General features: G+C 33.4%; 6 protein-coding genes and 1 non-coding gene across 9 annotated transcripts; 5 read left to right on the top strand and 2 right to left on the bottom strand.

The window, feature by feature from the left end:
* The first annotated feature begins 1,232 nt into the window (after positions 1 to 1,232).
* Positions 1,233 to 5,803, top strand: LOC122604846 (serine/threonine-protein kinase TOUSLED-like). The gene is made up of 14 exons (XM_043777708.1): positions 1,233 to 1,238; positions 1,398 to 1,523; positions 2,137 to 2,244; positions 2,340 to 2,384; positions 2,500 to 2,612; positions 2,722 to 2,788; positions 2,911 to 2,977; positions 3,116 to 3,213; positions 3,292 to 3,471; positions 3,912 to 4,122; positions 4,204 to 4,468; positions 4,842 to 4,896; positions 5,158 to 5,319; positions 5,633 to 5,803. Exons 1-14 carry the CDS (start codon positions 1,233 to 1,235, stop codon positions 5,717 to 5,719), a joined length of 1,590 nt encoding a protein of 529 aa, XP_043633643.1. The 3' UTR covers positions 5,720 to 5,803.
* A 2,061-nt stretch (positions 5,804 to 7,864) lies between these two features.
* LOC122603019 lies at positions 7,865 to 12,522 on the top strand. 2 transcript variants are annotated; one of them, XM_043775632.1, is made up of 6 exons: positions 7,865 to 8,112; positions 9,096 to 9,689; positions 9,963 to 10,051; positions 10,607 to 10,706; positions 11,772 to 11,963; positions 12,060 to 12,522. In XM_043775632.1, the coding sequence occupies exons 1-5, from the start codon at positions 7,963 to 7,965 to the stop codon at positions 11,943 to 11,945; spliced, it is 1,107 nt and encodes a 368-aa protein (XP_043631567.1). In that variant the 5' UTR covers positions 7,865 to 7,962; the 3' UTR covers positions 11,946 to 11,963; positions 12,060 to 12,522. The 2 variants fall into 2 exon arrangements, with proteins under 2 accessions (XP_043631567.1, XP_043631566.1); XM_043775631.1 differs by having other exon boundaries at positions 11,772 to 11,981.
* A 6,300-nt stretch (positions 12,523 to 18,822) lies between these two features.
* LOC122603018 (glucomannan 4-beta-mannosyltransferase 9-like) lies at positions 18,823 to 22,210 on the top strand. Its single transcript, XM_043775629.1, has 8 exons — positions 18,823 to 19,225; positions 19,304 to 19,402; positions 19,516 to 19,768; positions 20,129 to 20,239; positions 20,347 to 20,483; positions 20,615 to 20,728; positions 20,857 to 21,254; positions 21,687 to 22,210. The coding sequence occupies exons 1-8, from the start codon at positions 18,932 to 18,934 to the stop codon at positions 21,847 to 21,849; spliced, it is 1,569 nt and encodes a 522-aa protein (XP_043631564.1). The 5' UTR covers positions 18,823 to 18,931; the 3' UTR covers positions 21,850 to 22,210.
* A 1,094-nt stretch (positions 22,211 to 23,304) lies between these two features.
* Positions 23,305 to 25,061, bottom strand: LOC122602711 (deubiquitinase OTUD6B-like). The gene is made up of 5 exons (XM_043775302.1): positions 24,472 to 25,061; positions 24,218 to 24,339; positions 24,063 to 24,103; positions 23,886 to 23,984; positions 23,305 to 23,683 (listed from the first exon to the last, which is right to left on the bottom strand). Exons 1-5 carry the CDS (start codon positions 24,950 to 24,952, stop codon positions 23,530 to 23,532), a joined length of 897 nt encoding a protein of 298 aa, XP_043631237.1. The 5' UTR covers positions 24,953 to 25,061; the 3' UTR covers positions 23,305 to 23,529.
* Positions 25,062 to 47,748: 22,687 nt separating this feature from the next.
* LOC122603535 (transcriptional activator DEMETER-like) lies at positions 47,749 to 60,369 on the top strand. 2 transcript variants are annotated; one of them, XM_043776261.1, is made up of 20 exons: positions 47,765 to 47,894; positions 48,475 to 49,260; positions 50,180 to 51,892; positions 52,488 to 52,820; positions 53,347 to 53,437; positions 53,533 to 54,742; positions 54,833 to 54,912; positions 54,981 to 55,065; positions 55,144 to 55,235; positions 55,308 to 55,376; positions 55,510 to 55,546; positions 55,635 to 55,717; positions 56,740 to 57,168; positions 57,379 to 57,415; positions 57,495 to 57,552; positions 57,827 to 57,966; positions 58,061 to 58,126; positions 58,385 to 58,499; positions 58,585 to 58,623; positions 59,916 to 60,369. In XM_043776261.1, the coding sequence occupies exons 2-20, from the start codon at positions 48,543 to 48,545 to the stop codon at positions 60,029 to 60,031; spliced, it is 5,511 nt and encodes a 1,836-aa protein (XP_043632196.1). In that variant the 5' UTR covers positions 47,765 to 47,894; positions 48,475 to 48,542; the 3' UTR covers positions 60,032 to 60,369. The 2 variants fall into 2 exon arrangements, 1 of the variants encoding a protein (XP_043632196.1); XR_006324466.1 differs by lacking the exons at positions 57,379 to 57,415; positions 57,495 to 57,552; positions 57,827 to 57,966; ... (2 more) ...; positions 58,585 to 58,623; positions 59,916 to 60,369 and having other exon boundaries at positions 47,749 to 47,894; positions 55,510 to 55,548; positions 55,636 to 55,717; positions 56,740 to 56,823.
* A 5,148-nt stretch (positions 60,370 to 65,517) lies between these two features.
* Positions 65,518 to 67,962, top strand: LOC122604056 (uncharacterized RNA-binding protein C1827.05c). The gene is made up of 9 exons (XM_043776955.1): positions 65,518 to 65,638; positions 65,729 to 65,824; positions 66,044 to 66,158; positions 66,268 to 66,323; positions 66,454 to 66,501; positions 66,589 to 66,686; positions 67,188 to 67,257; positions 67,360 to 67,470; positions 67,717 to 67,962. The coding sequence occupies exons 2-9, from the start codon at positions 65,729 to 65,731 to the stop codon at positions 67,762 to 67,764; spliced, it is 642 nt and encodes a 213-aa protein (XP_043632890.1). The 5' UTR covers positions 65,518 to 65,638; the 3' UTR covers positions 67,765 to 67,962.
* A 1,868-nt stretch (positions 67,963 to 69,830) lies between these two features.
* On the bottom strand, positions 69,831 to 69,904 carry TRNAR-UCG. Its single transcript has one exon. It is a non-coding gene; the product is annotated as a tRNA-Arg (tRNA).
* Between the last annotated feature and the right edge of the window lie 2,185 nt (positions 69,905 to 72,089).

The following is a 72,089-nucleotide window of genomic DNA, read 5'->3' as shown; positions in this document are numbered from 1 at the left end:
TTTTAGATCAAGGTTTTAAAATTTAAATATCAGTCCACAGTATCATATCAGGCGACCACCTAGAAATGGTAAATCAGTCGTAGTGCGATATATTGGTTATAAAGGAATTTATTTTTTAAAAACTAGATATTTGCGATATCCTAACCACAAAAAATCATAAGTTCATGAATAAACTTTAAATAAAATCATAAGCCATAACTTGATAGCCCTCATTCTTACATTCCTTTTAAGTTTTCACCTAAAAAAATAATGCAGAAAAACAAGTCAAAGTTTTTTGATTAATACTATCACCTATATAGACTGATATTGACCATGACCGATAAATTAACCGATATATCACCAACACTTAGATGTAGAAGTTTTTTTTCACGGAAAACTTGAAAAACTATAAGATGTGTTATAGTGAAAATTATCTAGAAAACACTTCATGTGAAATTATCTAGAAAACACTTCATGTGAAATTATAATTACACCTTCGATTCAAAACTCATTTCTAACTTGTAGTTCCCAAGTGTATTGTGTTTCAAAAATGCCCTTTATGGCATGCAAATCTCACCATGATTATAATTTTCAGTGAAATCAGGAGATGGAGATCTGAAAAAACTGCACATCGTTCTCTTTAGTAAAGAAGGCAAGGTGAGAAGTACATAGTTGAATCTAAAGAATCAAATATATATATAACGACTGTGATGCATATGTTTGCAGAAGAAAAAATTAAGAGAGTTGATTGGCAACTTTGCGGGTTTTAATTGGGCTGATGATAAAGTGAGTTATTTAACGTTGTTTAATTATTTTTCCAGTGACGCATCATTTCTTTGTTGCTAGTAATATGTTTCTCATTATATATATGATTAGTCATTAGGGCTTTATTATATATATGATTAGTCATTAGGGTTTATACACCAACGAGAAATGGTTCGGTTCATCTAAGCTTGTGTTGATTTATGTCTGCAGCATGAAAAAGAGACAAGGTTGCTGAAAAATTGCTTGAACCTTGAATTAATTGAGTTTTGTAACATTTTCAATCTTAGCTATAAGACAAAGTACAACAAGGTAAGTCTTTATGTATCCATCATATACATACAGATATACTACAAATCATATTCTTTGGTAAAAATTTTGAACCATTTGTCATTTTGAATGTATTTTCAGGACGACTATGTGGAAAAGTTGTTAGAGTTTCTACTATCTTTGCGTGACACAACCGAAAAAGAACAGGTTTGTTTTTCAATATGGATGTTTAATTTTATGTGTTTTTAATGACATTTTCATCACTTTGGGTCATTTTTTTGAAAAAAGATACACCTGATTCATGTTGTTTGAAATTTTGGTTATATATATATATATAAAATGGTACTCTAGAATGTAATATTGCTTTTTCAATCTTGGTGTAACAGGATTCTTGCGATCATGGGACTAAACAATATGCAGAGGATGATATTCTCAGAGAAGAACCACTACAACAACAACAAGAAGAAGTGCAAGAGATAACTTCTGAAATGTATGAACGTGCTTTGTTGCAGGTAATATTATTTAATTACCTCTCGTCCAGACATGTCTTATGTATTTCTAAAAAGTGTACCCGTGCAATGCACAGTGGTGGGTGACTTTTCCAAAAAAAAAAATTAAATTGTAGTGTACATAAACTTCGTAAATTTCATTTAGTCATGCATCAAAAGGTGATGGTGGCCGGCAGCCGGCTTTGCCGACCGACGGCTCCAGATTGTCTAATACATAGGTATATAAAAAATGTGTTTGCTATTATCGATAAAAATTTAAAAAGGGAAATGATTATGTAAACTAATATATGAATAATATAAACATTAAATGATAAGGTAAAAAAGGAAATACTTAAGGTGAAGTATAGATAACTTTTTTTTTTGATATCTATGATGATTAATCATCTCTTGGACAAATAGTAAGCCAATTATTATTCATGTGACAATTTTCTAATATAAACTAATATATATTTCCGATGGATGAGAATGTGGATATCAAGAGGAAAATGTAGTGCCCCTTGTAAAATTGCTGGATAAATGAGTTGTATATGTTAAATTTATACAATATGCAGTAGCATTTTTTTTACTGTCGTCTATAATTGTCGCATTTAATTATTTTTTATCCTAAACAATATAGGAGGAAAACACATCACTACGCGCCAAGGTAACGACCCTAGAGCACGACTTACGTGAATCACGCCAAGAGGCCTCGGAATATCAACATCTATGCCAACAGTTGGAAAAGGTGTAGTTGCTGTCAGCTCCTTAGTTAAATTTCGGAAACCATACTGCACTTCCTGCAATTAAGCATCACTATTTATCTTTTATTCTTTTGTACAGGAACTTAAGGAGCTAAGAAATAATGAACTGCAGGTGAAACCAAAGGTGAGTGTCATTACTTTCATTATGCTGTATTTTTACTTTTATTAACTAGCACTTCCACAGGAACATACATTTCGTTAATCTGCTAATGAGGTCATTACACTTTTCTCTATCGCAGAGACTGAAAGTAATATCTGATCTGCTGATATCTGTGTCTAAAGATGAGCGAAAAGAAGCAAGAATGAAAGTTCGGCATGATTCAAAGAGACTTGGCAATGCCAAAGTTATTAGGTAAAGAATCTGGTGATATTTTTGCAGTTTAGTCAACCGGCATTGCTACAAGTGTATGGAAATTAGAACTTTTGTTGGCAAATAATCTGCTTTTTTTGTCAACCTACAGAGCCGGAACAGTCATATCTGAGACCTGGGAAGATGGGCAAGTTATTAAAGATCTTAATGCTCGACAAGTGTGCTCTATTTTGATACATAATTTAAAAGTTTTCGCTCCCTTTGTGCTGATAGAAGTTTGGACATAAGTTTTGCATACGGCTGGCTGACATGCACATTACAATCGTTTTCTGCTTTCTAGAGGCATTTTCTAGAGTTGAAGGAGGATATTGAGAGGCAGCGGAAGTCATTAAAGAAAAGTCAGCCAGGTAAACATTTTCCCATACCTTATATCGAATTTTGTGGGATATTGTTATAATTATGAGTTGGCAATCTTTTGTTATTTCGGTTATGAAAATTATTTTTTGCTCTAACCACATTTAAAATCCTTGAATCTGTCTTTAAAGATAAGGGTGATGGAAGTGATGCTGAATCAGGAGCTCCAGAAGAAGATATCATCATCCAGGATGAAATCTATGAATCCCGTCTAGCCAGCATTAAGCGTGTAAGCTTCCCTATTGCTTAGCAGATAATCTATGTTTTTTAATTTTGGAAGTGTTCATTTCATTGTTTTGTATAACAGGAAGAGGAATTCTATTTGCGTGAACGAGATCGATATGAACTAGAGAAGGGAGCACTCATATATGAAATGAAACGTATTAGGGATGAGGATGGTTCTCGTTTTAATAATTACCAGATCCTGAACCATCGATATGCCCTCTTGAACCTTCTAGGGAAAGGTGGATTCAGTGAGGTGTACAAGGTCAGTTTCTGTTTTCTTATAATTTTGATTTTCTTTAGCCTGCCTGGGACGATCATTAAATTGCAACACATTCCAACAAACCATCAACTATTAAAAATTTGTAGAGGTGGCAATTTTGACCTATTTGTTTATGAATGATCAATTTGGGTTTTTTTTTTAAATCTTGAATGGACCAAATAGGTAAAACTTTCATAATTGTATTATTGAAAGCTTATAACATCCGTGAATCATACTATTCAAAGTTAGATTATCACTGGAAGTAATATAGTTTTGACATGCTTACTATCTATCATTTTGGGTACTAAAGCAACCAACTTATCACCGACCCTCCCAATTTGTCACCTCTTGCTTTATGTCTCATTTGTTGCACATATGACATATCTACAAGTGTACAAATTGACCCATCTGCAGTGATTTGAAGCAACCTTTTTCTTTATCAGGCGTTTAATTTGGTGGAGTATAGGTATGTGGCATGTAAGCTTCATAGCTTAAACGCCCAATGGAGTGAGGATAAGAAGCAAAGTTACATACATGATGCTATACAAGAATATAATATCCATAAAACCTTCATACACCATCACATTGTTCGTCTATGGGACTTCTTTGAGATAGATCAAAATACCTTTTGCACAATTTTGGAGTATTGCAGTGGTATGCTTTTTTCAACATTTTTTACAATATGGTTTTGTTTACATTCTCCTTTTGTCATCTTATTGTTCGGTCCATACACAGGTAAAGATCTCAATGCTGTTCTTAAAGCAACCCCTATGCTACCAGAAAAAGAAGCTAGGATAATTATTTTTCAAATATTTCAAGGGCTTGTTTACTTGAACAAAAGAAACCAGCAGATTATTCATTATAATTTGAAACCTGGGAATGTCCTATTTGATGAATTTGGCGTTGCAAAAGTTACTGATCATGGTCTTAGCAAGATTATGGAGGATGATGTCGGATCTCAAGGCATGAAGCTTACATCTCAGGGAGCTGGAACATATTGGTGAGCATTCATCGAATAATCGGTTTAAAAGTCATTCCTTAGCAATGAAATTGGAAAATTTTAAGTTAATGGGAATTTTTTTCTTTATATTCTTGTCATGATTATTACTATTTTATATTTTCTCTTATATATCAATATAAAGTTCAGTTTTGCATGAATTTGTAGATCTCTTTGTTATATGGTTTCTTTGACACTCCGGACTGTATAGTGCACAATTACAATTTGAACAAAGGGTTTAGACTATGATCTTGTTTGCTCGACCAATATTTGTTGACTATGAGGATGACTGTTCTTTACCTATGGCATACATTATAGTGATGTTTTATACTGGCAGGCTGACAGCCAATTGATGATTTCTTTCTTTCTTGCTCAGGTACCTTCCACCAGAATGCTTTGAGCTAAACAAGATCCCCCTCATTTCGTCGAAGGTGAGTGGTACCGATTTAACTTTATTCTATTCATACTGGTTAAGTCACCATTGAACAGATATTGACTCGTCTATGAAAATGAAAAATGGTCCATTTTAGACCTTTGTATGGGTGATATCTCAAAAAAATCAAAAAAAAAAAAAAACAAAAACAAAGAGAAAAGGGAGGGAAGGGGGGGAGGCATAGCTTAATTGTTTTGCGTACTTTTTTTCAACATTTTTCTTTTAGTTAAAGCAATCAGCTGTTCTCTTTTGATAATAGGTTGATGTGTGGTCAACTGGTATTATATTGTACCAAATGCTTTTTGGAAGACATCCTTTCGGGCATGATCAGACACAAGATAGAATATTGTGTGAAGATACTATAATCAAAGCCCGAAAAGTTGAATTTCCTTCAAGCCCTTCCGTGTCAAATGAAGCAAAGGTTAGCTCTTCAACCCATATTATTATCTTATATTTGTATTTTCTGTTTTTGCAATCATTAAATACAAAAGGCTTAGTAGGTATCTAATGCATTATGAGGTCGGTTTAATGAAATATGTAAAACTTTATTGCCAAATATAAAGTATTGTTGTTAAGCTTTTTTTGTCAAAAACGTGAACCACGGAAATCCTTTTGGGTATCAATTTACTTACTTGGTTATTAGTATATGGGTTCCTTAAAGTAATAGCTAAACTCACCACACCAGGGGTATTACAAGCATTTTCTGTTGTATTTTTATTTTTATTTTTTTTCAGGAATTTATACGGGGATGCTTAACATATAACCAGGAAGATAGACCTGATGTGTTAAATGTTGCTCAATATCCTTTTGTATGCTTTTAGCTTATAATGCTGCTAAAAAATGCATAGCTATGTGTTACGATAGTTTGTTATTCATTGCTATTGAAGATGAGGGGTTTAAAGATAGCATCTAGTTTTCGTTCCATGTTGTATTTCATTTGTTTTGTCAAGGTGTTATCTTGCGTGATATTATATATTGTTGGGGAATAGAGTAAATAACAAACGAAAACAAGATATAATGAAATCTCTCAAGACACGTAGACGTTTTTAGATTAAATCAATTCGGTGGTTTATCCCAAATTATTCAATTGGATACAATCAAAGATTAAGAATGTTTTGTATGTGTGTTTGAAAGTCAGAGGGAACCAGCAAATTAGAATTCGTGATAAACTGAATGGAAGGTTCAGAAATCGTAATAAACCGAATGGAGGATTCATTAAATTCGTAACATTGTAAGGTGGGCAAAAACAATCCCTCAAGCCAGGGTCTCTGCCTCTTGGACCCCTTTCTGGGGGCGCTACCCCTTGGACCTCGGTTCCTTATGGTCTTCTTCTAAGATCATAATAAATTCATATAAGTGTGAACTCCGCATTATCAAGCTCATAAGGTGCGTTATTATGACTTAATTGGTCAAAACAAATTAATCCAATTACATTAAAATATTATATAATTATATATATGTGTATGTATGTATATAGGGGTTAGATACATTCAGACCAGTCAATAAAAAAGTCCAAAGGACCATAATTATAAGGAATCATCCACCACTGAACGTCACCGTCACTGTCACACCACCACGATCACTTCCAAAATTATAAGGAATCATCGTAACCTCCATCTTCATATTCATTAATTGCTGAAGAAACGCAATCTTTATTCAACCATCCGTAAATTTAACCTAATTTTTATGATTATCATTAATTGAGTAATTTCAATTTTTTATAATTAGATTAATTTTAATTATATGCAAATAATTATTGTAACAAGGGAAAAATCTGAGATTCTTTATATGCAAAATAATTATAGGGTTTATCATGTCTACATTCATTTGCATTCCTTTGTTATGAGCTATATGTTATGCTTATACTGTATAAAAAAGATATCTTACCATTTTAAACTAAATCATAAATACATGTTAATTTATTTTAAGAAACTCAAACTTCATTAGATGCACACTAACTAATGTTTCACGACCACTAGTTAACAAATCCCATTTAACAATTAAGTATAATAAATCGGAAGACTAAAGTGCCATTAAATACTTTTTTTTACTTATTTATATATCTATTGAACGTGTTTGTGGTTACGTTAAGCCGAGAGAAATGCTATTGTTAGACCAATAACTCCAATAATCAAATTTTTATACTTTTGTAAATTGGGATTTGCTAACTAGTGCCGTCGGGTACTAGTTATCGCGCATTTAATAAAATCCGGTTTTCCAAAAATTATTAAATGCGTTTTTTTAATTATTTAGGAAATAAAGACTTTATTAAATGTGTGATAACTAGTCCTTTAGTTAGCAAATTCAATTTAGCTTTTCATAGGTTTTTATGTGGTTTGAAGTCTTGATTCATGCTCAAAAAAGATAAAACTGAAATTTAAAAATTTAAACGATTCAATTTATGTTATGTTTTTATTTCCCCCGAATTTTAACTCATGCTCACTTATTAAGCATAGAGCATAGTTTTGGAACATGATGAAATCCAACAAATCCTAATTTTTTGATAGCAAAACAACTCATATTATATGCCTAGCCTATGTTTAGATTTTTTCCGTTTGTATACACTATTTGAAAACCGAGTGAGACAGAACCGATTAATTCAACGGGCAGAAACATAATGTTTTTTTAACAATCCGGATTATTCACTTGGACTGAGAACAACTCACTAAACCAATTAAGTGGCCAACCTGATTCTAAAAAGTAAAAAGTAAAAAACATTCGTTCTCTACCAATTTTTTTGTGCGAGTTATTTTAGGAAAGCCCTCTCATATGACTTATTCAGTTAACCAGTTTATGTCGAACTAGGTACATTCTTTGTTTGACACTTTGACTTCTTGTTCTTAATTTAGGAAAGCCCAACCAAAAACAAACTACAAAAAGAAAGAATGAAAAGCCCCATAAAGGCCCAGATATATATATATATATATATATATATTCTCGATTCTTTTCAACAAACCTAGCAACAATTCATCAACAACTACTATAGGAAGCTCCCTGTGCAAAGCTGCATTACAATAATCGCCTTCAATTTCTCCGTTAATTAATAATAAATTAATAAAATAAAATGCCTTCAGGAGAAGATGCAATTAGGAAAAAGAAAAACAAATTAATCAGAAAGAAGCTGCGTAGCGAGTCAAACAAAGTCTCTAATCGTATCGCCGCCATTATCGCTCAGAAAAAACGCCGCCAATCTGGCAAACGCAGAATGTGTCAGGTATCATCACAACATTATTTTCTAATTTGTTTAAATTATGCTCTACTAATTATGTTGTATAGTGTACTGTAGTAATGTATTTCTATGATTTATCTAATGGATAATACTTTTCTTTCTGCTATATTCAAACGAGCTGAGACCATGAAATGGAAACGATAATTGTAACTTTTAGATGCAAAAAGTTATTTCCTTGCTGTGATTAATAAAAAGATTTAATGCAAAAAAAATATTCCTTTCTATTGGGCTTCAGTGCTAATGGTCTCCTGGAGTACCCCAATGAGACAGGGGAGTTTCCCGAGCTATTTCTTGCGGGCCGACGCCAAAGGCACCCTGGTCAGGGCGTCCCCGACAATCTACACCTTTTGGGTGGAAGATAAGCATAATTTTCCCTGATTTATTTGTGTTAGTTTATACTACGTTGATCTTAACACTGAGTCATGCTGTGATAAAAGTGAGAGAGAGAGTACAATTTGAAGCCGGTATGTTTTTTTTGGTGAGTTTAGTCAGTTACTAAGGTTGGCAGTACTGATGGACATGCTAAAGTTGTTATATGAACAGTTTTAAGGTTAGGTATGTGGGTTGCATTTCCCGTTTGGAGCCTTGTAGTTTATGACCTATTGTGGTTTATGTTTAAACATGTCTGCTAGCTTCATTTGAGAAGCATAAGAAACTGAGAAATAGGTAACCTATCTGGGCACTTGGATCAAACATTGAAGCGACAAGATAAATTACACGTGATGCTCATGTGCGCTACTTAATTGTTAGTTCACATGTGAACATCCACGTGTGCACATGCATGCCTTTTATTGCATGTGATCTAACCCTTCATCTTCTTGACCCAAAGGCCCAAATTGATTCCCTAGTTCTCAAATCAACCTTGGCCTAACATGTAGTGTAGGGGATGAGAAATTGGAATGCTTTGTATAAGTAGCAGAGATTTTATATTCTTACTTTGATTAAGACATTTTGTTGTGATGACGCAGGGGATGTGTTTTAGCCTCCCCACACTCGAAGATCCATTTAATGATGGCCTTATGAATAAGGATGTTAAGAAAAAGGACAAGAAGAAAAAGACTAAGAAAGATAAGCAATCTAAAAATGTTGATATTGTGACTGAAAATGGAAGCGATGTTTCCCAGAATAAGAGGAAGGCCAACCAGTCTATAGGATCAAAAGGAAAAGGCGAGATATCAAAGAGGGCGAGGGTTAAGATTGAGTCAACACAGCGAGATAAGAAAGGAAGCGACACAAAGCTTAATGGGAATGTTACCAAGGATGAAGGTTGCCCATCAAAATTTTTGATTTCGTGTTTGAAGACGGTACAAGATATGATGCTTCATAATGAAGCTTTTGAACGTGGTAAACCTTTGTTTTTTGACTCATGGGGGTTTGAATTTTGGAGATGCCATTCGAGTGGAACACATGTGTTGGAGACAAGAGGAGGTGCTTCTATGGAGCAAATTGCGTGGATAGGTGCATCTGCTGTTGATACCATTACAAGAAAGGAAAAAGAAGGTGTATCTTTTACGAGCCCTTACCTTTTGTTTCTTGTACCTTCACAAGAAAAAGCAACACAGGTATGTGAGTGTAGAGTATATTTATAAAGCGGTCCACTGTTTTGTTGGTTCTCTCGAAAAGTAATTATATTTACTCTTTGCTCTCATATATCAACCAGTTTATGAGCTTTGTATACCAAAAAGCCCACAAGGAATGCACTGCTATTTTACTCTTTTAATATTTGCGATGTCTTTGTAATATCGAAAGAGTGTCACAAGTTAAACATCTAAGTCCCTAGGTGGTCATTTACTTCATTTGGTCTATAGTGGCATAACCATAACAGCAATATGCAGGTACGTGCTGTGTGCAAGCCTATGAAGGCATTCGGAATACATACTGTGAGTCTACATCCTGGTGCCTCTGTAGATCATCAAGTTCTTGGGTAATTTACATAACTATAGGGAGCCTGAAGTTGTTTCTTTCCATATTTGCTTATAAATTTATTTATTGTAGAAAAAAGTTATATGCAAACAGGAAGTTTTTTGTCCTTGTTGGAGGGTGATTTTTTTTTTAATTGGGGGGAGGGGGGCTCAAGGACCATTTTTTCCGGGCGTCTTATCTATTTTCATGCTTGACTCAATTCATAACATACAATAATGTCCATGTGCATGCTTTAGAGGTAATATTGTCTAATTGAAATATCACTTGACACTTGACAGTGTTAGTTTATCCTCGTATTATATTTTTGAACTAGTAGTCATTGTACTATAAGGTATGTCAATTTTGGAAACATTCTTAGATTTAGATTTATACTACATGGATGATTTTTACCAATAGGTAAAACTAACAGAGTCCTTGAATTTGGTTCTGCTTTGAAAACCATTAAATATATATCTTTTCCGGCTTATAAAGTGCTATAATTTTGTATATGAATATCTCTTTGTATGTATATAAGTGCATTGTGTGTTTAATATTATAAACTGTCTCCGTGGTACAGATTAAAAACTTGTGAGCCAGAATTCATTGTATGCACGCCGGACAGGCTTTTGGAGCTTGTTTCCATGGAGGCCATTGATATTTCCGGAGTTCGTTCACTGGTATCTTGTCTAACCTGTTATTATGCATTTGATTTTTTTAAATTTTGCTATCTAGGTTCTGTTTGACTCCCATAAGACTATTTTCTTATTAGAGTGAGTGTCATATTATCCAGGGCATTGCTCTTTAGCTGGAAGGTTGGTCAAAATGGGCTAAGAGTTAGAATGAGTTTTTTTTTTGTGTGTGTGTTTAATGGGTTTGAACAGAAATACTTTTTGTCCACATTATTATCTAATTTCAAAAATAGTTATACTGTTAGATACGATTACAAAATTATAATATTTTAACAATATCTTATACTTTGAATCTTTGATATAGACTGTTGTGTACCTTTAGAATAGGCGTTCGACTTGAAACTTTTGGAGAACAATAAATTTTTGTCAAGAAAAGTTGTAAACAAGGAGGTCAACAAACAAATTTGTAGAACAAGTACATCCGACATTCAGTACACCCGACATTTCCAAGACCAAAGTATGCCTAGTAAGCCAAGGACCGGGTTTGGGGAACCCACATTATATTTGGACCATTTTTTTACCCTCAACCCATTCCTTTAGTTACAATCTCCCATACAACTACAAAAGTTCTGCATAATTGACATTTTTAGCTAAAGCTCGGGTCTCTCAAACCCGGTTTTCGGTTTACCAGGCATCACTCGGGTTTGGGACTTTTGCGTATACTTGTTGAGTTGTTGTCTTGTTCTACAAACCTATTTGCTGACTGACTTGTGCTACAACTTGAGTCCTTGTTTTACTAAATGTTCGCTTGAATTTTATTCTGTTTAAAAACCATGCAAGGGGACTTTTGTATCTATTTGACCCAAACATACCGAGTCAACCCATTCATAATAGATAGGTCAAATCAAGACGTCGCTCAACAGATAAAAGTTACTCTAGGGATACATATATGCTTGACCTTTCTTGATGCTTTTTTTGGGTGACTCACCAACCGACCCAGCAGTGATCGAGCTGCTACCTACAGGACCTTTTGCCCCTTGTTATCTCAATGTTTTCTCAAATTAACTTTTAATTAATCATTGGCGGGTTGGATTTGATTTTGTAATCATACAGATTATTGATGAACTGGATCCTTCTACCGGAGATGCTTACCTTGATAGCATCAAATCTATTCGGAAGCTTATTTCTGTTGACCCACATACGGTGCTTTTTACAAGTGGGTTGATCGATACATATTTATCTGCCATATCAAGTCTTCTGCCAAGCCCAATGTGTAAATTGTCATGAGAGGAAAAGCTGCATAAGGTCTGAAAGCTGCATAAGGTCTGTCACTCTGCATATACTTCTTGTGCATCATGTACAGTTATGTGTACTAATTAGAGTTTTACAAATGTGTTGCAGTAAGAATGCACTTACAGTTTCTGGATGTATTCGGATTTTGATGAGCGGATTCAACAATTTAAGTGAGGTTGAGATGGTAGTTATGTATTTTTGATATTGCATTAGACGATTCAAAGATCCCCACATGAAGGATGGCACTATATATCGCATTAGGGAAATTGCACCGTCAATTTAACCAAAGAAGAATGTAACAATTGGAGGCATCATTAGCCAAAGTTCGTCAACTAGTCGGCAACAAGTGCATCAAGTCCTAAAACAACTATGTATTCCCCAAAAGTCCTTTGTCTTTACAACACTAGTTTCAGTGTTTTTAAAAGCGTACTCGTTTTTATCACCACATTTGGATTTTCACCTATGTTCTGTTCTAATTTTGATCTCAAATATTTTACATCACTTTGGTACAAATGATCTTAACATGATACATGCTATAATAATTAATACTAAAATGTTGAGTTGACACCAACTAGACAGGTCAAGCAAGTAACTTTGAGTGTTGACTCATGTATCTGTATTTTATTGAATACTAATGGGCACCAAGAGAATGCTAGTACTAGCATATGCTTAACCGTGTGTTTTGTACATGATAAACTCGGTTATGTTATGTATTCCTGACAACCGAATGACATACAAATGCTCTAGAAATCATGTCAATTGTTACTATAGTATTACATAACACGTATTCACATTGCATATATGATGATGCAAACTATAAATTGGTGGCACTGAAAGATTGTTAATTATTGGCATGTAAAGGAAGAGTGAAAATGAAGTATGATTTGTGTCAGGGTACCATGTTTTGTTGCATAGTCTTTCATAGGTGTCGACTTGAAGTCTTCTTGCTCAAGTCTTTTGTGTGTGTTCTTGTAGTTATGGTTGTGTTTGGGTCCATTTTCCCACAATAGTAAAAGTAACAACGAGTCCTTTTAAAGAAATTAAATGGGTTGTTTCAGTTTTTACTCATGAGAGTTACTAATATGAGAAAATATCACAAATGGTTTGTCATATTCGCATTTTGTTACCAATACTTTTTTTTTGTTACAAATGGTCCCTGAGTTTTTCATTTTCGTTGCCAGCGGTCCTTGACACTAACTTCTGTTAGTTTTGACTGTTTAAACCCTTCACGTGCGAACCATGTGAGGGTATAATCGTCTTTTTGCTAACCACATGGACTATATGTAATAAAAATCTTTTTAGTTATACATATATGAAAAGAAATCTTCCAGATATAATCATACATACATATCCAGGAACTATATGTCTATATGCCAAGTGCCAACAACTCCTTTACCCCCACACGCATTATTTTCCATTCCTAAGGATAATTTTCTAGATCTATTTTAAGAATCCTATTTTTCACCAACTCCAAACATATACATATCAGTATACATATATAAATCACTATACATATATAGGAAATAAAATCCATCTATCAATCTATACATAAATATCATCTGTTCCATATATATATGAGATCAAAAAACTTTTCTTCTCTTACTCCAATCTATTATCTAACAAAGATCTGATCGATGGAATTTTTTTGAATGGGTTCAGGTTTGAAATCTGGTGATGGGTTTGGGTGTTGGATAAATTTGGCTTCCTGTTAAATGTAGGCTCGGCGGTGTACCAAAGGTGGGATGGTGGTGGCGCGGTGGTTGTGTGGTGGTGGTCGGCCGTAAGTTTTTAATTTGTGTTATGTTTTCATCTTTATATTGTAACAAAATTCTAATTCTAAATTATGTTGTTGTTTGATATCTTATTAAATAGAACCATTGTTTATAGAACCATTATTTACAGTATAGTTGGAATCTTTATTTGTTAAAGTGTGTATTTGAATTTAGGATTTCTAGATTGTTTGGGTGTTTTTTTGTGCTTAGTTTTGTAGATATGAAAATTTGTTGAAAACCAAAATTTAATTATCTTTCAAAATTATTGACCGAGTATGTGTAATATTGTTTTTTTTTTTTTTTTTTATCAAATGTGTTGTTTTATGTTTATGGTGTTGCAGACTTGCAGCTCAACATATCACAGGAGAACATGTATTATTATTGGAATCAAGCATTGTTTTTCTTTATATTTAGCGTATATCAATATATTTATTTGTTTGATTTATTTATGAGATAAAAGATAGATATTGTGGATGGTGGAAATCTGAGTTGTGTTTTGTAAAAAGATGACAAGAATTTGTACAAAAAGTTGAAGAAGATGATTAGAATAGATTGACTGAAATGGACGACTATACCCTTACTAACGGGCTAAAACTAATGGAAGTTAGTGCCAGGGACTGCTGGTAATGAAAATGAAAAAACTCAGGGACCGTTTGCAACGAAAAAAAGCATAGGGGGCAAAATGCGAATATGACAAACCACAGGGACCATTTGTGACATTTTCTCTATTTTTATATTACTTTTTATTCCAATTCTTTTTATTAAAAAAAAAAAACGAGGGAGAAAAGTTCAAACCCTTGTCTCTTTTGGACACCAATTGATTTTTTTATTTTAAAGACTAATTTGAGACAATGCTCATCTATCATTGGCTAGTGGCTACCATCATAGAGTCAGACCAAATTCAAATCCAAAGTACAATATTTGCATATTTTAACTCATGACCTTAGTTCTAAATTGATCCACTGTCGGCAAATATTTTTTTTTTTTATGATAATATTTAAAAGGGAGGACTAGGATTAGTATAGCTAGGCGGTCTAAGTTCCTTTTTTTCCATAGGTTGTTTAGAAGTCGTTACGGCATTGGCCCAATCGGGCTCCTTTCAGGTTTTGTCATTTTTTATTTATATGTATGTGTGTCTTCGTTGTTTCTCACTACTTGTTCGAGTTACTTATTAGTTTGCTACTTTTATGTTGTTTAATATGCCCAATATGGTTGCTTTCGTATTTGTATTTGTATTGTCAAACATGTTTCTAAGATATCGGTAGGGCGCATGGTTGATACTCCTTCTTTTCAAATTCTCGGCAGACAGGTATGATTTTCTAAACGCTTCTCATTTTCCGTCTTGCAATCCTTTGTGGCCGGAGGTCCCTATGGAAGCAGTCTCTCTACCTTTGTGTAGAGGTAAGACTGTCTACAGCTTACCTCCCCCATACCCCGCGCAGGGATTGGGTCCTGTTGTATATATATATATATATATAGGGGTGAGTTATTTTAGGACCACCTCTTATTTTAGGACCAATTAGGACATGTGTTTTTTTAACTTACATATCACCATCATCATCTACTACAATATACAAGACTTTTTTGTAAAAACACTAAAATTTTTCGGCGACGCGGTGGCCGGAAAATCATGGTGGTGGTCGGAGATGATCATGGTGGTGTGTAAGTTATAAAAAACACATGTCCTAAAATTGGTCCTAAAATAACTTGCATATATATATATATAAGGGTGGGCTATTTTATGACCACCTCTTATTTTAGGACCAATTAGGACATGCGTTTTTTGTAACTTACACACCACCATCATCATCTACTACGATATACGAGTACAAGACTTTTTTGTAAAAACACTAAGACTTTCCGGTGACTGAAAAATTATGGTGATGGTCGGAGATGATCATGGTGGTGCGTAAGTTACAAAAAACACATATTCTAAAATTGATTTTAAAATAAGTGGTCTTAAAATAACTTGCACCTATATATATATTTACAAAGATAGTAAGGCATTTGTAAAAGTGGTTAGTTGGATAATGAAGTACCTGAAACTAAGCCATCTAAATCAGGAAAGGTATGAAAGAAATTATGACAACATTGAACCTAATAATAGGTGTTAAAAGTTTAATCACTTCTTGATTGCCCAACTCCATATACAAGACCTTTACCAACCTAAAACTATTTAATTCCTTAAACCAATATTATATGCTGATTATCTTGATATTTAATACTCCAGCTTTTGAAAGAAAAACCAGTTTACCTGTTTGTCCCTTTTTAAGTCATAAGCTAGTAACACACGGGTTTTATTATCCAAGTAAGTAATTAAGATCCTCTCGTGATCACTTAGAATGTTAGAGAAATGGTAAAGACAATATATATATAGTTAACTAAACCAAGTTTTTACTAATTTTAGTTTAATATTCTTCTAGGTGTACAGTATACTTGATAGTTTCTCTTTCGCCTAACATGCTAATTACATTTTAATACAATTAGCTAGCATGCTTGACCATCCCTACTTTAGATCCCGGCCTTGGATGTTTCAAGCGAGACATTATGGGGGAGTCGATATAATCGATCCCTATATAACAAGAGTTTTTTTTATTAACAATAATTATATATTATACTCTTTTCGTCCCATTTTAAATGTCTTATTTAACCTTTTTTAAAGTTTTTTTGTTGTAAACTTTGACCGTAAATTTGCAATAGCGCAAATACAATACTGCAATACAATACTTGTATTTGCTTAAGACAAACCTTTGTCAATACGATACTTGTATTTGCTTAAGACAAACCTTTGTTTGTAAGTGCAATCATGCAATACAATACTTGTATCTGTAAGTGCAATAGTGCAACGCAACACTTGTATATATTTACACCGGCCAGTGTGAATGTGCAATAGTGCAATACCATACTTGTATTTGCATTTTGCTTAAGACAAACCTTTGTCAATCAAAAGTTTTTGGCCATGGTAATTTGTAAGATTGGTCTAGCTATCTTGTTATTATTCATACGATGATGTCAAGTAAATAAGGCATCTCGTTTACTTTCATTGGACACCCAAAGAGAAGCAATACACCATTAGATATTAATTACAAAAATATAAATAAAATTTTGTCAGTTAGATGCTTATTGGCTAATACTTTATATTTACATACTGCATGAGAAAATTTATTTTGATTTTTTAGTTCATTGATTTTTTTCCATTTCCTCAAATCTCAACCACTTCTTACCACCACCACCACCATCACCATAATCTCCGACCACCATCATGATTTTCCTACCACCATCAAATCTCAACCACTTCTACCATAACTTACAGATGTATAAATTATATGGACTCAAAATAAACTGGACTCAAAATAAGTTGTCCCTACTGCATTGTACATATATATAATTAATTAATAACACGATCCATCGACTTGACTGATAAAATGTTTTTGACTTCTGTAGAAACTTATTTTTCACTCTATATGCCTTTTATATTATCTATTTTTTGAGCAATATTCCACATGCCATTTGATGATGACATTCTATCATGAAATTGTTATGAAATTTAATTTAATATATAGGTCAAAGACAAGTTGTTTTAATTATTTCAATTTACTATCAGCATTAATAGAAATCCTGCACACAATTTATCATCATTGAAACTGTACGTATACTCCTTGACTAAGTCCACAAAGTCTAGATATATTTATCCTAATTTCAAATTTGATAGAGTGATCTTCATTGTGAGCCTCGTATGTGATTTACATAGAAGAAATAATAGCATCCAATGTAATTGAACTTGTATCTTTCTCAACAAAAAAAGAGAGTAAATTAATAGAGTAGCTGTTTTAATAAATATCCCCATTATCTGGATTATGTTTAAAAGATTATTGTAGAAATAAATTTCTCCGGCTTACACAATTCCACTAAAATTTTAAATTAAAAAAAAACAAAAAAGTTGATAATACGTACACTACTAATAACATTTTTTAACTGTAAAAAAAAATAGTCATGTACTATACGGATTATCACCTAAGAAAATAAATAAAATAGTTGACCAACATACTTCAAATTAACTAAGTATAGAAAAAACCATTTACAATACAAGAGAACGTCCATTGAAGTTGGATCTCAAAACAAACTTACGTACGTACGTACGTCATTAATCATGCAAATGGCATGAACAAGTTTGTCATATATACGTTCATGGTCGGCGCTACATCTTTCGTTAAATAGATATTTATTAGCTCTCAAAATAATTAAGTAATAACCTCCAAGAGTTCCTGTCCAAAGATATAAGAAACAATAACATAGAAATCCAAATCTACAAAATTGCATTTTCTTAGTACTAACAAAATTCGATTATTTTTTAGGACACGATTATAATCCACGGAGGAAGTAAAGATATTATTCAAATTGATTTAGTTCAAAATGTTCTTAGGAATTACAAATAGTTGTAGTTGTTGTAATTTCATTTTCCGTTACCTAAAGTTGCTTATGAACTTTAGGCCAGAGCATCACTTACCTTAAATTTTACAATTATGGATTTATAATCTATGAATACAATAATCAAATTCTATTAGGCTGGCTGGGAATTTGAGTGACATGACGTTTTATTATAAGTCTGATCTAATGTTACCAATTATGTCATTTGTATATGTTTATTTGTATATGTTTTTTTAGCACATGCACCATTATTCTGAAATTTAATAGATTGATGACTTAGTTGATATATATAATAACATAATATCAATGATAGTAACATTATTATTTTCTCACTCACAATATTACCATTTTTAGATGTTGAGATTTAATTTGTGCATATCAAGGGCCCCTAGCTTCTTGTTGGCTCTCAGTTGAAGAGAGAAAATAAACTTAAAAAACAAGTGTAGTTTCACTTTCCAATATATCCTTTCCTTTTCACATTGTGAGTTTACTTAGATTCAAAATATGTCATCAAACTCAAAGCTTCCATGGATACTCAATTGTGTTTCTGACACACCAATTGTGCTTCTCTCACAAGCAAAACTAACAACTCATCAACCAGCTTCCTAGCTAGCTAGCTTATATATATATATAACTTGCTTATAGTGTCCTCAACCTCATGCAATAAAATTCAAATCTTTTATATATATATTAGAGGTAGCAAACTTTATGACCCTCTATAGCAAACACTATACTTAGCTAAGTATTAATTAGCGAGCCGCGAAAAAGGAAGAGCTACAAATGGAGGGGTTTTACTCGAGTTTTGGACATGGGCTAATGAGCACATTGTGGGAGCAAGTGAGGGAGCCATTGATTGTACCGTTTATGAGAATTATGGTGACAATGTGCTTGGCCATGTCGGTTATGCTATTTGTGGAACGTGTTTATATGGGAATCGTAATTGTTGTCATTAAGTTGATGAGATATAAGCTCGAGAAAAGGTACAAATGGGAGGCGATTAAGGAAGATTTGGAGATTGGTAACTCGGCTTACCCTATGGTTTTAGTACAAATACCAATGTATAACGAAAAAGAAGTATGTACTTTGATCCTATGTTTTTTTGTTACATTTTGAGTTCATGTTCATTTAATTTTTGTGGGTGTATGTACGAAGGTCTATCAACTTTCTATAGGGGCAGCATGCGGGCTCTCATGGCCGTCTGATCGAATCATAATTCAAGTTCTTGATGATTCAACTGACCCGGTCATTAAGGTTTGGTTATCTAATTTATCGAATAAGTTCATGGAAATTAAATCCAACAACTTAATTAGTTAGTACAAATCATTTTAGTGTTTCATATGTTTTTATTGATGACAATGTGACAGGATTTAGTAGAGTTGGAATGCAAGAGATGGGCAGGGAAAGGAATTAACATAAAGTATGAAATTAGAGACAATAGAAATGGATACAAAGCTGGTGCTTTGAAACAAGGCATGAAACATTCGTATGTGAAGCAATGTGAGTTTGTGGCCATATTTGATGCTGATTTCCAGCCTGACCCGGATTTCCTTTGGCGCACCATCCCATTCCTCGCACACAACCCTGAACTTGCCCTTGTTCAAGCTCGTTGGAAATTCGGTATTCTTTTCTTTTTCAGCTCAGCTCATCTCATCTCATCATTTCATAATGTATGTGGTGCTCCGACTCCAAGTTGACTATCACTGACCCGAAAAAACTTTTTCTTAGCATGACAACAGAACTATATTGTTATATATACTTTGGCCAAAAACTATATTATTATTAGTATATTTCAATAAATGATCTTTACTTCTTTTATGTTAAAACTTTGCGGGCTAGCTGTCTACACTGTAATCAAGCTATCTGCAAACTTTTCTTCAATAATATACTAATGAAGCATTGCAATAGAACAAATTTTGATGACAATATATTCTTGTGACAAGCTCCTCAAGCTATATGGTTTGTGATGGTACATTTCAGTGAATTCGGACGAGTGTTTAATGACAAGAATGCAAGAAATGTCACTTGATTACCATTTTACTGTGGAACAAGAAGCAGGATCTGCAACACATGCATTTTTTGGGTTCAATGGTAAAGAGTCAAGACTAGATTAATCAATAACCCGTATTTAATTGAATTATAAAATAGCTGAAACCAAAACTATTTCGACATGCATTTGACATTGGTATTGAATGTAGGAACCGCGGGTGTCTGGCGTATTTCAGCTCTAAATGAGGCTGGGGGATGGAAGGACCGAACAACTGTGGAAGACATGGACCTAGCTGTCCGTGTAAGCCTCAAAGGATGGAAGTTTATTTATGTTGGTGATCTCAAGGTATTTAAAATAACAGATATTAGCCAGTGACAGTTATATATCATTGGAAATTTCATCAGTATTATCTTGTCACTTTAAAATTTTACAAGATTTTATTCGCCAATGTGACAATTTTCTGTTTAATATGTAAGGTAAAAAATGAGTTACCAAGTACTTTCAAAGCATATCGTTATCAACAACATCGATGGTCATGTGGACCAGCTAACCTTTTTAAGAAGATGGTCGTGGAAATTGCAAGAAGCAAGGTTATATTCTCGACGATCTCTTTTGTGGTGACAAAATGGGTGGGTTAAACATGTTGGGTAATGGGTTACTGTATTATTGTGGATGGTATCATAAATCAGGATGCTTATTGACCTCATTTATGATGCAGAAAGTGACATTGTTGAAGAAGTTTTACGTGATATACAGTTTCTTTTTTGTTAGAAAAATCGTTGCACATCTTGTTACGTTTATCTTCTACTGTGTGGTATTGCCCACAACAGTTTTCATGCCAGAAGTACAAGTTCCAAAATGGGGTGCCATATATATTCCATCAATCGTCTCTCTCCTAAATGCAGTTGGGACTCCAAGGTCCTTTCACCTACTGGTTTTTTGGATCCTTTTTGAGAATGTCATGTCTTTACATCGGACTAAAGGAACGTTTATTGGCCTTTTTGAGGCGGGTACAACAGTTAACCAATGGGTTGTCACAAAGAAACTAGGAGAAGCTTCAAAACCTAAACAGGGCCAGAGAGCTACAAAGAAACCTCGAATTCAAATAGGAGAAAGGTAAATTGAATTTCTTTTTAGTTTCAACATTCAAACGGGTCAATAATGAAATATGAGATCTAATGGGACATGACTATATGAGTAAATAGGCTTACTGCTTTAAAAACAAAAGTTGGTTACTAGGCCGACCCATTTTATCATGTGCACAAATGACTAAACTACAAATATTAACATATATCGGGCACATTTTGTGTGGCCCAGGCCTGTGGGTTAAGAGCCTTAAGCCCCATATTGGTTGTTCTGTAGGCGACTACGGGCATCACCAATTGGCCAAAAACAATGGTTAAATTCATTTTGTCCTGGCTCGTTAGTCACTAGTTACAGTACTTGCTATAACATGAAAATATGATCATGCAATTGTGTAACACAAACCAACAGATGACTCATTGTGAAAATGATTATAATTATTTATTGGTTTTATAACCTTGACAGTGTTTATATGCTCGAAATCATTGCTGGACTCTATCTATTCTTGTGTGGGTGCTATGACTATTCATTTGGGAAGAACCATTACTACATATACCTCTTCCTACAATCTATGGCTTTCTTCATCGCAGGGTTTGGTTACATTGGTGTTTTCATCCCCAATTCTTGAAACACTACTACTTTTTCTCATCAAGTGACCAGGAAACAAACATCTTGAAATTGTCTATTTGTTTTGTTGTTTCAATTTTGTAACAAGGTAACAAGTCATTCTTTCAGTATACAGGTGCATAAGCTCTTAAAATGTGGTTGCATTTTTATCTTTTCACATAATAATGAAAGTGGAATGGGCCCAGGGATATAATGATTATGTTATGCTATAGTTGTAAACTAATGTCCAACTGGAGAGAAAAATATTCTTCACTTGTCCATCAATTTGGGCTTATTATAGGAGGCATCTAAAAAGAGCATATTCCATAACCAAAGGCATTCAAAAGCACCTACCTCGACTTGTGTTTAGCTTACCAAGAGGATATACCTTCTATAATGTACCAATCCTCTTTCTGCAAAATTTTCAGCTATCCTATCTTTTAATACATTTAAGCAAACTACCCATTATCATTGGGGGACTGATAATGGGTCTGTTATCAATATAATAACATAAAAAATTAGTCTTATTTGTTGTCTACCACTATACCAAACAAGCATACTTTGCTTGATGATTAGTAACAGGAACAAATTGACCACAACTACATTAAGAAATTTAGTCTTCTAATGCGCAGCGATTAGAAAAGCCATGAGGAAGCGGTTTATTCCCAAACTAGTTGGTATAGATTTGAGACCAATTTCATAAAAAAGAAGCATTTCTTTTCTTATAGTGTGTACTCATGAGACCGGTGCTTATAACCGTCCCCCCACGCGTCCCTATGCACAAAGACGCTCACTATCCTATTGAATGTGTGCGTCCCAAAGTCTGCGTCCTGCGTTGTATTCTTCTCGAGGAAGATGGCAGACGCTCCTGTGTGGGGCCGGTAGCCATAAACAACGAATAAATAAAAAATAAAAAAATTGTTTGTTGTGTATTTGAAAACCAAACCAAACGGCTATTTCTTCATCTTCTTTAAATCAAACCTTCTACCATTTTCTTCAAATGCTACAACCGAACCAAAACAAGAAAAACACATCCTCTACATACAGCCAAACCATGCCTAAAAAAAGCGAGAGCGACGAGGACGAGAGCGACAACTAGTTCTTATTATGTTATCGTGTTGTTGTTGTTGTTTTGTTTTAAAATAAGTTGTCGTTATGAACAATCGTTATGTTTTTTTATTTTTGTTGTAGCTTTTTTTTAATTAAACGTGGTGTGGTTTAATAATAAAATGTGTTTTTTCCATTAGTTTTCTGTGTTTTAATGTTAAATAAATATGTTGGTCAAATATATATAGTTATAAAAAAAAATATAAAAGAATTGATGATGTGGCGAAAAAGTTCTGAAGAAGTTGTCCTTATAGACAATAAATGTCTTGAAGAGAGTCCTATGTGATGCTGATGTGGCAGACAAAAAGTCCTAAAGACTCCCTGCCTATAAGCACAGGCCTGAGTACCATTATAGCTTGAACTAGCATAATAAATCACAAATAATGCCACCTTCAAAAATGGAGCGTTGACCCATTGTGTGACACATGAAACAGAAGAATCTACACAAAAATTGCAAAACATCTATGCAAAAAGTAACTGAAAAGGAATGCAGATCCAAACTTCATAAATTAGTCAGTAAAAAATGATTCTTGGACATACCTAGTGGGTCATGGCACACAAAGCTTCTCTTGGATTATCTGTTATGGCAACTACTCTATGATATCTCTTCCAATATGTCATAATGACCATAGCCATGAAACAGAACTTTGATCGGGCTTCCTTTGTCTTGTTGATATTCTTTACCATAGGTTGCAATGTTGAACAATTTGTTAGAGCTCCTCTCCAACATGAAGACTGATATTGTAGTCCTAACAATAAAACCAATTTTGACAGAACAACCATGTGAAACTAAGTTGCTTTGTTTCTAACTTTGATAACGTAAAACCCAAAGCCGAACAAAGTAATAACCTAAGTGTAGAAAAAATGTCGTATGCCTCACTATACATATAGTATTCGATTAACATACAACATAAGGTAAGAAGAACAACAATGATATACTAGATTCCTTACTTAAGAACATGAGAAGCCATCAATAACTCAGGTTCTCCACCCCAAACAAATGGTTTTTCCATCCTTTTGCAATACGTCTCGAAATCTCCCTCAATAAACCTTAAAGAAACAACATAATACGATATAATTTTGTAGAAACCAAACCGATTACACATAGAATAAAGCAAAAAGCCTTACCATTCAATCTCTTTTTGTCTCTTGAAGAGCTCATCAACAACCTGCACACCCCATTTTGCATCCAATGCCATGTCATACTCCGAGAAACCAATACAAATATAACAATTACAACAACAAAAAAAAAAAAAAAAGTAAAAGGAAGAGTCTATATATACTTGAGCTCTTAATTGATCAGCAAGCTCCATTTGTCGAGTTTCGTCAGGAGCTTCCTCTCCATTTCTTAAGCAAACTAAATGAGCTATGGCTCTAAACAAACATCTCCCATCAGCCGCAACCCCTACAATACTTTTATGTTCAGAATCCATGTCTATACAATTCTTAAACTAACAAATATAATACTCATATATAATAAATCCAAACAAATTGAATTAAACCCCAAACAAATTAACTTGGACGATAAACAACCAACCTGTAATTCTATAGTTAAGAGAGTTTTCAGGATCGCTAATGACAGAACTATTGGCATTGGAGGTGTTTATAATATGGTCATCAGCAGCCTCCAAAACATTAATATTATTATTATCATAAAGATTATTAGTAATGTCTAGAGGAGGGGTGGCAAGACAAGCGCAGATACTAAACAAAAGCCAAGCAGTATGAGGACGATGAAGCCATCGGGCAGGGCGAACATCCCAGGTGACGTTCCATGAGCCTTCACCCTGCAGATGATGATGATGATTAATGTTACTAGTCGCTGGCAGAATTGTTTGCCATAACGTTGATATATTCATATTATTATTATTATTAAATCTTGATGTTGTATCTATGTAATTATGAAGAGGAGGAAAAGTGGCGTCATGAGATGGGATGTGACGATGATAGTGAGAAATCAGTGGTGATGAATTCAGTAACCAATATTTCGGACGTGAAGAAATGACACCGGTTAGCATTTAGAGGATAATCGTATTGTGGTGATTTTTATATTATAGAATATGAGGTGAAACCATTTGTTTACAGAAATTTATATAGATACAGTAGATATACAGAGGGAGATAGATATTGATTTTTGATAATGATATGATAGATTGGGTGGGTGGGTTGATTTGGGTTTTAGATTCTCATTTTGGGTTGTATTGTATGGTCTGTCTGATGTTGGGTTTGTTTTTGGAGTTAATGTCTAAAATGGAGTGTTTGAAAAAAAAATTACTAAAATGGTGTACTTTTAAAAATATTTGTTAAAATGATGTTTTCTTCAAAATTATTTACCATAATGGTGTTTTTATAAGTTTTGTATTATTTTACTTAGAAGTTAAATTCTATTTATTTTACCATCTTTATTAGACCATTAAAATTTAAAATTTTGAAACCAATTTTTTAAAGTAGTTATTGTCCTTAAAAAAATATATGTTATGAACTTTTTGTTCTATTAATAAAAAGCTAACCTACTTTTGTTCAATTCAAATTTTATTTACAAATCAAACAAAAATTACGTTGCGTTCTTTAATTTGTTGTTTTTTATTATATAGAAAATTCATAAAAAATAACCTTTTTACACTAAATTTTTATTAAAAGGAACTTATTTAATTTTCATCTATTAAGTGGAACCTATTAGGAATTTTTGGTAAAAATATTGATTTTTATGGATTTTTCCCTTTATTATATATTTAGATTAATATTTTTTGATAGAATGTTATAATCTGAGATTACTAATTATCTATAGAACTAAAAAGAAAATGATACATTAATATGTATCATATTTTAGATTTTACTTTTTTACGTTGATCGATTATCGTTATATCACAAAATATTAAAATTTATTTCTATGATAAGTTCTTAAATATATTGGTTAAATTTTAGTTTGGTTTCAAGTTTTTAAGTTTTAATGGTCTATTAAAAATGGTAAATTAGTAAAATCTAGTTTTTTCGGCAAAATAATCAAAATTTTAAAAAACACCATTTTGATAAATAATTTTTAGAAAAACACCATTTTAACAAATATTTTTAAAAGTACACCATTTTGGTAATTACTTTTTCTAAATACACCATTTTAGATATTAACTCTTGTTTTTGAGGGTTGGTGATGTGTTCACGTGTTTATCAACAAACTACATGTTTTCTTGTCTTTCTTTTTTTCCATTTTGTCAAATTTGGGCTACATAGACTCATAGACTAGTGGTGGTTGTTTTTCTTATAATATTAATATTACGAGTAATTATATAATTTGTTTGTTAAGCTAACTTGAATTGACAAAACATGTATTTAAGTGTGCAAAATAATTAATATAATGAAAAACAACACAAAAATTTTATTTTATTTTTTTAATTTTAGAATACAAGCTTATGATAAGATAACTAATAATTTTAAATAAACTCATTTAAATTTGGTCCTCAATTGGAATTACGACGCTGATCACCTTTAAACATAGATCAAATACATGCCTTTAAACATGAATTAGAGTATTAGACCATGTCCACCCCAATACTTCAATAACTCAGTTTCCTAATGTCACGTCGGTAGTACCCTAAACCAACATACTGTATTATTTTTATCTACAACCCAATATTTTGAAAACACAATTTATTGGTTATGTAATAAAAAAAAAAACACTAAACACGTCTCTTACAAACGATGCTTTCCTCGACAACTCGATTCAACGTGAGAACGTGGATTCCCGAAACACTGGGGGTCGAAATCCCCATCCCAAAAACTGCATTGAAGATATGCTCTTATTGTTCAAATATTTGTTTTTGTTTATCATAACAGATTGCCAATTTGTTCAAAGTTATTTCTTTTGAATGTTATAGTATGGGCTCACTTTATTTTGAATTATTTTTCTTATATGTTGACTTTGAAACTTATCAATATATTTATTAAAACAATAGAAATTCTAACCTTTTAAAGCCTTTCTCAATATAAAGCTATTTTTTAAATTTGTCACATAGGTTTTTATCCTAAGTGTCATTATCACATTTTTTTTGACAATATTTATCCATTAAATATTAAATAAAAAAGATATTTATATACAAACTTAAGAAACCAAATCCCTTATATTTAAGAAACAAATCCCATATGCAAAAAAGAAAACTAAAACCGTATAAACTTAAATATGAGTTTAAATTTTCTATATATCTTTTTTTTCCCTGGCAATATTCTTTATCTAACTTTTTTGATCTTGGATTTATTTAATCAAATCGTATATTATCAAAATCGTTTCATTATACGATTTAAATATTTCTAACTAGATAATGATATCACAATTTGATTCAATGAAGTTACGGGTTATGCGGGTTCATTTCTTTCACGGGTAGCAATTGTTTTAATAAAAACATAGGTTGTAATTACAATTATTCCTGATCAAACATGATATTTAGAGCAAATATGCAGCCACAAGATACTGTCAATCTCATTTAAACTAATTTTCACTATCCAAGTAGCACAACACCATTAGGTTTCTAAATATGTTCAATTAAGTTTAATTTTTTTTTTTGGAATTTAAATATTGAACATTATATTATTGACTTCAATGTCAATATTAAAACTTTTAAAAAATAAATTTAATATCCGTACATCGTGCGGGTAAAAAACCTTGTAACATATATAATTCGTATTTGAAATGAAAATTTTGCTAAACCCGTCAATATATAAGTTGAAAGTTGATATCTAAAGAAACTTATTTTTATTTTTGGAGAACAATTATGTTTCATATAATCAAATCCAATATGTTTGTGTATTCAACATATATTTTTTTTTATAGATGTGAATCAAATATTATAATGAGGGGTTTAGATTATGTTGTTTTACCTGGGTCACGCTAGAGATCTTTCTCACCCAATATTTTATACGAGGAAATTTTTTTATATTAACTTGTTAAAAGGCACGACAATTAATAGAATTTAAACCTAGGTCTCTCAGAATAAACTATTATTTAAGGACTTCCCGTGACACTGAGTTATCAACCCAATGACACTAATTAATACAAAACAGGTATATATGATTTGGAAAAATGTTAAATATTTATCAGAATCTAAAAAAGGTTCATTAGCACCAAAGTCGTATCCATTATAATAACAACAATAATAACTGTCATCAAATGCAAGTTGATGTTAACAAGTGAAATCTAGCCTTTTGTAAACCAAATTAGATAGAAAAAGACAATGATCAAATATAAAAGTAGTGGTTGAAGGAAGAGAATTACCATTTGTGTGCTTTATTTGTTTTTTAGACTTATTTTATAGATTTATGGATACCCTTTCAAGTCATTGCAAGGAACAAGATTGCCATATCTATATCTATATCTATATCTATAATAAAACAATAGTTATCCTGATTTTTTAAAGTCATCCACATCAAATTAAAATTATTTCTAAATAAGCCATATAGGATTTATCCTACGTAGCACCTCCATATTTTTTTCACACTAATAGATTTTCATTAAATAATATAATATAACTATACATATATTTTAAATATGGCATATAGAAAAAGCATATGTATATATATAATTTATATTTATATAAATCAAACATATATAAAAAATCACGACTAACATGACATTTTTTCAACTTTTTTATTTTAACTATAAACACTTCATAATTCATGACTCATAATCCATGATATTTTAGTACATTTTCTTTCTTTTTTTTTTCATTTTCTATTTACTATATACACTTTATAATCAAACTATATATATTACGTTCAACACGTACACCTCAAATTACATAGCCCTTTATAATAATCTATGTATACATATATTATGTTTCACAGTTTTCTTCGTTGTTAATTTATCATAATCATGAAGTATTTTTCAATTGATTTTTAATTTATAAAGTTATTCTTAATAATCTATCTATACATATATTATGTTTCATAGTTTTTTTCGTTGTTAATTTATCATAATCATGAAGTATTTTTCAATTGGTTTTTAATTTATAAAGTTATTCTTCTGCCGTATACCAATCTATATATATATATATATATATATATATATTAAAACAGTAAAAATCATAGCCTTTTAAATCTTTCTTTCAACCTAAAGCTAGCTTTAAACATTGCCACATAGAATTGTATCCTACGTGGCATTTCCATACTTTTTTTACAAAATTTATCTTATAACCTCTATTTATTCTCAAACCAATGTAATTTATTTAATTAAATATAACATAAAATATTAAATCAAAACTATATACACAAAATTAAAAAAAAAAAACTCAAAACCCATATTAAGATATAAGAAGAGGTCCAATACATCTATTAATTTGGCAATGATATTTGACATAAATAATATTATTTATTAAAGTATATACAACTTTGAAGACTATATCAAATTTTAAAGTTTTTTTAAAAATATTATTAGGTTATACACGACTAAACAATTTTATTGTTTCTCCTTCGTTCTCTTGGCCGAAACCTTAACCAAAATTGGTTATTCTAGCCACAAAAAAATGTCTATTTTATAATGATAATAGTAGTTATTTTGAGTTTTACGAATGAATTTCTTAATTGTTGGAGATAAAATACTTTATTTCCAAATTGTGTTTAGGATTATTTTTTTCCGTCACTACATAAGGTTTTTTCTCCATCTTTTCAGCACAACTGAAAGCAAAAACTATAATGATTTTCTCTTATTTATCTTATTAGTTTTTTACTTATTCGTATTGTATTTATGTGTATTTTATATGACTAAATTTTTGTCATGTTTAGTTTTTTACTTTGTATATATTATTTCGTTTGATGAATATATAGATATCATGCTACATTATCGATTTACGTTTGATTTGTTGATGATATCAAAATATCTTAGGTTAAATGTTGGTGTGTAATCACTATAGTAGGTTTAGTGACTGTGATATCAATATGTCAGAAAAGACAAAAGATGACCAGAGTAATCTAGGAATTAACAATTAACTATAACATAATCAATTTCAACATAATAAACCTATAGAATAGCTATTTATTAATGCATAAAATAACCTTTTTAACTAGTCGTGTATCGCGCGGGGTAAAATATCTATTAATATATACATACGAGTATTATATAAGATTCGATCATAACAAATTAACAATTTAAAGAAGTTTTCCATTGAATAGAGGTGGCGAGCTTGCTTACGTTGTCAAAAGGACTAATTCTGTGTTTTAGAAACCACAATGATCAATACAGTTCAGTTCAAAATCTTGAAGGGTTAAAAAATAAAAGTTTCGATAAAAATGCTTTTATGGTCCTATTGTTCTGTATCTGTCATGAGGCCACGTGGACCAATTAAAACCGCTAACTAATATGCTGACGTGGACTTTCTGGCATCATGTTCATTTGATAGTGTCATAGAAAGGCAACTATGTGTCGATGAAAAATTAAGGCATTGGGTAACACCACCAGGTCAACGGTCAATCCACCAGGTTATTAGCGGCGACGTCGCTGTTAATAGTGGGACCCCCAACCAGGCTGACACGCTGACTGGCTAAGCTTGTGGTTGATGAAAACGAGGTGCCACGTCATCGGCATTAGCGGCGACGTCGCCGCTAATACCGATGACGTGGCCCCTCGTTTTCATCAACCACAAGCTTAGTCAGTCGTCATTTAGTAAGTCATACTATGTCGACCTTGGGAATGAAAATTTGCCATACCGAACCATTCTTTGATAGGATAAAATGATGTTAGCCCATCATTTTTAGATACTATATATGTTGCGGAACTATATTGAAACAATATAAGTTTCTGAAAAAAATTTCTTGAGTATAGATATATATTTTTTCAAGCGTATTGTTTCAAGCGTATTTTTTCAAGCGTATTGTTTCAAGCGTTTCAAGATATATATTTTAACAGTATTTGTAGTTGATGGTATTGTGTATCTTTCTTTTTCAAGCGTTTTGTTTATATATATATATATATATATATATATATATTGAGTATAGATGTAAATATATATATATATATATATATATAGAGTATGGACACCATTAATAGTTAATGAGGTTGATGTTTACTTGAATTGTTTCACATGGATAGTTTGGAGGATATTTGGGCAGACCCAAAAAACGTACGTATTGAAGTGCCGGATAATGTGTTTGAGCAACCTGATGCAGACGGTGAATATGAATGCGAAGCTGGGGACTTTGAAACTGATGAGGTGTTCGGTTCCTTTGAAGAATTAACGGAGTGGGCTCAAAGAACAACAATGGATTTGGGTTATGTTCTAGTTATACGGCGGACGAACAAAAACTCAAAAGAGGTGGTGAATAAAGTGACACTTATATGTCACCATGGTGGAGCGCGCGATGCAAGGTTAATTGGCTCACCCAAACAGTCTAGTAAGATAGGTTGTCCCTTCACTTTAATAGGCCGCCCTGGGCGTGATGGTGGTTGGAGGTTAACTGTCAAGGATTGGAGACACAATCATGATCCAACTACCAATCTGCAAGGGAATGCATACGCCAGACGGATGACGGATGAAGAAAAAGAATTTGTGGGGACCCAATCGGATCGCGGTTTGTACCCACATCAGATCCTGGTAAACCTCAAACTTGAATTTCCAGGAAACTTGACTCACAAAGGAGACATTACGAACTTCCTAAAAGCGAGAAGAAGGTTGGGGCAAGCAGGGCGTACTCCAATGCAGGTACAAACATTAAATATTCTATTGTACTACGTTGTTGGAATTGACTTATTTACTCTATCTTGGTCATTAATCGCAGGTTATGTTTTCACTGTTGTAAGAGAAAAGGTACTTTTACCAGTTCACCACAAATAACAAAAATGGACGCTTGGAAAACCTATTTTTCATTCATCCAACATCAATGACCCTATGGCGCGCATTTCCCTGGGTTATTGAAATAGACTCCACGTACAAAACTAACATCTACAACATGCCGCTAGTTGAGATCGTCGGCGTGACTTCAACGGGGAAGACCTTCAGTTTAGCGTATGCGTTTATCGTAAACGAGCGGGAGGCAAATTATCAATGGGTTTTACGATGTCTTCGGTCCACCCTTGCTGATACCTTTGCCGTTCGTGTCGTTCTTACTGACAGGGAGCTGGCCCTGATGAGAGCTTTGAAGGTTGTTATGCCGGAAGCGAAACATCTGCTGTGTAGGTACCATATATGGCAAAACATAATCAAGCACTGCGAACCGGCATTGCGTATGAAGAAAGATGTTAACATTGACAGGCTTAACGTTTGGTGGAAAAAAGTCTATCAGTCTCGGACTTTTGACGAGTTTAAGTCAAATGAGAAGGAGTTAAAGGAAAAACTTGCGGGTTTTCCAGGCGTCTACAAGTACCTGACCGATAATTGGTTGTCCCCATACCGAGAGCAGTTTGTGTCCTGTTGGGTCGATGAACACCTCAACTACCAAAACCACACCACAAACAGAGTGGAGGCCGAGCACCATTTACTGAAGGGAGAATTGAGGGGGAAATGCACATTTACTAGAATCCTCCAATGTGTTGATTCTGTCTTGATCAGTCAAGAAGCAGAAATAAGGGGCCAACTAGGGTATAGCAACGGGACCCGGAAGGGGAAACATAATTACAACTGTATGAAGGACCTGTTGGGAAAGGTTTCACTTAAAGCTTTGGACATCATGGCTGATGAAATTGTACGCTTAGACAAAGTCCTTAAAAGACAGGTTAACAAATGTGGGTGCAAGGTTCAGTCCAGTTGCGGGCTACCATGTGCCTACGAGATTGCCGAGTACATGCAGCGCAATTAGTACGATTTATTACTTGTATTTTTTCATCAAAAGGACATAATTTCGTACACTTATTTATATAAAAAAAATGCAGGGACTCGAATACAGCCTCATGTCATAGACCCGTTTTGGAAAAAGCTTGACTTAACACCGTGGACATGCGTAGAAGACGAAGACGAAGAAGACGATGTCCATAAAGTCGTTGATGGTCTTACGAATTTCTTGGATCAGCAACCCAAAGCTCAAAAGAAACATTGGTTGTCAAAAATTAAAGACATGTTTAAGCCTGGTAAGACACAAGTGAAAGATCCTTTTGTTCAAAAGACCACACGCGGAAGACCAGTCGGCTCGAAACAAAAGCCGCCAAAGGTATACATAATACATCTAAAAAAATATTTGTCTTATTCAATAAAAACAGTATATATAACTACCTCAGTTAAGGAAACTGATTCTTACTAATGGTCTAGGTGCCGGATCTCAACACCAACCCACCTGGGCTACGAAAATCCAAGTCCAGTCGACCGAGGGAATACAAGGTGCCAGATTTGAACAAACTCCCACCTGCGCAGCCCGCCAAACACAGTACGTACGAGCCGTCCCAGTCCTGTCGTTATCCCGAGAACCGAAAATTGTTCGACGATCAATCCCACCCTGAATCAAAATGGGTCAAAGATAATCCTGACATTTTCGGAAACCTGCACCCATATCCAGGTCTTGATGATATATATACGTAGGGGGACCCGTCCCAATCCTACGGGGTCGGGGATACACCATATGTGACACAAAAATTATATGGATTCGGCGATACGTCCCAAGACCATTGGCTCAACTATAACCAACCATATTCCAACTTAGTAGATGACATCTTTGGGCCACCACCTACACAATCTAGAAATGCACCCATATATGAATCAAGGCAAGCGCAGGTTTCGGATCCGAAGTCAGAGGCACAGTCATCGGCGAGTTGGGTTGGGTATGTTGCGGAACCGTATAACGCCAGTCTTTCCAAAAATTATGCTTGGGTACTAAGTGAGATACCATCGTACTTAAGGCCGTACGTTGTAGGCGCACAAAATGTTAAAGGAGACGGTAACTGTGGATTTCGAGCTACAGCTGTAGCTTTGGGGCTAGATGAGGAGATGGGTGCAGAGTGGGTTCGTACGCAGATGCTAGCGGAGTTTGAATCTGACCTCGAAGGGTACATGCAAATGTTCGGGCAAACAGAGGGCAACCGAATGTTGACGGCGCTGCGAACATCTTATTATGGACGCAACCGGCCCATACATCATTGGATGAGTAAAGTGTGGTTCTATATCCTCCTGGCCAATAATAGTCAACTGCGTTAGCCTACGTGACCCCCGAACAGTATTTCCGATGCATCACGGCTTAGATCAGTTGTTATTCAAACAACCGATAAGTATTGCTCTGATAAACAACGAAACCCATTTTGTTGCAGTGAAATTAGCAGGCGACTACCCAATGGCCTACAAGAATCCAGAATGGGAATTTCACGCAACCGATCCTGCACGTCGACTAGCAATAACGTACGCAAATCAAGAAGATGCGTATCAAAATTGGTTGTACGCAAACATGCCAAGAGTACCACCAGGCCCTCCTATTGTAATAAATGATTAAATTCGTTCAATGTTTTAAATCTACTAAAATGTTATAATGACAAGGTATCAATCTTAACTAACTTTGGTTGAAACGGTTGAATTTGTTACTAAATATTCAGGCAAGACACCGGATTAAGAGAAAATTACGTCAAATAACTTAGGTGAAAATTACAACGTGTGCTAATCCAATGATTAAAATTGTGTATGATTAAAATTTTATATACCTAAAATTGTTTTGGACATATTTTGGACACAAAATTGTTTTTCAAAATTATTATACCTAAAATGCCCACATTTTTGCAACTTTTTTTCAAACCTTAGTTTCTAACATTAATACGAACCTAATAAAACCAATATTATTAATTAACTATATTAAACAATAATTATAACTACAAATGTTTTCTTAAAAATTAATGAATTTCTAAAAATCATATCATTCCTAACTATAATAACATAAGTAATCTTTCCTAACTATACTACTATAACATTTCTATAACTAATACTTTCTAACATATATTTACTAACACTTGTTTTTTAACATTTTTTTAATATCAGTAGTTAATAACTGATATTAATATTTTTTTTCCTAAAATAAAACTCCATGTATTTATTTACTATATTATCATTATTATTATTATTATTATATACTTACATATAATACTAGTTACCATACATGAATATTTGTTAACATATATTAAAATTTTTGTACAACAAAAATATTATTTAAAATATATTAAAATACTTACATATAATACTAGTTACCATACTAGTTACCATAGCATATATGAATATTTGTTAACATATATTAAAATATTTGTTAACATTAATTAAAATACTTACATATAATACTAGTTACCATAGCATATATGAATATTTGTTAACATATATTAAAATATTTGTTAAAATATATTAAAATACTTACATATAATACTAATTACCATACTAGTTACCATAGCATATATGAATATTTGTTAACATATATTAAAATACTTACATATAATACTAGTTACCATACTAGTTACCATAACATGAGTACAACAAAAATATTTGTTAACATTAACATATATTAAAATAAAAACAATTATTTAAAAGGTAAATGAGTGTTAGCTCGTCCGAAAAAATGGCAGGACACACTAAACAATTATTTAAAAGGTAAATCGAGAAACGCCAGTGGGGGACCCACTATTTGCGGCGACGTCGCCGCTAATAGTGGGGTCCACACCCACGAGATTCGGGAATGGTTACAGGCATCACGTGATGGGTTGCAGACGTTGACTGACAGGGGGCCCACTATTTGCGGCGACGTCGCCGCTAATAGTGGGTGGTCGGGTTACACTATTTCCCCTGGTCGGGTTACGCGCTTCGAAAATTAATTTGCGGAGAATAGCATGTATAAAATTTATTTATTAATTTTTATTTAGGGGTTTGCTAAATACAGCCCTAAGGACTGTGTTTAAGGTGCATAAATTGTTTGTACATTTACCATGAAAATCAGGAGGCGAGCTTTTAATATGGAAGATACAAGTTTTTTTATGCACATGATTTCCCTTTTATCTATTAGTGATGAACTTGGATGTAGACCTCAAGGTACGTACAAGTAATTAAGTCGAGCAACTATCTACCAATAAAGCCATAAAGGTATTGAAGAGGTATTGATCAACCACTAAATCTTGGCTATCGACTATCGTCGTCATACTCCATATGCTTCATATGTATAATATGGTTCAACATGTTTGATCATGACTTTTAGTTTCTTGGTGCATATGCGCAAAGACCAGAAAGTTTTCGCTCGATCACTATCTACGACAACTAGTAATGCTATTTTAAAAGCAAAATTGTATCATTGCAACAACTTTGTGAGAGGGAGGTAATTATTGCATTTATAGCTTAACTAGAAGGATTAGTTGACGTTTGAAAGAAAAAAAAAAAAAAAAACGAAAAAAAACAACCAGAAGGATTAGGGCAACTGGGCAATGCTTAAAACAATTAGGGCGAAAAGTTAGCCTCTTAAATGTTGGATATATCTTTATTCAGGCCCGTCGGGCTTTCTCTGATATGCCCATATCTGATTGGCCCATCTAGTATAAAGTGCAAACACACCAACGTAAATATGTTGAATGAGGGGTGAAATGAACCCGGGCTGAGCTTCTAAATCAATAAGCCTTCAAGCGTTCCATCTAGTTGTAACATATTCTTTTGGAACGGCTCGTCTATTATTAAATTTGTTTATTATTTTGCAAGTTTTATTATATATATAGAATATAGATACTAAGGTTAAGTCTGTTTGAGAATTATTGTTTACATAATTACATCCATTTATGTTCATAAAAAAAAGGGTGTAATGTATCAACTTTTAAATTATCTTTTTGATTTCGATGCTAGATATGTCATTATTAATATATTCTAATCCACGAGGGTTTTTCAATTAGAAAACAAATTATATATATATATATATATATATACACGAGAGTAAGTACCCGCGCGTTGCGGCAGTGAGATGGTGAGGTGATAGCTAGGTCAGAGAGTGTGATAGTCAAATGCCTACGGCCTCCGCCTTCGGATTTAAAAATTCGTCGAAAGTATATCGAATGACATCTCTAATGAAAGAGCATGAAATTTTAAGAACACCCATACAATTTTTATAATTTATCAACGTATGATTTTTGAGATAAAAGATTTTAAATGAATTGGAGGAATAAATGATTTATGGAGGAGAGAGAAAAAAGATGATTGGTAAAGATTTGAGGAGAGAGAAAGGGTATTATGGTTATTTTAGATAAATATAGAATAGATGAGAGGGGTATTTTGGGGATGTACTTAAAATCAATATTGAAAATTTCAACTCAATGTTGAAAATCTGGAAGGAATCTGTTTTATAATATAAGTATATATATATATATATATATATATATATATTTGTTATAACGGTATTTATGTTTAAAAATTCAGATTTTCTTATCATAGTATAGTTCGTATAGCTCATATAAAATGCAAGTTGAATAACTCATCCAAAAAAAAAACTTACAAATGAGGTTCGATTATAAAAGGTACCAAACACATAGTATTAGTTTGGTATGCAACTATAGGGGCATATGGTTTTTAGTTTCTTTTGGTTCTCTGATCAAATTGTTAAATAGGTGGTCAACCTTGTGCATACCCACAATGTTGATCGTTGGATCTTTGAGCCAGTCGATACGAAATTACATTATGGTTTTATATCTCCAAAGCAAGCTACCTCTTAATATGCATAGATATTAAAAGCAAGTATTTATGTATAGGTGAACCTTCGTTGTCACTTGTCAAGATTAATCAAAATCAAAAATATGTGTTACAATATAGACAAAACTGCCCCCAATAATTCAAAGAAAATAAAATTATACTCTTGCTTGCGGAAGGAATGCCTTGAGATTTGGTAAACCACGTTTTATTTTTTCATAGTATAGAATATGGTTTTCTAAATTGTATCAAGTCCTTTCACTTTATCTTAGTACTCCGTATTCTATATATATCTTTATAAAGGCGCATCTAAGATTTAATATCAAAGGGGAACCGATTGCTTGATTGTCAATATTTAGTACGGGCCGGGAAAAAGAAAGCTATGTGAGTAGGCACAACGATTTAGGTTATATAGATTTTTTTTAAAAACGACTATAAATATTGTATTAATAAATATGATAAAAATTATTTATAGATATAGCGTTTAACAAAAACGAGGACTCTCCGATATTATAAACATAAATAATACTCAACATACAATGCTAATAATTATTAATCTATACGAGCATGGTATCTGCGCAATGCGGCGGCGATAACGACAACGACGGTATAGTGGGGTTGGTGACGCATGGTGATGACATCGATAATTGGTGTCGAGTGGTGTAAATTGATGTTAAGATAATATAACTATTTTATAAGATAAGGACTTAGAATGTAAATTAGCAAAATAAGGGTTTAGGATGTAAATTAATTCATTAAGGGCAAATTTGGTAATTTATAAAAACCCTTCTATGGTGGGGTGTTTATTAAGGACATTTTGGTAATTTCGCATGAGACATTTTGGTAACACTTTTCATTTTGAGGGGGGTATATAATCTTTAATAAGGAGTATAGATATATCCTTATCAAACTTGTAATTAATTACTCCATCATTAATTTGACTTTGGTTATATTGTTACTTATTTACGTACTCTAGATAAAAACAGTTGAAAATATTCTTTTTCATGTGCCAATAAAACAATGAAAATATATATATTTTTTTTGATAATAGATGTGTTGCCGTGTTGGTGTTTTTTTTTTTTTTTTTTTTTTTTTTTTATGGTATAAAGTAACTTTTACCAGCATATGCCCACATGTTGCTACGAATGCCATAGGGCAAGAATATGAAAATAAACTGGTGGTGAATAAAGGGATTTAAATTTGTCAAAAATTCTAAAAGTAAGTTTGCGGACTAAAATTGTAAAGCAACTATATATGATGGCAAAAACTATGAAAGGTGAGTTAGTGGCGAAATTAAAGGGCAATGTGGATATTTCGAATGTCCTAAATCATGTAATATTCAATAACTAATGGTACGAGGTATCTCACACAAGTCTCTCTGCAAAACTTAAGTTTGAGTTTTGATGAAGGGGTATGATTTTATCCCAATTAAATTTTGTGTCTTTTTGCATTTTAATTGAGAGATTTTTATCCTACTAGGCATTGAATGTGAGGAGGCTTTAACACGAATCCGGTTAAAATAACGTAAGTTAGATCTTTTATTGCGAGCAGATGATCTACATATTTCTTAAATAATAAATAATGGATTATTTCTTCTATTAGTCACGATAAGTTATGGTGTTTTATTCTAAACAGCAAAAACAGAGTATCTATCAATAACACGACTTTAGCAAGTAGTTAACAAAAGATGATACAAACATGGGAAGTAACAAAAAAAACTTACTACGAAATACTAGGCCTTTATATCAATTATCTGTTTCGCATTGCCACCTCTATTTAAAATCCACATTCCACAAATACACCATTGGTCGTATCTCTTTAAAATCAATTTGGGAGCTAGAAAAATCACAAATACACCATTTGTCGCTCGCTAGCATTAATCATGTTCTTCCATCCAGAAATCAGTAACTTTTTTTTTCTTCTATTTTATGAAGATGTCAGAAGTCACCATTTTCTAGTATATATTTATTATACCTTTACGAGAGTATAATGTATGCAGGCTGACAACTATATATGCATGCAGGAGGCTGCTTTGCTATTTACCTCGTTTACTAATAGTAAAAACAATACGAAACATGTAGTATGGCAGGTAGCTAAAAACGGAAAAATTAAAAATAAACGACATGGCAGAGTTACCGGCCTGATTCACTATTCATGAATTTCGTTTAGGATTAACATAGAACACATAATCCATTTATCCTGATTTATATGCATCTCTTTTTCTTTTTCTTTTTTGAAAAGTATAATTCATTCACATTAATAGTACACTATCCCGCAATTACGGAAAATAATTACAAAGGAGGGCCAGTTACATTAAAACAATTTCAATCCTCCCAACTAATACTTCCATGGTTTAATCTACTTTTATACCAAAGAAAACCAATAGCTTTAATATCATGAAAGACCTTGTCCGAACATAAAGAAATTTGATAGAAGATCTTGTCATTCGGAGCCTTCCAAAGACACCAAAAAGCAACGAAAATAATTCCTTTGAAAATCCTTCTTTCTTTCTTCCCCAACCCCAACTTGTTATAGCACTCTATAATTTCTTTCACAGTGTAGAACAGTAAATCCCCAACCTTGCACCATGCTCTAATGCGGTCCAAGATGGAATTTGAAAATGGGCAGGAGCATGGAAGATGTTCGATGGTCTCATCACATGAACCACATAAAAGTATAAAACACAAAGAGACGATCCAAAGTGGCAATTACGTACCTGAAGTGCGAATTTTTTGTACGGATGGGACTAAAATCCCTTCAATTGGTGTAAGTAGGAACTTCCTCCAATATATTTGCAAAATTAGGAAGTCCGGTGGTGTAGACACCGGACTTGATCACGTACGTTGAAGTCCGGTGGTGTAGACACCGAACTTGATCTAGGTGGCAAATGAACCTGCAGCTAAGAGACAAGGATATGACAATGCAGTCACGAGAAAGGAGAAAGTAAATGAAGTCCGGTTATGGAGAGACCGAACTTCTCTTTTCCTGTACGAACCCATTTATATATATGTAATGCCTTTTCATAAATATCACCATCATCACTCCTCTCTTCCTCTGGCTGATCTTTCAAGTCCTAAAATGAAGTTACCAAAGGAAATGATGTTGAAGCCATATCTATATCTATATTACAGAATATAATGGTTCCCTTTTAGATACTGCTGACGTGGCGGCATGTAATTGGATATGTATATTTCCTCCTATCCTATCTTTTTAGATAACACATAATTTTTTATGGGGATAACTTAGATGATGTTAACATTATCTTGATTAGATGATGTTGCTCTCACAAACCATAAAAATCATGGGGGCTTTTTAACATATGTTGAAAATGATTTAAGTGAGTTTGTGAAAGCAACATCATCTAAGATTTATGATGTTAACATCATCTAACATTTTCCCTTTTTTTATATATATGTTTCTGTAAATATATACAGTAGCTTCTTTCAAACTCATACCAAATTTCAAAACACACAGAATCTCCAAATACACAATACCGAACTTAAAATGATACGAGCTAAGTCCGGTGTCAACATGGTCGAACTTCAAACTTCAAGTGCTAGTTCGGTGTCTTCATTACCGGACTACCTTTTTTGAGTGCCACATAGATCAAGTTCGGTGTCTACACTACCGGACTTCAGTGTATGTCAGTGTACGTGGACAAGTCCGGTGTCTACACCACCGGACTTCCTAATTTTAAAAAATATATTGGAGGAAGTTCCTATTTACATAATTAAAGGGATATTTGTCCCATCCGTAAAAAAAACTCCTGAAGTGCCAAAACATTAAAAGGAATTATTAATGTTTTTACCAAAACATCTTCTTGAATTGTTTTATGTAACATCTAATCTAATATTAATGTAGTAAAACAAAATATTGAAGAGGTTGTGGTGCCACCAAAATAACTTTTTTTCTAGTTTCTATTTCCTTTTTAACTTTATAAAGTTAAGTGCAAAAATCTTAGTTGTGGTTTATCGTTTTTGCATATTTCTTCTTCGTCGTTAACTTTTGGCTAAAACCATCCTTATGGTTTACATATTGTCTGTGCCGCTATAACTTTGTCGTGCATTTTTGTTTTTTTCATCCATCTCCATCTTCCCCAAACAACAAAACCAGGAATCTTTTAGAGTTAAGTGTATAAATCGTCCTTGTGGCTTTTGCATTTTTCATCCTTCACGTTAACAAACCGAGGAGAACTTTTCATCTTCAACCTCTAAACAAGAATTTAATCCAAAAACAAAACAAACTCAAATTAAAACCTATATATCTATACATATATATACACATATGAGTATCTAGTCAATCACTTTCAAATGCAAACACTTACATACGGGTTAGGTATTATAAAACAAGTATTAAGGTAAAACAAATAAGACAAGATTTTAACCCTTAGATCATGGTTAAATTGATGCACTGAGATTCACGAAGCAATTGATGTACGATGATTTTCATGATGCACGGTGATTATCACTAATGAAAAACCTATTGTTTTATTTATTTTACTTTAATAGTTGTTTTATTTTACCTCCACTTACATATGAGGATTTGGTCATCTTTCCCATTTTAACCTGCATATGAATATGAAGTGAATTTTTGGACATAAAATCTGAAGGAAAATGGGAAATATGATCAGATACTCATATGTAGGTATTTGCATTTGAAGATGATGGACTAAATCTTTGTATGTATGTATATATAGGTTTTTGATTTAAGTTTGTTTTGTTTTTGGATTAAATTTTTGTTTGGAGGTAAAAGATGAAAAGTTCTCCTGCGTTAGTTAACGACAATGATGAAAACTACAAAACGAAAAATCACAAGGACGATTTTTGCACTTAACTCCAAAAGACTGGTCATGAGTGTGTTGTTTAGGGAAGATGGCGATGGATGAAAAGACAAATTGGGAGTTAATAGATCCAGGGACGGAATGCAAACCACTGGGATAATTTGGCCAAAAGTTAGCGACGAGTATGAAAAATGTAAAAAAACTAAACCACATAGACGATTTTTGCACTTAACTCATCTTTATAATTAGGGATGAAGCGAGCTAGAAAGAGTGTAGACCGGACTCATGACTCATCCTATTAATAAAATAGCTTTTTATACTATTTGCTCTTTTATATCAAAATGAACAAAATAAAAATTATTAGTAGCTAATTACCCAGATTAAATATATTAGAAATCTGAAATACTACCCTGAATATTTTAAAACCATACGATGTACGTTACATAATCTATTTATTTTATGGCCTTTATATAATAGTGCACAGTACATTTTCTTTTGGAAATTTTATATCAGCCACTTTCTCATAGACAAATGCATCACACTTAACAGTTGTAGTTTACCATACACAGATTATAAAGATCAACCAAAGATATGATATTAAAGAAAGAGAATTATGTTATTTATGTTTGACTACGATATACACACATGTACATCATATCCATTACTACGTGGAGACAAAGTTCTCTATACTCTAGAAAATACCATGTGTATATCCCGACACACATAAAATAGGACCATTTTGAATTAAATTGTTAGATGGGTCATTCATATTCTGCAAACGGAAAATATAACGACAAGCTAACAACCCCTAGCTCGCTCTCTTATATATAAAAATTGAAAAATGATTAATATTTTTAAAGATTTTTAAAAATTTTTAAAATCACCAAAATTATGATATATAGATTCTAATAACTCTCTTTTCTTATCTTATCCTTTTATATTGTCACTTTAGTTAAGAGAATTTTTAGGTTGATTAGTTTAGATGATATATCATTTCCTTTTAAGATGGAAAAATGATAAATATATTCTCCTAATTAAAAATAGTGGCCTATGAATCTTTTTAACTATGTAAAAAAATTAAGGGTTAAGATTAGAATAAAAAATTAGTTGAATCCATGTCACACTCTAATAATTTTGAAATGATCTTTAAGGCTAATTTGTAAGAGGATAATTCATTTTCATTTTAAGATTTATCCTAGTATAAACTCTCTAATGTGTAGTTTGGTTATTATTAAAAACTTTTACAATGTACGGAGTATTTGAAGTTATATGTTTAAAAATACATGTGATTTTGTTGCATTACTTTATAATTCATGGGTTCAAACCATTTCAGCCATGTATGTGCATTTGTTGTATTATTAGTTTTTATAGATTAAAATCTTAAATCTGTATACGTTTTTATATTTAAAATCCATTTTAAGGTAAGCTATGATAAAATACATATACACAATACTGGTCATGTGTAATACAGTATAGTAATAGAACGTGTAGCGGTGTAGCATGATTTGTCATGCATCACAATATAATACTCGGCTATATACTCAACATATATATACATATTTAAATTAAATAAATAAATAAAATTATTTATGGGGTAACATTCAAACTAGGAAGCCTCATTTGTTTAGTTTTTTTTTTTCCAAAACATTCGGTCGGTATGTGACATTAGGGAAACCCCACCGTATAATGGTGAAACGTTGTACGTATGTACCATAGACAACGAGATGTTGACCATGGGTCATTACAAGTATTCGGAGGAAAAAAACCCCAAGACTTGTCATCCCCTAAGGATCGAACTCAAGACCTTGGGTATGTTTAGCTACATTTGACGAATTACCGAATCTAAAATAATTAATGATCAAGTTGAATGCAAATTAAAACGACAAAAGCATTTAACATTAAAAGTCTTGAAGAAATATACTATCTACATCTCATTTTAATTATCCAAATTTGATTTGAGATTCAAATGTACTTTTACTGATTTAATTTCCATCAGGTATTATATAACACAAATAAATATATTTACGGTCAAAGTTGATGAAAAAGACTCATAAAGTCAAATTTCGATAATTAAAATGGGACAGATGGAGTACATGCTTATGCTAGATTCTTAACGTACGGATATAAGGTATTTTTCTGGTAGGTAAAATTAAGTATCAACTATCAAGTATTGTCACTAGATACGGAACTATCAAGAACGTCACCTCAATACTACAACAATTTTTAATATTTTATTATTTTTAAACAGTGATGAATGCAGAAATTTCCAGAACGCAATATGACAATCTTTTCATTTTTTTTATTTACTTATATAAATTAGATATATTATTTTCTAAAATATTAGTATTCAAATACATATCAATAAAAATGCATTGATAATAATAATAATTAAAGAAATATTAATAATGAAAAAAAATACGTGTTAGTACTAATAAAAATGAAAATGTATAGAATGAAAGTGTGTGTTACAAGGATAATAAGATTTAATTTTTACCAACAACATTTTTACTTCATTTATATGTAATGTCTTTTTCTAATGTCAATAACCCATTTACTTGATTGGCATTAATATTTAAACCCCGTCAATAACAATTTTAATTTAATAATATAAAGAGAAATACATTAGTAAATAGAAAAAAGTACATTATTGAAATGTTACTAACTGAAGGATCTGCACAATGTATTAATATGATCAGTTTTCACTGTATCAAGCATGCATATATACATACAAAAGAAGATCGAATACATTAATTGATCTAAATAGGATCAGTTTTCACTGTATGAAACATAGACATTAAGAAGAAGATCGAATACATTAATAATCGATATTAATATCGGATCAGTTGTCATTGTACAATACTTTCGAAGTTTCTATATATAGAAACAAGATGCCCTTTGTTGCTTTGCTTTTGTGCATTGTTTATGGCTAATTACCACCACTTTATAAACATGATGTAATTTTATCCAACTCGTTCATTTTTTTATTTTTTCTTTCTGAAAAGCAAATAAACATAATTAATGTTATTGTTAGCTAGTAAGAGACTAGCATCTAAAGAGTATATATAGCGTCATGATAAATTTTACAAGGATCGGGCAAAAGTAATTAACACATATACATGTTCACAACAAGTCATAAATTGGCCAAAGTTCGGTCTTATATCTCATGTTACTTTTGGTGCTTTCATACTACTTGATAACAAAAAAAAAGTGCTTTAACCTTGTCAATTAGGCTATTGCGGGTAGCTCTTTTTGACCGAAACCGGCCATATTATTTCTAGCTATTCAAATACACCATAAGACAGTTTGGATGATCAAACTTATCACCTTTTTTCCAATTTTTCGAGCCACATGAAAGACTGCAAATACCCGTTCAGACATCATACTTCGTATTACTATTCAAATGCATCATCCATATCACCTAATTATACATCATGCTACCGAGTTGACAAATATGGTAAAGAGAAAAAATAAAATATCTATATCTATATATATATATATGCATGTCATGATTTTATGCATTGTATAATTATAATATAATTAGATGTAAATCATAAAAAGAGATCTAATTAAATCTGTAATATTGCTTACGACGTAGTCACAAAATCAAATAGAAACTATTTATATTATTCATAAAAAACATGTTTTTTCTAAAAAAAAATAAAAAAGTAAATTTTTACAAAAAATACTCCGTAGTATTTAGCTCGAGTTCCTTTAAAAAGGCCGGCCTTACTGTTTTACCGCTTGGTTTCAACTCTATATAACTGTATTTATATTTACATTTACAAGAATAATAATTGTGCATCACAAAAGCGACTCACCACTTTCATGCTTTTCATTCATACAACTTTTTCAAGCAAAGCATATATAATATTGTAATTGTTACACAATCACGTGTCATATCACTCCAAAATCTCTTTTAAACGATTTATAATGCATTTTTCTTTGAAACTCTTACGTATGTATACTCTATTTTCGTCGTAAAAATACTATGACGCGTGAGTTACACCATACACTATACATGACACACATACTATTTTTGTTTCAAAACAATTTCGAAGAGACTTTCTTTTTATATTTCAAAAAACAGATTAATTGTGGAAATTTGGGATATTATTATAATAGAAAAGCACTTTGGATTAGATAAATGACGACACATGACTTTACAGAAGAAAATATTAATTATTGACTTTTTCAGTGTTATGTAACTTAAACAAATTAGATACAAATTAGCTTTATCGTAACCGTAATTGTAATTATTTTTCTTTTTCAATATCTTTCTTATGGATCTCGAATATATGTAGAAAAAGTGTTATATTGTGCCCTATATGGTCACTAAGTCTACAACTGTAAATTGTTTTACGATGTCTTTTGTATTATCTTAATACAAACCACTATTAAAATCGAATTAAATTAAATACAAAAGCAAAAACTAATATTTTGATACATTGTTAAAGTTACCCATAAATATTAATGTCAAATTTGATGGATATGCTATTTCATTATATTAAGCTAAAAAAATGAAATGTAGTAAACTTAATTAGCAGATGCATTCCTGTTTTTTTTCACAGTTTTGAGTTTGACTTTTTGGAGTGACGAGATTATGGATTCCCCCCCCCCCCCCCAAAAAAATCACCTGTAGTGGCTCATGGTATACTTCTCGTAGTCTAGAATACATAAGGCTCCACCATTTCACGATGATGTGACTCCTGATGTCGAATAAGGACTGACTGTTCAAAATATAAGCTACGATTAAATTTTGGTTTTTCAATACATCCTATATACATATAAAAATATCAAACAAAATCGTCTGAGTTCATGCTATAAAAACATATATATATATATATATATATATGTTGATTTCCATTTTTTAATTTCGAATGTGAATAAATATAAATCCGAACTTCTTGTATGCAGTCAAATGTCTAAGGTATATGATATAAAAATATATTAATTCTGAAAGTATACATATTAACCCGATTTTTTTTTCACTAACATGTGTTTTCAAAATAATAAACCTTTGTAAACAATACACTCGTGTCATAAAGTATTTTCATTAGCTTCTAATGAAAAACAAAGAAGATCAAGTATAATTCATTTATTATTTTTTTTAATCGATCACAACTACTCAATTATTTTTTACATATTCTATCTAAAATTCAAACACGCTTTTTTTTCCCTCTATCCACTGCCATTTCTAATAAAACATCACTTTGGTGTCAACATCATCAACTGTTATCTTCGCCGTCGTCGCATTGTACGAATAAATTATATCCATTATAGTTAATAAAGAAACACACAAGAGTGAAATAAAAATATGTAAATGCATAGAAGTTACATGTGAGTGGGTGAGTGAGTGAGTGAGTGAGTGTTTAAGGATTGAATGAAGAAATGACTTTATAGCAGATGTGGCCTTATATGACTTGTCCTCACCACCAATCTGTCTTTTTTCAATAATACTATTTTATGTACCATCTTTGTTAACCCCTCCCTCCTTTTTTCTCTCACACACAAAACACACAATACTTACTTTGGCTATCCCACATTGACTTATTCTCCGGCCAAATTTTCCGGCCATCATGCCTGAGCTTGAGATCGGTGAGCTCAGCTTCACCTAAATTATTAAATTCTTTACGAATCCCATTTCTATCTTATTCTGCATTAATCAAATTAATGTAATTTAAATTTTCAAATGAATTAATTAAACCATGTGATTCTGTTTTTAATTTTATGGGGTTTTAATTTGATATCTGTTGGTCCAATTTCTATTAATTTGAAACCCCGTTTCATAATTAAGGAATTAAATTCTCTAAAGATTTACCAATTCTGTTTTGATTCTTTGGATTTTCTTTTTTATTCTCTCTTAATAATATAAGAAATTTGATAAATCAATGATCTTTTATATGGAAATATTTCTGGAAAATGTTTGATTAATCTGATTTTTGGGTAATTCTGTGATATAATTGAAAAATAATGTCAGAATTTTGAAATGTTTGTGTATTACTGTAATTTGTCACTGTCAAAATAATACGGGTTGTTGAGAAGATTATCAGTTTAATGAAAAAATGCATTTGTCTTATGGGGGGCAGGTTAGGTTCAAGAAACGGAATCCATCACAGTATTCTTAACAATCCATACTGGTAATTTAATCTCGTGCTTTTCGTTTTTGTTGAAACAGATATAAGTTAGAATATCAGACGCGATAAGGCAATTGCATTCAGAATTCGTTGGCTGTAGAGTTTTAGTATGAATTTTGAGAGGGATTTACCAATTCCTCCCCAAGAAAGCGGAGAATTCAGTAAACATGTGACTGGTGGAATGCCTATTCCATATGAGAGTGGAATTGGTCACAGAATTATGAATGGTGATCATATGGTGCCTCCACAGACAACTCAAAAAGGATTTGGGGTTGTCAATAATGGGAGTTCTTGGAATACACCTATGGAGCAGACAGTTTTACAAAGTAATGGAATTGGACAGAGTAGGAGTTCCTGGACTCCAGAGACTCCAAACAAGATAATTAATGAAAGATCAAATCCTATTCTTGTTCAAGAAAATCAAGTAGAGACTGAGAATTGGGAAGATTTGCTTGGAATGTACACAGGCTTGTTGCAAGAAAACACACTTGATTTGAATGCATTTGTTGAGAAACTTGATCCAACACCACCACTACCAGTGGTTCATGATTATAGAAATCACAACTCCAGCCAAGCCTCGGCCTTTAATTCGGCAGACCCTGCAACTTGGAAGCGTGGTGATGTGGCAGCTATTTTAAGCTCAACAAGTAGCTCAGCAAGTGCTCCGTATACGAACGAAGCACATAACAATGGCATCCACATATCAAACATGCCGTTCAATCCAAATCAACCTACTCAAGCTGAAGGCAATGTTATCAGATCCACATCTAGGACTTCTATGCTTGAAAGTCGACAAACTCAGAAGTTCACTTCAAACAATTTGATAGGTACGGGACAACCCAAAAGGCGTGTGCTTTGTTAAGTTTATGTTGATATTAGGATGAATCAAAATGAAATAATTATTATAATTTCAAATATGATTTACGTATGTCCTATAGAGCAAAATAGTTGTGATGCAACCTAACCATCTTGTTAAAATGTGGGGAAAAAAAAAGAAGGAAAAACAAAGAAGACTGGAGTTTCTAATGGTGTGTTTAGTTATAGAAGTTTTTCAAGAAAATGAGGAGAATTTTTCCATTGAAAAACCCTTGAAATGTGTTCTTCACTGGATTGTTACAAGTTGGAAAAAAACACTTACGTTTTTAACGAATATTTATTTTGGAAAAATCACATTTGAACACATTCTTTGTTTAAAATGTTCTTTATAAAATGTTTAGAATACATTCATAATTTTTATAACTAAACGCACCATAAGACCATCCATAAGTCTTTAAAAGGCTTAGTCAGTTAATTATAATGGTTTGGGCCCCTAAAAATTCATCCACAATTTTAGCCGGTTAGTTCATTTATTTAATTATTTATTTAAGTATTTCATAGTTCAAATGAATTTAGTTCTTATTGGTGGATGTGTAAAATTGAGTTTATTTAATGAAAAATATAATAGATTTTGGTTTAGCTTGTTAACAAGAATGTAATATTTGATTTAGTTTGGTTGGATAGATATAAGAGAATAAATTCAATTTTCAAATAAATAGTATTTTTGCGTTAATTTGTGAAAGAAAATGGCCTAATGGTTTTCTTGCAATTAAACAAAAGATACAACGATTAAAATTGTTTACTTAGCACATCTTGTTATTGGCATTTCAGTTTAGCAAGCATAGCATAATATACCGTTTACATTTACTTGTACCTAGTTGATATTATTAATTACTCCATGACATTGGATAAGAATTTAATTTCTCACAGATGGATTACCGGTCACTTCTCAAAATCGCTACAACTTGAATTCACCACCAAGCTTGAGACAAGATGTAGCAGCCTCTGGTGTAACTGATTCTTCTCCATTTGCTCCGATCACACCAGATAATCAGAGAAAGAATATGTACAATCAATGGGTACCAGAAAATATCAACTTTCTAGTCGAAGAAGCTTCAACTACAATAAAAGACAGTCATGAAAATCAAACCGTATCAACTGCAGACACAGAGAACCTATACAATGAGCTATTGCAGACCATTGGGGACTCCCCGCCTTCTGCAATTTCAACAACACAGAAAGAACACATTATTTCTGAAAATAGGGATGAACATGTCATTGGCTTGAATGAAACCCTACAGCAAAAGACTACCTCGAGAAGAAAAAAACACCGCCCAAGGGTGATTAGAGAAGGGAAACCTAAAAGGACACCAACGCCTAAAACTCCAACAAATGGTTCTAATGAGATCCGAGTTAAAAGGAAGTACGTGAGGAAGGGTGTTTCAAATGGAGAAAGCCCAGTAGAAACCATTGTGAAAAGAAAGTATGTAAGGAGGAAGGGTGTTTCAAAAGGAGAAAGCCCAGTGGAAAACATTGTGAAAAGAAAGTATGTGCGAAAGAACATTGACAACTTGAAACGTCAACCAGCATCAGCAGCTGAAACTCCACCAAAATCATGCAAAAAGAAACTGAACTTTGACTCAGACAGTGTAGCACAAGATGAAAGCCATGAAAATAATTGCACCCAACAAGATATAAATGGCAATGCAAATCCTCAAGACATACAACAAAATGATAGAATCAATGGAATGCTCGAGACACAGCAGAATACATATATCGGTAGCAGCATGCAAAATGAGCCAAATGTTCCAACCACACCTCTTGCTAATGGAAGGTACCATGCTTTGAATGTGCTTGCAAGAAATATGAGCATGAGTCCAAGAGATACACGGGAGAACGAGTATAATAAAGTAAACAAACCTGTTGGAATCAATAACAGTGTCATTCAATCGGGTATGGTGGCCACACATCAGCAAGGTACCCCTCAGTCTTTCACAAGTGGTATGACAAGTTTAGATGAAAGAAGAGGCATCAAGAGACAGGGTTCGAATGTGAATGCCATGGATTCTCTCCTGTTGTACCAGAAATTCTTAATAGGAGTTGCACACCGTGCTTATGATAACAACAATTTGAGTAGCATTTTATTAGAAAATCACAAAAAACTGAAGATGGAAAGGGAGTTGCAAGCTCTTGAAGGTAACCAGAGACAAATGAATGGCATCTATGGAAATGGCTCTGCCATGCAGTTATTATATTCTTCTGGAAGAGTCGACCCGTCTTGTAAAACAGTGAATGGGGGTGGAAATGCAGACCAGCTCTCGTTCCGTCTACGAATGGCCGCGACACATTATTTACAGAAGCAGCAGGTGTTATCTGGAATGCAACCCCACACAATGAGATCAATACCAGGAGCATCAAGATATGCTCAGGGTGCAATGATCAGCTGGAATCCAACGCCAACTACTCCACCAAAAGGGGACTCTAGATATGCAGCAACGACTTACACTGCTACTTCATTAGATAAGAAGCAAACCGCAAAACCAAATTCATATAACCAAAGGTTAGAAGGATCAGATGAGAGGCTTCAGTTACATAGTACTACTCCCTTCAAAGGTTATCATCAATCGTCAATAATAGCAAGAGGTACATACTTTAAAACCAACATAAAACACTTGAAGTAGATGTTAAGGGTGGCACAATGGGTGCTTTGGATAACTAGCCAAAATAGGTTTGGTTTAGAAAGGGAAAGTTTTTGCTAATGGGCAGTAGGGGTGTTGAAATTAACCACACCAATATAACACGAGCCAAATGGGTTTGAGGTATATGATTCGCACTGCGGATGAAATATTTGGTTAATCCAAACCAGGACAACCCAAAACCTGAACAACTAGACCCATCAACACCCGTAATGGGCAGTGCCAGCTTCAGCTGACATACAAACACTTGTCTTCTTTTCTTTAAAGTTTTTCAATAATTAATGTTTGAAGGAGCTTTTTTATTACAATACTAATCTAACTTTCTTAACAATACTGTTTAAGAGCTCATAATTTTGAATACATTTTAGGCCTATTGAACTTATTACCAACTTAACTTTTTAATTTGACCCAAAAGTATAATCCCAATCGATCCATAAGCGAGCCAAAACTATCACCGCTAATTTAGAATGAAGTCCTAATTTTCAAATGTTACAGAGTTTAACCTATCTAGAATTTCCTGAATTTTCCAACTGTTCCTGCAGGACGACCAAGCCAAAAGAATACTGAAATCTCAGTTGATATTATTACACATATGCTAGAAGATCTGCACATTAATAAGAAACATCAAAATGGACTTGTTGTGTACAGAGGTAGCGAGGCCATGATTCCATTTGAGCCAGTTAAAAAAAGAAACCTACGTCCTAAAGTAGACCTTGATCCAGAGACAGAAAGACTTTGGAGGGTATTAATGGGTATTGAGGGGAGTGAGGGGACTGAAACACTAGATAAGGATAAAGAAAAATGGTGGGAAAATGAAAGGCGGGTGTTTCGTGGAAGAGCAGACTCATTCATTGCTCGTATGCATCTTGTTCAAGGTATAAATCATTAAAGTTCAAAGTTTCTACATGCATAACCTAAGAGAGAGAAAACCCATGAAAGGCTTGTTGACAATTTCTCACCAAGAAATGAAATTACCATCATCTAGATGGAACCTTATTTAGTTCTTTAAAGGGTTTCTTGCTTCATTTCTAAGCAGAGATCATCAGTGGTTGACGTACATGTAAGTTTAAGAAAAGTTTAGCAGACTGCACATTCGACTAAATCTACTTTAGTGTTGTAGGTAATTTAGGACTGTTGAAGGATGATGATCCCTATGACAACATTGAAACTGACAAATTATGAGCTGTAAACAATACAATGAAACCATTGACTGTAAAGAAACAGGGTCATATAGGTTAACCAGAGTTTAAATAGATAAAAACTAGATAATGTAAATAAAGGGTGACCGTTACCCATGGTATGAGCATAAATAGTCGTTCTGGAACTCCCCTGTTGTCTAAATCATGAAAATTATAATACATTAGCATGTAATATGCAGTATTTAACTGGTACCTTCCACAGGGGATAGAAGATTCTCACGATGGAAAGGATCCGTGGTTGACTCAGTGATTGGTGTTTTTCTCACCCAAAATGTTTCTGATCATCTTTCCAGGTGAACTTGGTGTCTTGTTATGTCTAATGATCTTTGGATAGTGCATGATAATATTCTAAACTAATGTATATTGTTTTTGCTCGCAACATATGCAGTTCTGCCTTCATGTCTCTTGCAGCCAGATTTCCCCTTAAGTCAACAACCACAAATAAAACATGCTGTGACGATGGGACATGTGAACAGCCTATAGCAGTAGCAGAGCCTAATGAAGTCATCAATCATCATGAAAAGATAACATCTTTAGAATTATGTGAAGGCATGACACATCAAACATCATTATCTAAAGGTGTACCAAAGAAGTATAGAAGCCTATCAGAGGAAGAATTACTTGTATCACAATATTCATTTGACTCTTCCACAGTTCAAACTGCTGATGAATTTAGGTCAAGCTCGGGATCAAACTCGGAAACAGAGGATACTGAATATGAAACCAGTAAACAGTCGGGTACACCAACAGACCTCACAGAGGAAAAGCACCCTACCATGCTCAAAGACTATTTCGGTCATGAGTTACTTGAAGAACATGCAGTGCATCATTTGCCAAAAGAGCCCGAGTGTAACATGCAACTTCACCTTAACATGCAAACTCCTACAACGAACAGTATCAATCCGACAACTTCACCAAGTCAGTTCCAAGTGGGTATGGCCCCAGGTGTTCAAAAAGCAGGTTTGCCGAACCCTGAAGCACTAGGAGGAGAAAGCGGACCTTTTCCTTCGTCTATATTCGGAATGACCGACACATACCATACGAATACTGTTACATATCCACAAGACGAAATGCCAATGTTCCAAGCACCACCATTTGTCCAATACAACTTACAAAGCAGTGTTCCAGGCCAGCTTCTGAACACTGACCATCAGGTGACAGAAGTCATCAAGGAGAAAACAAGAGATGATGAAACAGCGGCCATAGGTAAAATTGGTGCCCCAAAACAAGACTCCTTTATGTTTGGACGAACAGATATCAACCTTGAGGACAGTATTTCTGCTGTAAATAAGCAGAACTGCTTTGAAAATACAGTCACTGATGCAAACTCCAAAGAGCAAAAGGTTTCTCATGAACCAACCGGGCCAGGCACAGATACTTCCAAGGCAAGTAAAGGAACAGCCGAGAATGAGATTAGCAAAACAGCTGACTGGGATAACTTGAGAAAGGAGGCACTGGCCAATGGTGGGAAAAAAGAGCGAAGCAAAGACGCATCAGACTCGATTGATTATGAAGCACTGAGACGCGCCCATGTCAATGAAATTTCTGATGCTATTAAAGAACGTGGAATGAACAACCTGTTAGCTGATAGAATGAAGGTACTCCAACTTCTTTCCTTTGTTTGTTGGTAGTAATTAATACCATAGTTGATAAAAATAGCTTAGGATTTGATTATTGCTTATATGCAGGATTTCCTTAATCGCTTGGTGAGAGATCATGGGGCAATTGACCTCGAATGGTTAAGAGATGCACCCCCTGACAAAGCAAAGTACGGCATCAAAATCTACACAAACAATTTATAATTCCTGAGTTCCTACTAATCTTTTTGTATTGCAGGGATTACTTACTGAGCTTTCGAGGATTGGGGCTGAAAAGTGTGGAATGTGTGCGCCTATTAACACTTCATCATCTTGCATTTCCTGTAAGTAGATGTTACAAGTACAAACTGCTACGAATTGGATATATTGAAGAGATTTGCGTTCTAAATATCATTTTCCAGGTCGACACAAATGTTGGGAGGATAGCAGTGAGACTAGGGTGGGTCCCACTCCAACCTCTACCAGAATCACTCCAGCTGCATCTACTGGAGATGTAAGTATCAAGATCTCCTGAATCATACATTGACCAAGTTAACAATATAATACTGATCTACTTTCCTCACAGGTACCCCGTGTTGGAGACCATTCAAAAATATCTTTGGCCCAGGCTGTGCAAGCTGGATCAATTGACACTGTAATTATACTTATCCCAGCAGCTGTACATACACAACCCACAATTTGGGAAAAAACAAACTATTATATTGAACTAGGATGAAAGTGTTTATTTAATTAATTTTTGAACTGACTAACATGTGATTCCATTACAGATATGAGCTACACTACCAAATGATCACGTTTGGAAAGGTATGTCACCATTTACACCGAAAGTCCTAGATTCATCGAATCATACAAGAATAGAAATTTTCTGATTATTGCATAAATATATGTGAAGGTTTTTTGCACAAAGAGTAAGCCAAATTGTAATGCATGTCCAATGAGAGCAGAGTGCAGACACTTTGCTAGTGCTTTTGCAAGGTATGGAAATAAATATCTATCCTTTTTTCTTCTTTTTTTTTTTCATTTTTAAACTTCCAGCTTCTTCTACTAGTTAAAATGATAGACCATGAAGCATTATATGATCACAGATTGGAAATTTAGCATACTCTAGTCAAATTCAAACCTATATATGGATTCCTTATTTTTGTTTAACTGACATGATGTAAAAAAATATGCATCCAAATTAGTTTTTAGAGTCGAAAATGTAAAGTTTGAATAACAACGTTCACTCACTGATGTTTTCTGTATTTATCCCTATGTGAAACAGGAATGATGAACAAGAGCATGATTCACATAGAAAAGATTGTAGTATAAACGTTTATAACATATTGTAGCAGAGTAAAAGTTACAAAATATTCCACTAATAGTTCAAAAAACACTTTAATTGGTAGCCAATCGAATTAAGTATACATGTGTGGCCAAATTCAAACCTACATCTGGATGCCTGGTTTCAGTTTTACTGATATGACATAAAAAGAGACATGCTCCAAGAGTTTATAAGACAGATTGATCTTCATATTGCAGCAGAGTAATGATCACAAAATATAACACTAATAGTGCAAGAAACATTTCAATTCATAACCTAGCTTCTTCTAAAAAATGTTTTAAAGAATAAACTAGCCAATGTTACATTTTCTAACACAATATTGCTTAGAATAGACTATTATCATAAATTCCCAACCACTTTATATTTATTAATGCACGCATACACTTTATTAAAATGCACACATACACTTAGACACAACCCACACACGAAAGCATATTAGTACCAGTAGACAAATTAATCTATGAAACAATATATTACCTTAAGAGAACGATTGGACTTCCAGATAAATCCTGCTGCATCCATAGATGCGAGGAGCCATACTACAACCTGAAAAACAGCATTTCATTTGGCTTTCTAATGAGTAGAGATGATGTTGTTTAAAAAGCTTTTGATCTGTCTAGAAGAATATGTGTGCTATCGTATGCCATAGTATGACTAACATCTTACTGTGCAGTGCAAGACTTTCCCTTCCAGGCCCAGAGGAGAAAAGTATAGTGACATCAGATGCTCCTGTTGCATCAGATCCAATACCACCAATGGTTAACAGGTCCATAGTGCTGCCACTGCCTCCAGTAGAAAATGACCTCAATAAAAGTGGGAGCAATTGTGAACCAATCATTGAGGAACCAACTACACCTGAGCCAGAAGCCGCAGAATTATCAATAAGCGACATTGAGGATCAATACTATGAAGATTCAGATGAAATCCCGAGTATCAAACTCAACATGGAAGAATTTACAACCAATTTGCAGAACATAATGCAAGATGACAAGAAACTTCAAGACAATATGTCCAAAGCATTGGTTGCATTGAACCCTAGTGCTGCTTCCATCCCTACACCTAAACTGAAAGATGTTAGCAGGCTGCGGACAGAGCATCTAGTGTAAGTCTTTAAGGTTTTTGTAATGTAAGTATGACACGATATCACCATCTAAGAAGGCGCCAAATTAACATTACGACTACTAAACTAAAAAGGTAACTTAAAATGTGACATATACAAGTTCAACCATGGATGTGACACAAAAGAGTTTAAAACATGAAGGGTAATTCGATATAATGCATTGCCACGTTAATTCACTTCGCCCTACTGCAGGTATGAACTTCCGGATTCACATCAGCTTTTAGAAGGGGTTAGTAATCTTACTGCTGCCAGCCCAATCACATGTGCCTATACATAACCATCTAACTTCCACGTTAAACTATTTTCAGTTAGACAAAAGAGAACCCGATGACCCAAGCCACTACCTCTTGGCAATATGGACACCAGGTTGGTCAATTTTTTTGCCACATTAAAAAAAAACATGTCACCAGCATCAATCATTAGTTTAAGTGTTTAGTAATCTAAGAGCAGACCCTAACCACTCCACCATTTCCTTTGCTACATGCTATTAAAAATGAAGCTTGTGGGACTAGTGCCAAACAAATAGATTGATATCTTTTGTGTGTGTTACAGTCCCCACTTCCCCAAACTTAACAATCAATTTAAAAAACATATATCTCACATATATATTATAAAAAGATAATTTCAATTCTCCTATCAGGTGAAACTGCAAATTCAGTACAGCCACCGGAAATAGAATGTCCTCTTCAGCAATCAGGCCAGCTATGTGATCGGGCAACATGCTTTTCTTGCAACAACGTAAAGGAAGCAAATTTACAAGTAGTTAGAGGCACAATTTTGGTGAGAAGCCTTATCTATACAATACAAGATACATACTGTGAACTATCAAGTATGAAAAGTTGAACCAACTAGCGTTTATCTACTTTTATAACAGATACCATGTAGAACAGCAATGCGTGGAAGCTTCCCACTCAATGGCACATATTTCCAAGTGAATGAGGTATATAATCTGAAAGTTCGTCATATCAATTGTCAAATGCTATTACTACATTTATATATGAACCCCTCTAACCTGCCCCCACCCCTAATTCACTTGCAAAAACAACTATACTTATTAGCAGAAAGTCCCGTATGCAAAAATAGAAAATATCATAAGACACTCAACTCATCTGAAACCCATAATCTTGGCCTTCCAGACATAAAATTCCAAACCAATAAATAATTAGTAGCAGGTCACACATATATGTGCATTATGCAGATGTTCGCAGATCATGCATCAAGCCTAAATCCAATTGATGTTCCAAGGGCATGGATTTGGAACTTGCCAAGAAGAACAGTTTACTTTGGGACTTCCGTGTCAACAATCTTTAAGGGTACAAGCTAACGACAAACATCTCTTCTAAAATTAACATGCATTTCAAACTACAAGCTAACGATGAAGACTTTTTTTGTTGATAGGGCTAAGTACCGAAGGAATTCAATACTGCTTTTGGAAAGGTATGTATCATTTCAATTCTCAAGCATAACAATAAAGTAAACTGTTGATCATACACAGACGAAAGAAGCGCTTTTAATTTACTTACGCAAATGCAGAGTAGTAAACGTACCATTATTAGAACCAACAAATATGATTGTCATAGTAAAAAGACATATCATTAATAAGATTTGACAAATACCTTGTATGAGTGAGTGATAATATCTCTATGGTAGGTAATCAGAAACTTTGAAGAAAAGGCCCAAGAAATGTAAAATTACTCTACCTAAGAGGCCTAACTCATTTTCTTACTTTGTACTTAAAATGAACATAAAACATCTCATATTCCTAACACCTACTTTAAAGAGCCGTAATCGTAATATTCTAATAAATGGAAATTAAGGATACGCATGACCGCATCATAATAAGTAGAGTTAAGATACTTCCTAATGTTACATAAAATGATCCTTAAGTTATCATAACATCTATCTACTTATTACTTCCTTTTTTTTGGTGTGTAAAGTGTAAACCACCATACTTAACATCTCCCATCCTAATACAACACCTTGTCCTCAAGACGGAAATTAAAACTGGTGGCTGGTAAATCCTAAAGGTTCTGAAATGGATTCATATGTTAATAAGACTTCTTAACAAATCAAATCCTCTTTCTAGACCCACCGTAACATACTCTCTAAAAATGTTGCTATACTTAAACTTCCAACTCATTTCTTTGCCTAAGTATAGTGTTTCCAAAATAGCATTGTAGCTCATATTTATATAGAACATTTGGTGTACAATGGGCTCAAATAGAATGGATTTGAAGTTGTTTTACATACAACCTGTAGTACATCAAAAGGTCCAAAGTAACATGGTAAGAGCTTCTTGTTTCTTTGGCAAAGCAAAGATTTCTCCCAATTCATTCAAGTTTTACATATATCATACCACATACTATGAAATGTACATCTGTAATGCTCTCAACAAAATGTTAAGCTCTTCTAAAATTCAATCCTTCTCACCTTACTATTGCTCAAGCTCAGTCCACTTTTTGCCACTATATTCTAACTGGGACAGAGTTAAGCTGTAAAATCGTCTTGTAAAAAAGGTATGTTTGTTGTAGAATGATATCACAATATTCTCTATAAAGAAAACCGTTGTACAGCTTAAAAGCGTGTGCAAATAATACAGGGAGGTTTGTATGTTGCAATCATGCAATAGTGTAACATTATTTGTTGCAAAATATACCAAACTTTGTTTTTGAATATTGAATGTATGTTAAGTCTGCTACATAATATGGTATCTAATGGTATATTTGCAGGATTTGTTTGTGTGAGAGGATTTGATCGGGTAAATAGGTCTCCTAGACCTTTGATGGCTAGGTTACACTTTCCAGCAAGCAAGTTGATCACACAAAGAACAAAGGCAAATAAATGAACTACAAAACAAAGATAAAGCTCCAGGTTAGAGAATTGTAGTAGAAAAGAGCTCAGAGACTAACAACAAATTGTTGTACATTCGACTATCCATGCTTTAATGCAATCGCGGTGACATATGTAAGCTATCAGAGAAAAGTTAACGTGAGATTATTGATATCTTTATTTTATTTCCCTGTGCTCGGAAAAGAGCCATTCTTTTAACCAGTTAGCCCATCTTACATAAGAAAGAAATTAGTTAAGCAGTAGGTTGCTTTTTAACTTCGAAATTGATGTATGTAGTTTCGAACAGCTTCCTGATTACAAAATTTAAACTAGAGCTACCTATTCTGCATTCAACTTCCACATTTGACCATACTTTATATAATCTCTGCCGTGTGCTCCCTTTCTGGTCAAACATAAATTCCTAATAATACTACAAGAAAATTGTCGACAAAAATAACATAAAATACAAATTTTGAAAATGTAGTGTACGCAAAAATTTATCATTCAGTAAAAAGATGAAAAAAATCCAACTTGTCACATGTAGGAATATTGTGCTGAAAGTGTGTGTCGACTGTCGAGTCATCAGGATCATGCCTATAGGCGCCAAATCATCATTTGTCTATGTGGCAGTACACTTGACATGTACACTTTGTTTGGCATAAAAGAAAAGGTGAAAACCATGTCAGCTTTCCGAAGGCCGAGATTCTGTGTAGATGATACGACACAACGCCATGCCTTTGGTGCAACGTGTTCGGATTTCAAATGCTTCAAACGCGGTGTGATTGTTAAAGTGAAAAGAAAAAAATCATTTAAGGTTTTTGTAAGCAGGAAAACTTAACATAATAGTAAAAATCAGTTGACTAGTAATAAACATTTTGAACAACTATGAAACACACATTCAATCTACCCTAAACACAAACCACATGGCAACTCCAATATATTCATACAATGTATATATATAACTGATAGAGAAAAACTGAATAAGTCATACCTGATTGATTGATTGCTAGTAGATCCAGAGTCGTGATAAACCCTAGAAATATTAGGATTTTTAGCAGTAGAAAACTGACAGTGAGAAAGTGTACAGAAAAACTTAGAAGGAGAAGAAGAAGAAGAAGTCAAAGATGGATAGTATTAGATAACAGATACAGAATATAGGGGCACGGGTGGGTGAAGAAGGGGGTGGAAATCTCGTGAAGTTTGATGATGCCGCTTTATTTTCCCTCCTCTTTCTTTCTTGGCTCGATTTTTCAGTTTTTTGAGTTCCCTCAAATCACTGTCACTGTGCTACTCGTATTATTTATAAAAAAAAAACACTTTAGTGCCGCCTTTTGCGGATTTTAAGTTTCAGTATCTCGACGTTGTATTGGGAAGGTTAAAATGTAGATAGACCTTACCTCTACGTAAGTAGAGATACTGCTTTCATTTCTACCTAAATGGTAGAAAAGGCCTTCCAACCTTTGCATGGGATGAGAATCGAACTTATGGTCGGGGTGTTTACCACTGATCCAACCATGTTGCTCTTACAGTAGTATTATTTTAGGACTTATGATAAATAAGGGTAAAAGATTTGCTTAAAAACATGGTCAATCTAACATTTTTACCTTCTTGAATTAAATTATTTAATTTTGATCATAGATAGACACATTAACTTTACTTCCATTATTTCATTACTCGTTGTGGCTACAACCACTACTTGCCACCATCGTTTGTAACAAAAATAATCCTCATCCTTAATTAATTTCTCGGTTACTCCATATGTTAATCAAATCGTAGAACATACCCAGTATTCAATCAAATCGTAGAACATACCCAGTATTCAATTAAATCGTAGAACATACCCACCATTGTTTGTAAGAAAAATAATCCTCATCCTTTATGTTATTAGTAATTGTCTATTTTGTGCAATCCAACTAATCTTTTGGCAATTTGTAAGGACCCAAACCCTTTTAAACAAAATCGAATAATTTTTTATTTTTTTTTTTGGTGTCCACTGCGGCGCAGTGAGGCGAGACCACCTCCACTGCGGCGCAGTGGAAATTCTCTGCCAAAAGTGAAAGAAAGCTCACTGCGACGCAGTGATATATCTCGGCTAACAATAACCAAAAGCCCACTGCGGCGCAGTGAGCTAAAGCAGGCTCCCACTGCGGCGCAGTGGGGGCTACCTGCAGCAAACCACTTGTTCAAAATCAGGTTTTCCCGCACTTAACTTTAAATGTTAAACCAAAACACCATTTCAACTTCAACATTTCCGAATATCAAAACATGACCTTTAGAGCATAAGTCACCCATACATTGAAATCATTCCTTCTACCAAGACTTTTGACTACAAAATTTCACAAGCGGGTCAATAACCCTACTTGGGTAATTGTCAAGTTAGTTACAAATTCTACCATTACTAAAGTTTCCAACGCAACTACAACCTTTCAGGAGTTCATCCAAAAATAATTTGACCAAAGAACATGTATCAAAAGCCAATGGGTATCAAAAGGGACCATCTACCCAAATTATCCAAATGCCAACCTTCCAAATGGCAAGAGCTTCCAAATTCTAACTTCACTCGATCACTTCTTTACCTTTGCTACTACCAACTCCTATAAAAGAGTTAAACAACTAAAACATAAGCAACGCTTAGTGAATGCATACACATATAATCATAATCTAGCCTTTTCATACATTTCAAACAACATACATTCATTTTCAACATGGCCATGGATAATTTGGCTAGTAGGAATTTACCCACCTACTAGCTCTTATAAACAAATTGACTAGTAGGAATTTACCCACCTACTAGTTCTAACAAACAACTATCTAATGGGTCATAGGAATTTACCCACCTATGACCTCTAGTAACAAGAACATGATTATATGCATATACACTCACCATAAACTTGGCTAGTTGACACAACAAGGCTACAAGATCGACAATTTAATCTTCAACACCTATACAAAAGTAATCACATATCATTTATGAGTTCCATGACTCAACTACTTACATTCAACAACTCTAAGATTATGGTGTTTGGCTACTAAACACTTTCCAACAAATCTTCAATTTCTCAAAATAAAGCTTTATTTTATAAACACTAGCCAAACACCATGAGATCTTTACCACAGGGGATTCTCACTAACAACAAATTCTTTCAATCAATAATCCATACATCATTCAAATTTAGTTAGGGTTTCACTTGAATACCCCAATAGCAAAAACCCCAACTCTAAGGCTAAGAACCCTAATTTTAAATGACAAATCAAACTAAGGTTATGAAATCTATACCTCAAGAATGGGAAACAAAGAATTAGGGTTTTCAAATTAGAATTCTTCCTCTTTTTCTTCTTTAAAGAATCGGTCACCACCACCTCCAAGGAAGCCCCAAATTTCAATTCTAACACAATAGGAGATGATTATTGTTATAGCTTTTAAGATTAAACTTCTTCAATTTGAGTTTCTATTGCATGAACCATGGAAGGATTTTGAGAAAATGGAGTAGTTAGAAGAGAAAAGAGCTTGAGTGGGAAAACATGAATCATCAACTTAGTGGCTGGCTTTTCTCTCTGCTAGCCACGTCCCATATTGTATTTTGTGGGTAAAATACCCGCTAGCCACTAAAGTTCCAACTAAATTAATCCCTTAACTCAAAACAAAATACTAGGAAATTAATTTAATGTCAAAACTACAAAAAAGATTAATTTTCTATTACCTTAAAATACTGGGATGTTACACAATTTGACATGAGTATCATCATTAACCATACATTGTATGATTGTAACAACCGCCGTAAGCACAACAATGTGTGTTTATGACATGTACGACTGTCATTTTGGTATATGTTGTTTACATCGTCATCATATATGCATTTCCCATCTATACATTTTGTTTTACAAATGTTGTTTATGTTGTCGTTCTTTTATACATTTTGGTAGTTAGTTATGCAAGTAACTTATGACAATTTATGTTAGTTTATGAGTTTATGTTGTTATTCTTTTCTAATCAAACTAAGTTGTTTATGACTTTATGTTGGCGAGTATGCCCTCCATTGTAAGGAATTGTCGGGGTTTAAGTACCGTCATGACTGGGTTAGAGATGTTTTATGGGATGTGCTTAGGCGTGTCGGAATCTCAACCAAAAATAAAGCCTCTGTTAATTTTCTGACTGATCCGCGGGATGGGAGATCTACCCTGCGTCATGCGGACTTCCTTGTGTTTGGTTGGTCGAGGGTAAGCACGCATGCGTCGACCTCACTGGGGTGTCCCCGTTGGTGGGGTTGCGGGACAATGGCTTCGTTCCGGGCCAAGCAGTTTTGAAGGCGGAAACTAGGAAGGTTGCCAAGCACGAGGCAACATGTTTAGAGAATCAAGGTCATAGGGCGGTTCAGTTTTTAGAGCGGTGGCAGAAGGTGGTCCACAAAGACGCACAAAGCCCGAGTAACCAAGGATTTGTATTCAGTAGAATATGTTTTTTGATTCAAAAAGGGATAGCGGCGCAGCTTGTTGCTCGCTTACCAATTATTCAGATGTAACTTGATTTTTACTTAATAAATTTAATATTATTAAAAAAAAATGAATAATGGATACTTAATATATCATTACAACCACTAACATAGATTTCGTTCATCACTGGTACACATATCACAAAGCATAAGCTGTCACAACCCCAATTAACACATACAAAGGGACTGTTTGACAAAGGCTTTTTAGGGGCTTTTAAGGGCTTAAAAGCCCTTAGCTTTTAAAAATAAGCTCATTTGAAAATTATAGCTCTGTTTGGCAATACATAAGAAATCAAAAGTCCCAGCCCCGAAAAACTCCTAAAAGCCCCAAAAGGTATTTAAAATAAAAGCTCGTAGGAAGAGAGTTGGAAAAAAAGCCCCAACCCCTTGCCCCAACGTCAAGCTCCAACCCCAAGCCCTTAACTACAACCTCAGCTCCAAGCTTTTGTGCCAAACATACCCAAATACTAACACTGTCAGTTATTAACTTTGTTCCAACTCTTCGTATTTGTTCCTTTTTTAGCCCAATCATGAAAAAGATGTAGGCCCAATTTAGTTCTTAGCCATCCAGTTAGCCCTTTTCTTTATTGTTTGTACTCGATTACTCATAATACGTCATCCAGCCTAGATTATTACATAATTTGAAATTAAGATTAGTTTAGACTGACATGTTTATGTTTAAAATTGACCAGCTCGAATACCTTAAGCTCATGACTTTCTTCTATTAATTTGATCCAATTTTTGACCCGTGTTCATCTATATAAAGTTACAAACAAGCTTACTTGATTTTAATATCATATACTTTTTTTTCCAAAAATACCAAAGGTAGAAAAGAGTTGCTTTATGATAACTGTTATAGTGTTACAGGATAAAAAGAAAATATTTATATGAGTACATATAATTAATCAGTAAAAAATAATGTGCATTCAATATAAGTTTAGGGGTAAATTTGTAAAGCATTTATAGTTTAGGGTTTATAGCAGACTATTTAATACACACAAAACCCCAAATACAAGTTTTAAGAGCAAAAATAGGTTACAAGCTGCAGCTCATTATTCTCTTCAATAATCGCCGCCACCGCAAACCACCGTTAGTCAGCCACCGTCCGACATTAACCTCTCACACACTGTCAGGTATCTTCTCTCTTAATCCAGGCTATTTTATTTTGTTTTTTTCTTTTCTAATTTGATGTAACTAACTCTAATTTATTCTTTTAAAAAAAGATGGGGATAAAGGAGAAAAAATCCATGTTGAAGAAAATAAAAAAAGGTTCCACCGAATTAACCGCTGCTCGTAAAGATGAATCCGCTGAATTTTTGGTAAGTTTTTTTTTTTTTTTCTTTCTAACTCTTTTATCTGTATTTAATTACTGAATGTATATGTATGTATTTATTTACTGATATTAGTAAATTTCATTTATTTGTTTGGTTTGGGATATATGGAAACGATATTAGATTAGGGTTTATAGCTGTTTCATATTATACAATTATTATGTTATATTATTGATTTGTTTATGCTTTATGTGAATGAATATATAGCCTTTAGCAGGTGGTCCACCTCGAAAACTGCCTGTTAGCAAAAATCTAGAAAATAAATCAACTGTGCTGTATATTGGAAGAATTCCTCATGGGTTTTACGAGAACGAAATGGAAGGTATTGTTTTTGTTATCGTTTTTCAGTGTCTGAAACTTTTCTTTGAAAAAGTTTGTATAACTGAATGTTCTATAAGTTGATTCTTTTTTCATTTATGTATCTCTTGCAGCTTTTTTCAAGCAGTTTGGCGAAATCAGGAGGGTTAGGATTGCAAGGAATAAAAAGGTACGATCGTTCTTTTTAGTATCGTGTTTTACATAAACAACATATAAGTTGTAATGTAGCCGTAACTAGGATGCCGCCTGTTGCTATCAATGTATGATATTGATTTAGTGAACGCTTTGGTTTGTTACAGACCGGAAAATCGAAGCATTTTGGATTCATTGAGTTTGCGTCCCCAGAGGTTTATTACTTTTCTTTACGTATAAGTTAAAGTTTTAGTTTTTTCTCCAGAGCCCTGAAGTTTATAGTTTTATACATATCAACGTAGGTGGCAAAGATTGTTGCTGAAACCATGCATAACTATTTGCTATATGAGCATTTGTTGCAAGTTCAGATGATCCCACCAGAACGTGTTCATTCCAAATTGTAAGCAGCTGAACATTCTGTTTTTGAGGATTTGAATTCTGTACATTCTTTCTGGATTATTTGAAGTCAAAAGTTGATTATTGATATGAGTATCGTGTTGAAGAAAACACGTACTTTCAAACTTTTAGAATATTCTACTTGACTTATTAGCATTTGGTGTCACTATTAGGCAGTTACGCTAGAAGAGTTCATATGATTTGGAATGTCAATGCCTCTTATTTGGCTACTTTTAGTTGCATATTATGACTATGGGTCTGGGTCTTTATCTTCCTACCCAGGCAGGACTACAATTGATCATTATACTTTGAAAATGAATCAAAATTTGATGGATTTTGGCTTCCCACAAGTTTCATAGGCGACTTGCAGTAGTTGTATGCCTACGTTTTGATAAATATTCTTTCTTAACTTATTTCTATAAGCCATGTAGTCTGCACTGACTAGTGTGCAATGTAAGGCGTGTTGTTTCTGGTGTAACTAGGATGTTGTTCATCTTTTGTGTAGGTGGAAAGGTGTTAACCGTTACTATAAGCCATTGGACTGGGTTCGTATTGAACGAAAACGTCATAACAAGGTATAAGATCCATATATCAAGATCAGTAAAAAGCTCTTTTAAGTTCAACTCTGTGGTGTGATATGGCAACAATTGGTTAACTAAAACGTGAATATTATATAGGAAAGGACATTTGAAGAGCACAAGAAGTTGGTAGACAGACTCTTGAAAAGAGACCAGAAAAGGCGAAAGAAAATTGAGGCTGCTGGCATTGACTATGAGTGCCCAGAAATTGTAAGAACCTGTTGATCTTTCTAATTGTGTGCTTATCAATTTGGGATTAGTCGGTCAGCAAAATGTCTGGGTGGGGTCATGGGTCAATATAGGTTCAGGTCAAAACATGTAATTAAAGAAAGGTCTATATGGGTTGTGGTAATCATTCCACCCTTTTAAATTGGGTTGAATCTGTTAACCCAATGTCGATGGTTGTCTTTTATTCGTGAGCTGGTCAACACTAACTTTGTTCGATCTGGTTAACAGGTGGGCAATGATACGCCTGCGCCCAAGAAGATCAGGTTTGAAGACTAAGGCCATTTGAGGGTGAGGAAAGAAACAAATCTTGATGGATGTTAGCTTTCTGTACCAACAAGCATATCAGATTCTGGTGTTTTCTGGATGTGTAGTTATAGCTTTGGTGTCTATGTACTTGAATCTTCATACTTTTTGTGATGTAGCAACTAGTAACCAGGAAATGAATGAAAATTTTGATATTTATTTTGCTCGTAACATGTAATATTTCAGATGCTTTGATCTTTTGCCCAGTATCACTAGTAGTAATGATGTGTGCATCTTCTTGAAAGTTATTTGTATGCTAAAATGACTCAAGACTGAGAATTGAGTCGCACACTGGAACCATTATAGTCTGAATGAACTGTTGTTGGAATATTCTAAGATTAATCACTAACAGAGAGTTAGCCTTTCGTTTTAGATCCGAGACTTGCACTGTACTGTTTAATTCTCACTCAGATTCTAATTCTTTGATTTCATTTCTGGATATTGTGGTTGGATTTAATGATTCCTTGATTTCTAGATATTTCAGTTTGGATAAATCACGCAATTCTATGTCTTTGTAAAAAGACAAATGTAATCGCCTTTTCATGTTTAAAAATACTTAGGGCCTAAAATGTGAATTCAGCTGCATCTGTCCGAGAGTTAGATCGATAAGAAAAGTATCTAAAATGACTAGCTTAGACTGGCTTAGAACTTTGCAACAAAAATGCGTTTGGGCCAATGATCTTCTACCTCGAAAATCTGACTCATTTTAAAGGGATTGGAATGGGAGGTAGCCCCTCTTCTTGAGTTCTTGGTCACCATCGACAGTTTCTGACCGATAAGTAACTATCTTGAAGAACCCGACCAAACTCATATAGTAAGGGATGACCATTGTTACCATCCAAGTTCATTCATTAATCTTCGTGGCCCCCAATAGATAACGTTCTATTTTTTTGCATACAAATGCTTGAAGTGTTTCTTAGACTAATTGATAAGGATTTGGATACTAACTATAATTAAAATTACATAAGTGGTCAAGTTAAGATACTGATAGCTAAGTAGAACTGTATTAATTATTTTACGGAGTAATAAAAAACATGTCAATAAGAATCCAAGTCACTAATGATAGTACAATGAAGGTTTTGTTTCCAAATCTACCATATGGAGTGATAATAAGCAAAATTTCATCAACAATCAACAAATAAGGCCCTTCCCTCACGCTAATCGGGTCATGTAACACCCACCATAGATCATGCTACTACCTCTTGGACCCATGGTTCCACTTGGGAAATCTGGTAGGAAATGCACATCATTGAATGCTGCTAAGGAGTTATGCAATGATGCCATGATCAATATATTGTTGACCATAGACTTGTTAAGTACATAGTTAGAAGTGTATACTCTATAGTCAAAGATATAGATACATCATGATATACGTACTCAGCCCCCCGGGCACGTTAGATGTAGCATGACCGATGTAGGGAAATCATCTAATTAACTAAAGTTGTAATTTATTGATGGAAAAAATGAAAGTAAAATGTCAAAGGAGAGTAATAAGAATGAAAATGAGAAGAACCCCTACAAAAGTATACTTCATACCAGCAATCAAGGTGGCCATTGTTGCTACAAACAACTGCCACAAGTCCACAACACATGTACACCCGCCAATGCCAACACCCCGGTTAACCCAACCGTTACCACATTATCCTGGTCCGGGTCTAATAATAACTCACTCCATTTCAACTTAACTCTCGGGACTTCATCTCCACTGGCTGCATTGTTCTTAGACGACTCTTCTGTTGACAATGCTGCTTTAAATCCCCTAGAGTAAAATCTTCTCGATTCGAGTTGTGAATGTGAAATATTGTTTGTTTGAATTGGTAAAAATTGAAACAATGGTTTAAGGATTCTTTGTTGCTTAGTCAACTGAATGGATGGGATCTGAGAAAGACATTTCATTCTTCCTTCAGAATTCAGATTGGTGGGAAATAATGATTAACTAATTAATCTTAATCAGGGTTGTTTGACTAATAAGGTTTTAGGCATGGTCCTTTTCAAGAATGTTAAACCAGTCCATCCATTTCCAATACAAAAACGATAAACGACCACAGTGGGAGTCGAACCCACGACCTTTTGATCCGAAGTCAAACGCGCTAATCCACTGCGCTATGCGGTCAACTGTTCATATATATATTTTATGTTTTCTTTTGTTTTGTATTACGTTCATAGATTTTTCTATCCTGATTAATTGAAATGATATTTTATAAAGATGGCACTGTTACATGCTGTTGCCGTATAGAAAAAATATTGGATATTTAAGTGAAAACATATTTTAAACTAGTAGATGTGTTTCAGAAAGGAGTACGAGCCGGATTACGAACAAAGCCATGAGATGTATGGGCACCAAAGCGGAAATTATATGCTATATGTGGGTAATTTATATCAATGGTACTATTTCGAGACGTCTCATTGAGGAGACAATCAATTGACCACTCTTCGTCCTTTACAAGTCACAATGAGGGAATTTATTGTTATGTCCCTTATCTCACACTAACTACTCATACTAGTCACACTAACTACTCATACTAGTCAGTGAAACGTTTCTTAAAAATTGTCGATGTGTTTTGGATTGTTATTAGTTGTCAGGTGTATGGATACGCATATAATATTCAAAAATTTGTTAGTGACAACTCTATTGCATTAACTAGTGGTAGTTTTACTATAAATTTAAGGCGATGAAATTTTGATATGAATAGTACATATTTTTTATTAAGATTAACGACAATCCTATCAAAAAATAAGCTTGTATGGAATTGTAAATAGGCTAAGCCCGAAAATAAGCTTATATGCTCCCATATACTTTGGAATTGTAAATAGCCTGCTAAGCCATAAACTGTTAACGTGTGTTTCGTATCGGTACAAAGATATATTATGGGAAGTGATATCTGTACCACAACAAATGATAAATCTACCACATATATGCATTATTGACTTATACCGTGTGTTGTAACTCTTGTATATTGTGGTAAATTAATTAAAGATAATGATACTATTATCATTTCTCATACAAAATTATCTCTGTTAAAAAAAAGTACGGTAAAAAGAAAGGGAAAAGGTTAATATAGAAATGATGGATCACGTGCGCATTGAAGTGGAGGTTGGGCCACTATGCCTCTCACCGGTTTTCTTGTTGGGCTGAATTTAATAGATCACAATTCATAGTTTTATGTTCTCATAAATTTCAACTTAAAGTTTTAACTTTTAACGACGAGAAAACTTATGTTTATCAAAAATTCAAAATTACTAGCAAAACTTATCCGTGAGGTTTCTATACATTCTTAATGTAAGAAAGAAAACATTTTAGTCGAATGTATGATTGGCCAATAACATTTGTATAAAATAACTTTTATAATTTAAACAGTGTTACATCATGTGCCAAAACTCAGATTAATTGAAGGTAAAATCTAAAAAGCAACTAGATAAATGTACCGAAGTATGGTGTGAATTTATAACGAGGCATTTATTAAGAACAATTATGCCCATATCGTAGCATGTGCTAACGAAAAGAAATCAAACATCGTGATTTTACAAAAGTTGGGTCTTTAGTCTTTACGATATAATCTACACTATATTATTTTATTATATTATGTTAGTAAATAAAAATCACATACAAGATAATATAAAATCTTAATCTTAATATACCATTACACAACTGACCTAACCTCAATTAACCAATTACAATTCTTGATTTTTCTAAATTAAGATTTTCAATATGTGACTAGATTAAATAGCGTATTTATAAATTAATATCTATCCCAGGCTACGAATTGAGGATATATATTATATAAGTAAAACTCAATGGATATAATTATCTAATTTAGTGGATATATATTATCAATCGATATTTTAATCAAGATCAAAATAAATAATACTAAATTAAATAGCGTATTCATAAATTAATATCTATTCTAGGCTACGAATTGAGGATATCTTTATCTTTCTTTATACTAAATAAAGAAGATTGTTATGACATCACTATTATATATAAGTAGCTTATTTGTCAATTTCAACTTCATTCTTAAAAGGGTTTTTCCTTTTTTATTTTATCTATTTATGATGTCATATATAAACACTTTTCTTATTAAAAATTATTATATTTATACTTTTGTTATTTCATGATGTTATTTTTTCTTTAATTTTTTTTTTTTTTGAAAACTCTAATTTATACATGGTATTTTAAGTTCAATCATCTAGATTAATAAATTATCTGTATATTATGCGCGTTAATTAGTTAATTTTAAGGTATACTATTTCAAGGTTATGAGTGAACTGCCGCAACTTCAGTGGAGCAAATACGTTTT

The sequence above is a fragment of the Erigeron canadensis genome, chromosome 6 (genome assembly GCF_010389155.1).
Source record: "Erigeron canadensis isolate Cc75 chromosome 6, C_canadensis_v1, whole genome shotgun sequence".
Taxonomy (NCBI): Eukaryota; Viridiplantae; Streptophyta; class Magnoliopsida; order Asterales; family Asteraceae; genus Erigeron; species Erigeron canadensis.
This window is presented reverse-complemented; position numbering and strand designations above follow the sequence as displayed.

Coding starts and splice junctions, on each gene's coding strand:
- LOC122602711 (XM_043775302.1), bottom strand. CDS start 24,952: ATGCTAACCGGTGTCATTTCTTCACGTCCGAAATATTGGTTACTGAAT. Junction 24,340..24,471: donor TCTTAACTATAGAATTACAG/GTTGGTTGTTTA, acceptor AAAGTATTGTAG/GGGTTGCGGCTGATGGGAGA. Junction 23,985..24,062: donor AGACAAAAAGAGATTGAATG/GTAAGGCTTTTT, acceptor TGTTTCTTTAAG/GTTTATTGAGGGAGATTTCG.
- LOC122603535 (XM_043776261.1), top strand. CDS start 48,543: ATGAATTTTGAGAGGGATTTACCAATTCCTCCCCAAGAAAGCGGAGAA. Junction 53,438..53,532: donor GTTTCTGATCATCTTTCCAG/GTGAACTTGGTG, acceptor CAACATATGCAG/TTCTGCCTTCATGTCTCTTG. Junction 57,416..57,494: donor CACATCAGCTTTTAGAAGGG/GTTAGTAATCTT, acceptor AACTATTTTCAG/TTAGACAAAAGAGAACCCGA.
- LOC122603018 (XM_043775629.1), top strand. CDS start 18,932: ATGGAGGGGTTTTACTCGAGTTTTGGACATGGGCTAATGAGCACATTG. Junction 19,769..20,128: donor TCAAGCTCGTTGGAAATTCG/GTATTCTTTTCT, acceptor GGTACATTTCAG/TGAATTCGGACGAGTGTTTA. Junction 20,729..20,856: donor TGGAAATTGCAAGAAGCAAG/GTTATATTCTCG, acceptor TTTATGATGCAG/AAAGTGACATTGTTGAAGAA.
- LOC122603019 (XM_043775632.1), top strand. CDS start 7,963: ATGCCTTCAGGAGAAGATGCAATTAGGAAAAAGAAAAACAAATTAATC. Junction 9,690..9,962: donor CACAAGAAAAAGCAACACAG/GTATGTGAGTGT, acceptor AGCAATATGCAG/GTACGTGCTGTGTGCAAGCC. Junction 10,052..10,606: donor GTAGATCATCAAGTTCTTGG/GTAATTTACATA, acceptor TCCGTGGTACAG/ATTAAAAACTTGTGAGCCAG.
- LOC122604846 (XM_043777708.1), top strand. Junction 2,613..2,721: donor GGCAATGCCAAAGTTATTAG/GTAAAGAATCTG, acceptor GTCAACCTACAG/AGCCGGAACAGTCATATCTG. Junction 2,978..3,115: donor ATTAAAGAAAAGTCAGCCAG/GTAAACATTTTC, acceptor CTGTCTTTAAAG/ATAAGGGTGATGGAAGTGAT.
- LOC122604056 (XM_043776955.1), top strand. CDS start 65,729: ATGGGGATAAAGGAGAAAAAATCCATGTTGAAGAAAATAAAAAAAGGT. Junction 66,159..66,267: donor TTACGAGAACGAAATGGAAG/GTATTGTTTTTG, acceptor TATCTCTTGCAG/CTTTTTTCAAGCAGTTTGGC. Junction 67,471..67,716: donor ACTATGAGTGCCCAGAAATT/GTAAGAACCTGT, acceptor TCTGGTTAACAG/GTGGGCAATGATACGCCTGC.